This window comes from Barbus barbus (genome assembly GCF_936440315.1).
Source record: "Barbus barbus genome assembly, chromosome: 48".
Lineage (NCBI taxonomy): Eukaryota > Metazoa > Chordata > Actinopteri > Cypriniformes > Cyprinidae > Barbus > Barbus barbus.
Window position 1 is genome coordinate 5,562,700 of NC_136726.1, and position 72,089 is coordinate 5,634,788.

Here is a 72,089-nt window from a genome sequence, read left to right on the forward strand (position 1 = left end):
CCTAGCTTCAAAATAGTATGTAAAAACAAGCAAACCACAAAAAAGCAAATTTAACAGTAATTTAAGAATGTAGTTTAGCCTCTGTGGGGAGGAAATGAACTTCTTGATATCAATGTCAGCTTCATATCATTGTGTGTGTACAATGGATGAGAAAAAGCTGTTCTTGGATCAGTTCTTCTGTAAATATGATGTGGTGGCCTTTGGGAAACTCGAAGGCCGTTCCTGCTCTTTGCTTTTGACTTGTATTGCTATGTGCATGCACGCATTTTCTTTGCATGGCTTTGACGTAACAATTCTCAGAAATCACGCTATTTTCTCAGAACAGCTTTCCTTACATTGTTTAATGGGAAAAAAAAGAAAAACACCTTTTGTTTTTCCTCTGTTAGTCTCTCTGCAACTTTTTTTTCATTCTCTTCCTAATTTCCTGTCACGTTCTCTTCTATCTACGCTGTAAGCAAGCAATGTGACGCAGCTTTCACTAACTTGCAGTCTACATGGTAGGCTATCAGTTTATAAAATGCTTCCTTTTATCTGTACCATGTACCTCGAACGAGAAAGTTTAGGATGTTCACGGCCCCCTGTTTACAGACTGCGTGTTTAAATGAAACAATAATAAAGCAATACCTGTTGTTAACTTTCCTATTTTATACAGATATAAAGCAAAACTTCAATGAAGAAAAAAAAATTGTCCATGCAGAGCAGGAACATGCATTAAAGTTGTAAAAAAATCCCCTTGTATCATAACTGTGAGCAATTTCAGAGAGAATGAAACAATAAACTCATTCACTTAATAGGATGATAGTGACTGTTCATGTTTGCATTTTACTGAGTGGATGTGTTTTTATCTTTCAAACAATTAGATGGACTAATGTCATACAGTATAGGATGTTCATGACTATATAGGCCTACGCAATTACTTTGTATATACACAGATATGCTGAAATTAACTTTTGTGATTTAAGTAGCATTAACAGATATTCTCACAGTTGTAATTTTTTTAGAACTTTTTTACTGTGATATGCAAAGTAAGGGCAGTCGTGGCCTAATGGATAGAGAGTTGGATTTGTAATCTGAAGGTTGTGGGTTCGAGTCTCAGGTCCAGCAGGGATTGTAGGTGGGGGAGTGAATAACCAACACTCTCTCCACCCTCAATACCACGACTGAGGTGAGACCCTTGAGCAAGGCACCGAGCCCCCAACTGCTCCCCGGGCGCCGCAGCATTGGCTGCCCACTGCTCCGGGTGTACACTTGGATGGGTTAAATGCAGAGCACAAATTCTGAGTATGGGTCACTTCCCTTTCCCCTTAATAGGTACAACTGAGCAACTGTTCAGTTTGTCACTGTCGTTATAGCTAGATATTAATATTGTTTTGATAAATTTAGTTTAATACTATGAGGTTCCATCTGTTCCAAAAACGTCCTTGAATTCAATTGACCGAGCACGTGCGTTTCGGAGAGATGAGAGCCGAATTGGGACTTTTCACTTTACTTGTATCACTCTGCTTGTTTGTGTTGGCGGTTTCCAGACAGATTTGGCGCGTCTCGCGATAAAAGGTAAGTTTTCTATGTTTTACAGAGTTTCTGTTCTCTTTTATAGCTGCTATGAATTGACCGTGGATAATTTACCTCAGAGCCTAAAAATAGTGTTCGCAGTTTGAGTGTTATTGATTGTAAACAAGTGTATTCCATGTCAAAAGTTATGTCCGTTATAAACTGTATTTTTAATAATGTTTAAATGGTTTGCCTTTTATTAATCTGATTACCTTACCTTTCATTGCCGCTTGCAGAGCGAGTCCGCCAGTAAGATTTTCTAGTGATTTGTGAATTATTTGTAGCCACTTGTTTAAGACAGTGTTATGCATAAATGGTGGGGACATTTATTGGTTCTTTCTGCAGGTTTATTTTTATTTCTTTGGTCACTCTTGGAGTTGAGGAATCATTTACTCAACTAATTCATCCTAAAGCATCGATTCATTCAGGAACAATGCACCGCACCATTTACTGTTAGTAGTTCCTAGTTGCTTGGATAATCTGTTTACTGTGAATTATAAAAGAGCAAGTGGTAGACTGATGTGTGCAAGAGATTATATATATAGAGAGAGAGAGAGAGAGAGAGAGAGAGATCGCCTACTTAAAGCTGGGTCATTCCTTGTCAAATCAAACAAATTTCAGAAACTTCCCCAGTTCAGATTTTTGATTTACTTGAGCCACATTAAAGCCTTAAAAATTAAGATACCTAATGAAAAGTTTAAGAACTAAAAAATATATCTATATATAAATATATAGATCTCTTTAATACTGCAAGAAGTGCTTTTCTATTTTTTAACTATCAGCATTGCCATATGATGCAACAAAGTTTGTAAAAGCCAACCAGTTGCATAAACTTAGCCTCTATGTGTCTTAAGAAACAGTTTGACTAACTAGAACTCAGTCTTACTTTTCAGATTAAAAATACACCAATCTATTTTTTAATGTAACTGGTTTTAATAATGTATGACCAGTCTTGGAGGAAAAAATATATATATATATATACATATAGATGACTAACTTTTAAGACTAAGCAGTTTTTTCAATCAGATCTTACTAATAGACCTTCCAGTAATGATGCTGCCATCTTTCTGATGTCTTTTTTACCCCCCTGTAATTTGGCTCCAAATCTCAGGTGAAAATTGTAATTTTGACCCCCCCTCTACAAAATAGTGGATTACTCCGTAAATATACATCTGTGACATTTAATATTTTGTCTTTCATTACTATTCATGTTTGTCTTTCTCAGAAAAAATAAATCAAAAGTGTGAGCCGGTTGGTTAGTTGACTCAGACTGACCCAGCTATAATGTTGGACTTATAATGATGCAGAATGTGGTTATTTACTGATGTTGTTATAGAAATATTCACAACATACAACAGCAGGAACTGACCTCCATGGCCTCTGTGTGATCTTATAAATCAGTTTATATTAGGCTGCTGACAGGACTGGAGTCTACATCTCTTCATGTGAGCGAACATAAAAGGTACCGTTCATTTCTTTGAAAATCAGTGCAGCATATGGTATTTCTATGAGTCTCTCAAACCCCTGCAGTTTTATTCCCTTTAGGAGTTTGTGAATTCCCAGTTTGGAAATCAGAGTATTTGTTTATATTCAGCAGTACTTGTAGGTGTTTCTTTCAAGCCTGGTAAGTTGGTCTATTTTTCTTCCCTTTTTTTTTATTTTCTTTGATTGATCGAAGTTATGAATCAGAAAGCAGTTTAACCTGCAGTGCTCTGAATAACCAGAAGGTGGCAGCACTGTCTAATTTTTGACAGAATTCAAATCAGATTGTAAAGTGTATTCAGTTTTCATTTTTCTGCAGTCAATTAACTACATACAGTACTTCATTCACATATTTTGTAGATTGTGGTAATATTGTACTATATATACATATATATCTATATACACACACACACTACCAGTCAATAGTTTTTGAAGCGTTTTTTAAGTCTCTTCTGTTTACCAAGCCTGCGTTTATTTGATCCAAAGTACAACAAGAACAGTAAATCTTCAAAATATTTTTACTATTTAAAACAACTGTTTTCTATTTCTAAGCTGAATTGTTTAGCTTTCTTACTCCAGTCACACAATACTTCAGAAAACATTCTGATTTGCTGCTCAAAAAACATTTATTTTTATTATCAATATTGTTGAAAACATCTTTTTTTCAGGTTTCTTTGATGAATAGAGAGTTCAGAAGAACAGCATTTATCTGAAATGGAAATCTTTTGTAGCATTATAGATGTCTTTATCATCACTTTTGATCAATTTAAAGCATCCTTGCTAAATAAAAGTATTTATTAATTTCTATAATTAAAAAAAAAGTATCAAAGAATCCTGAAAAAAAATATTCAGCTGTTTTAAATATTGATGATGATAATTCTTGAGCAGCAAATCAGCCTTTAGAATGATTTCTGGAGGATCATGTGACACTGAAGACCGGAGTAATGAAAATGTAGCTTTGATCACAGGAATAAATTACATTTTTAAATATATTCAAATATAAATACATTGGTAGAATGTCACCATCTGCAATGACCTCTAATTGCATATTTCTTTGTGATTGGTCTTCTGTGGCTGATTGGATATAATTGTAGACACGTTATTTGTTATATAACTTTATTTGCTTGGCATGAAGCAAGATAAAATAGCAACTTAAATAATCTCACTTTTTTTTAAATAGAAAATGTCCTTGTCTTTCTCCATTCATCTATAAGATTCATCAAGATTCATCTATAACAGCTTAAAATAAAACAATTATGTATAAAAAAAAGATATGCTCTAGTCTCCCGCTTTGAACAAAACGCTATGTTTAAGTGTGGGGAAACCGTTGTCCACAATTTAACACAATACTTTAGTTCTGATAGCTTTAGTCACACAAATGCTGCAGCATTTTGTCATTTTTTCACAAGCTCCCAAAACTTGTCCAATAAATGATTATTTGTAGAATTCATGAAACTGTCCACAAAGCTCCACTTTGGTCAGTCCGTCTCTTTTTCCCCCAACAGCATTTCCTTTTCATAGTTCCTCAGTCTTTCTTTTTTGTCTTAACATCTACACATTCATGTGTACTTCCTTCTATTTTTTCACTCTTTTCCTTTCACACACGAGAAGTCACTAGCAGTGAGCGTAGTCTGCGCACCAACGTTGCTTCCAGCTCTTCCAGAAGAGAGTCTTTTCCAGACCCGCTCCGTGTCCCGGACCCCAGGATTAGCATCCGGAAGGCTTCCCTCTCCAACAGACTCGCCATGTTCTGCAGGAAGTAACCTTCACAGTACGTACTGAGCTCCACTGCACCATGAGCCTGGACAAAAACACAAATTATGCACAGGGTTTTTTGTGAGTCCTAAAAGTCTTTTCCACAAGAAGGTCTTAAATTGGAGAAGAGCGTAAACATCTAAATGTCCTTAAATCAAGAAACATTTTCTTGAGACGCAAACTTGAAAACATGAAGTCTTGTATTTTACGAAATTGAACAAAATGGAGTTTATACTTCAAATATCTGTTAATTGGGTATGAAACTAGCTTCCCATTTTTAAAAAAAGTTAATTTCTGAGCATATTGGCTGGTATTTATTCTTGTTTTAATCATAAACTATCTTTATTTTGATCAGTTTCTCACAAAACGAATCTTATACAATTTTGCTTCTGAAGTAAGTGTGTCTTGATTTATGAATCTTTAGATATTTGCACTAGGACACAAGACAAAAAGCACTTTTTATAAGTAATTTCAATATTCGAGTGGTTAGGAGCAGAGCTATTCAAGCCAAGTATTTTATTTTTAATGACTATTAAAGTAACAGATGTGTTGTAATCTTCAAACTTTGAAGCGCTGCTAGTGCAACACAGTTCCATTTAGAAAACATATTGAGGTATTGTTGCATTCAATTTATTCCTTTTAATCTTAAATTAACCTTCATAAAACATACAGACTCTTCTAAAAATACGGACCAGTTTTAACACTATTTTTTATTATATTTGTATTAATTACATGATTATATATATATATATATATATATATATATATATATATATTTACCTTAGCAGTGTTGTAGATGTTCACAGCATTGTCGAGGTCAATGTTCCGAGCACAGATACTTTCACAGTGCCGCTGTAACGCCCCCAACTGGAACAAACTGGCTGCTGACAGTAACTAGAGAAAGCAAACAAAAGAGTGATTTCTTCTGTTTTATTACCTGCTTCAATCTACAAAAATAGTATACTGGCCAAAAACAGTCTCAGTGAATCTGGGAAGATAACGTTACATCTTGAAGTACTGCGGGTAAACTCCAGTGCATGAACAATTGGCAGTGACTGTGGATGAACCGCCAAGATCTGCCTCTCTGTTTTTGAGTATTAAGCTGGGTTGGCCTGTATCTTGTTAGTCTTACCTCCAGTAAATCTGGAACGCCCATCTTCAGAGACTCCGACCCCCCGCAGTACAGGTATGACATTATCATCTAGATAAACACAACGAGACCGCAATCAACCCCTGATAACATCTTGGACACACCCTGTTGTGTCACGGCCCGTTGAACGAGGATTCATCTGATCTTACCTGGAAGATGTTGTACTTGATGTTGCTGATCTTGATTTCCTTGCGTGGCTGAGTGCTGTCTGTCCCGTTCAGTGCCAGCAGAGTTTTGAACCTGATCCCAGAGCAGACAACATGCTTTATTCCTAACGGTTCAGTTGTTTCAAAATAAGATACTGTGTTACGAGATAACAGATTTATTTTGTTATGGAAGTAAGGTAACAGACTCACCTGTCGGATGACGTAAGCAGCAGAACCCCATGAGCGTAGAATGGTTTGCCCTCCACTAGGAACGTCACGTCAGACATCTCTGGGTTGTTCAGGAAGTGAGGGTCTGCGGAAAGAGGAATCGGAGACATCACACTTGCTCAAGATTTTTCCAGAGTAATCATGTACAGACAGAAAAAAATAAACTGCAACTATAATGTCCACTATGGAAGCCCATTTCCACCACTGAATAATTAAAAAAAAGGTTATTACGACTTTTTATCTCACAATTCTGACTTTTTTTTCTCACAATTGTGAGTTAAAGTCCAATTTTGAAGGGGGCAGACTGATATGTTCTCAGAATTGCGAGTTTATCTCACAATTCTGTGAGATATAGACTCGCAATTCTGAGAAAAAAGTCAGAATTGTGAGTTTATATCTCGCTGTTCTGACTTTTTCTCAGAATTGCGACTTTGTCTCACAATTGCGAGTTTATATCTCACAATTATGACTTTTTAACTCTCAGGATTGCGGGATATAAACTCGTAATTGCGAGAGTCAGAATTGCGAGTTTGTATCGCAATTATGAGAAAAAAGTCAGAATTCTGAAATAGTCACAATAACCTTTTTTATATTTTATTCAGTGGTGTAAACGGGCCTCTCACAGTTCAGACTTTTTGTTCTCAGAATTGTGAGATATAAACTTGCAATTGCAAGAAAGTCAGAATTGCAAGATATAAAGATGCATTGTGAGATAAAAGTCAGAATTGTGACTTTATATCTCACAGTTCTGACTTTTTTCTAAGAATTGTGAGATATAAACTCACAATTACCTTTTTTTTTAATTCAGCGTCAGAAATGGGCGTCCATAGTGCACTACCAAGTAATTGAAAACGATTACCGGTATCACTGACAAACTTTTATTTGTTTGTTTTTTAAATCAATGCTGGGTAATTTATTTAACTGGTGGATTCAGTCAGTGTTGCTAATTTATAAATATATAACGGTACTAAGATGGAGTTAATTACCGAGTTGAGCGGAGAGAGCTGCTTTCTTTTCTTGGATAGGAGGAAGTGGAGCAGGACCGTAACAGTGACTAAATATGACACCCAGCTGGTGGATTATTGCCTCGTTCTGTAGAGAAAATGAGAAAGAATTAGTCATAAGGTAGTTTAAACTAGTTATTTACAGCCCTTGTTACACCAAGTCTGACTGTTTGGCTCAAAAGTAGAATAAAAATATTTTAGAACAATGTCCTTTTCAGATCCTGTTCAGAAATCTGAAATTTCAAACTATAATATTGACACAATGACAAAAATTCCTATAAATGTATTTAATTTTTGTTGATACACAGGCTTTTTATGAACAAATGTCCAGGTTTTTTAAGTACCTTGCTATTTTTCAGGATGTTAAACATCAGAGGAAGGCCGATGCAGACTAGTTCCTCACAGTAATCCTCCTCTTTGATGGAGGTGAAGTCTCGCAGAAGGGAGAGCATGACTCCAGCTCTGGACTTTTGCTGAGCGCTGCGTAGTGACTCCAACCACACATGGAGTTTCCATGGCACTCCTTCAGAATCAGACAATATGTGGACAATTACTTACAAATAATAACCGCATCAAAGGAGGAATATTCATAGTTGATCATATTTTATCATCTTACTCTGTATGTTCTCTGCAAATCAATTACAACTTTGTGATTAGTCATGCATCTAACCTACCCAATGATCTGAGCTCCATGGTGACATCCAGGTAGCCGTGCTCGGCGCTGTAGAAGGATGCCTCCTGCAGAGCTTTCATACGGGCCTTACACAGTTTGGGCAGGGCATCTTCTGACACCAGGCTGAGGTTTGGAGATGGAGGAGGGGGTAGAGAATGTCCGTTCCGACCAGACGCCCGCGTCTCGGCCTCCACACCCTCTGCCAGGATCTCCTCCAGCGAGAGCACATCTTCCCTCACCTTCTGAGGCTGAGAGACGAGCTTCCTCAAAACATTCCTGGAGAACATTTTATGCTTTAGTTGAGTGATAGATGGATGAGTAGGTGGATAGATGGATCGATACAAAACTAAATGGGTGGATACATAATGAATGATTGGATATATGGATAAACAGAAGGATAGATGGCTGATAAATGAGTAGATTGGTAGATACATAGTAGGCATTGTATATACTAGATACATAGAAGATGAGTAGATAGACAGTTGCATAGATTGGAAGATGGGTGACTGGGTAGAAAAGAGATTTGAAAGAGTTTGATGCATAGATAGATAGATAGCTAGCTGGAAAGATGGACAAAGATAGCTAGACAGAAAGCTACTGTCGATGGATGGATGAAAAAAAAATCAAATAATTGAATTTCTAGATAGCTGGCTGGATATATAATGAATTAGTAGAAAAAAAAGATCAATAGAAAGTTAGCTGGATGTATATACATACACATATATATCATTCATCTATATATAGAGGAATGATTAGTTGGATAGATGGACGAATAGATAATGAAATGAATGGACAAAAAGAGAGATGGATGGATGGATGGATGGATGGATGGAAGGACAGAGAGCTAGCAGGATACATAATGAATGACTGGGGATGGATGGATGGACATATTGCTAGCAGATTATATAATGAACAACTGGAGATGGATAGATAATGATTGGACAAAGTTAGACAACTCGACATAAAGCTAGAAGCTAGATGAATAGAAAGAAAGTTAGCTGATGTGGTAATACAGTTGCGTATGATTTGCCCTAAAGGATCATGTTCAGAGCTGCGGGGGGTGAGTGTGTGTTACTGTGATTTGTTCCAGGCTGCTGGGGATGATGCGAGGTATTAGGTATTACCTATGGCCATGGGCGGCAGCATGACTGAAGCAGTTCATATCCTCATAGAGCGATGATGTCAGCGTGTTACTGTCCTGGGACCTCAGCAGGGGGTCGGCACCGCGCGCCAGCAGTAAACTAACCATCTCGTAATTCCCTGCGAGATTGCGAAAGCAGGAGGGTGACCAGAGGAGAAGTACAGGAGAAAAGGGGAAACAGATGGTGAGATTGCAGAGATCTAGAGAATAAATGGAGAATACATGCAAGAGAACCACAATAAAAGAAAAGAACGCAATTCATGATCATTACTATAATGATCGTACAAGGGTCGTGTCTTGAGGAATCAATTTCGCCTTGATCTTTCGAGATAAAAGAGCTGGATGTATTATGAAAACATACTGTAAAGTTTAGAACTCACTACATCCTCCTTATCCAAAATTGATTCTACTTTCTTTAGATTTCTGACACCAGCAACATGAAATATTAACATTAACACCCAAATTTACAATAATAAATGCCTGTTGAAGTTCAGAAACTTGACCCTTCCAGTCACGGTGAGGTATAGACTTAAGAGTGACGCCATATTTAGTTTCTGACAGGAATGAAATGAGGCTTTGAGTGAAACATGAAAAAAAATTGACAAAGCTCCATGAAACCGTTGTAGTAAAAGTTTTAAGTTCATAAATTGCATGATCTAGGACCTTTACATAGTGCTTGCTATTGTAATGACTATAAACCTATTCCTCACAGCCTTATTTTCCTCCACATTAAATTCAATATGGCCAAAGGGCACTTCGGAGTGAGGACAATCATGGCCACCATAGTGAAGGGTCGTTCCAAATGAAGTTCTCAAAACTGGCCACTTCAAAAGGCTTGTATGTTTAATTGTGTGAAGACAACATCTCTTTATTTGGCTCCACCAGATGGAACAGTTCCAAGGAACAGTTTTTACTGGTTCCCAATCCTTGTCCAGGAGTACCGTTAACACTGCATGTTTTAGGTATCTCCCTAATAAAACACCTGACTGAACTTGTCAGCTCATTAGTAGAGACTCCAAGACCTCAAATGCGTGTCAGATAAGGGAAACATCAAAACCTTGCAGTGTTGGGGGTTCTCTAGGACCAGTGTTGGGAACCAATGCCCTACACCCCTTTAACTCTTCGAAGCTCTCACTCTGGAGGGTTCAAAGGGATTAGGGCATGGGGACGAGCTTTTCAGAATGGAACACAGCAAAATTATGACAGATAGTAGATAGTTTAGATACTGTTGGATAGACAGTGGTAAAGGTTCAGTAAAAATTATTTGACTCCAGAACTTCTTGCTGAACATCCCCACACCTAAAAGGTTTGAAACCAAACGCATGCTCTGAACTGTGGCAAAACAAGTCTTCCTGACCCAATTCCGTCAACTCTCATACAGTTTGTGGCCTGTATAGTTTGGCTTTGGTCTACCAACAGAGGGCCATATTTTTAGGGATTCCTGTTTGGGATGGGAGTGACCAGCCTTCCCTGGCAGGCTGTAAATCTGAGCTGGTGGAGGTTGGGAGAGGCTGGCATGAGGGAGTTGTGCTACACACACCTGCTGCTGATGCAAGCTGGAGAGGCGTCTCGACATTGCTCTCCTGTCCGTTACGGACGGCTGCTCCTTCCACATTTGCCCCAGCGTCTAGCAGAAGCTGAAGATACAGGCATACATGTAGGTTATGAGAGTAACAAAAAAAACTTATAACAGTATACCTATAAGTTCACTTGTAGAATAGTTCCCTTATGAAAAATCACATAAAACAAGCAGCTTGTTACCTGCACTACTGATATATGTCCATGTAACACAGCGAATGTGAGCGCCACCCAGTGTCGGCTGTCTGGATAGACTGAAGGGTGTTTGGGGGAGCAAACAGGTACCTGAACACAAAAGACTATCAGCTTTCATACAGGTTGTAGTGCTGAATAAGCATGTCACAAAAAAAGATTCACAACATGAAAGAATCTGACATGCACTGCATGCATTCTGTTTAATTTACATTTTTATTGATTGATTGTAAGTATTTTATCAACATTTATTCACATTGAACTTGGTTTAAACGGGCCTTAACATCCAAAAATATTGCTGAACTAAGACAGTAACTGGTGGTCCATACCGCTACATCCAGATTGGCCCCAGCATCAATCAGCATCTGTACTAAAGCTTCATCTCCAGCTGAGCAGGCGTACATTAGCGGAGTCATACCCTACACAGATGCATCCAAAATATGATATCAGTGTCACAGAGTGATGTATAGTTTGGTCTTGGGTGCTGACAGGTGCTGTTAACATCTGGTTTGTGGTTCTGAGCTCACGGTACCTGGTCATCCATGCTGTTGACACCATCTGGCCCCAGCAGCTCGATGGCCTGGCCGATCAGGTCGGTGCGGCCGCAGTTCAGCATGCGGAAACCCAGGTCCAGCTGGAACTTATCTGTGGCGGCTTTGGCATCCAGCCGCCTGAAGGAGCTAAAGCAGCACTCAGGCCTACAGAAGACAGAAGAAGAGTTAGAAAACACGTATGAACGAAAAGGAGGATGGTGAGGGAGTGAGTGGGGAAAGGGGTGGTGGTGTTCAGTACATGCTTTCATGGGTGGAGTGCTGTATTTTCCTGAAGTGTTTTTAAATCATTAAGTAAAAGGCATGGCTCTTGATGATCAGTAAAAATGTGAGGCTTTGCTGAAGGTCTTTGCCAATGATTTAATACAGTTTGATGGAAAGTCCCATATAAGGAGGAGCATGAGATCATGTCTGACAGCTTCATCTTAAGTGCTGTTTAAATGTCTGTTGACATTTTAAAAAATAGATTTAATTAGTCTTACAAGGTTGTGATAGAAACATTAAAATATACTCAGAAAACAACGTTCCCACAACTGGAGAACTTGACAAAACACCTTAAAGTCGGGATGAAATGTGATTTCCCCTTTCCCTGTTGCTTGATTCAGTGCAGATTTTTAAATGCATTTTAAAAAGGTTTTCATTAATTCTATGCTTCTGAAAATTTTCATTTATTATAATTTCTATGTTTAAAGATAAAAATATAATGCCTGATGAGGTTAGTGAACACCTGACGAGATTAGAGGCCATTCCTTCATCCAGAATCTCTCCAGATCCTTCAGATTCACAGCTCCATGACGGTGCTTCTTCTCTTCAGTTCACCTCACTCATTTTCTACAGGGTTCAGGTCAGAGGACTGGAATGGCCAGCAGAAGCTTGGTTTTGTTCTCAGTGACACATTTTTGTGTTGTTTTGGAGGTTTGTGTTTGGATTATTGTCCAGTTGGAAGATCCAAACATGGCCCATTATAAGATTTCTAACAGAGTCAGTCATTCACTTGTTGATTTTTTTTTTATCATGTGTCTAAACAAGATGTCCAGGACCTCCAGCAGAAATATAGGCCCACAACATCAAAAATACAGCAGTATATTTCATTGTACATATGGGGTACTTTTTATTCCTGTGTTCACCAAACCCATCTTGAGTGTTTGCTGCTAAAAAGCTATTTTTTTAGTTTAATCTGACCATAGAAGCCAGTCCCATTTGAAGTTCAAGTCTGATAACTGAATATGCTGGAGTTTGTTTTTGGATGAGTGAGGAGAATTTTCTTGAAACCCTCCCAAACAACATGTGGTGATGTAGGTGCTGTTTGACAATTTTTTTTTAAGGTTTTCTGACCCCGAGACTCAACTATTTTCTGCAATTCTCCAGATGTGATCCTTGGAGAGTCTTTAGCCACTCAAACTCTCCTCCTCACCGTGCATTAGGACGATATAGAACACGTCCTCTTCCAGGTAGTTTCGTAACATTCTGTTGATTGGAAATTCTTAATTATTGGCCTGATGGTAGAAATGGGAATCTTCACTGCTCTAGCTCTTTTCTTAAAGCCACTTCACTAATTTGTGAAGCTCAATTATCTTTTGCTGCACATCAGAAATATATTCTTTGTTTTTTTCTCATTGTGATGGATGATTAAGGGAATTTGGCCTTTGTTTTCTCTCCTATTTATATTTCTGTGAAACAGGAAGCCACGGCTGGATAATTTCATGTTCATAATCACCCTGAAGTGCTCAAAATTGTGAATATGAATGGGAATATACTTTAGAGATATTTCAAATATCGAGTGCCGATAATTGTGTCCAACATGTATTTTAGAAAAACATTTATTTCATAATGATATTTTAAATTCTTATGAAGTGACATTTAGCCAAGTATGGTAACCCATACTCGGAATTCGTGCTCTGCATTTAACCCATCCAACGTGCACACACACAGCAGTGAACACACACACACATACACCGTGAACATACACCCGGAGCAGTGGGCAGCCATTTATGCTGCAGCGCCCGGGGAGCAGTTGGGGGTTCGGTGCCTTGCTCAAGGGTACCTCAGTCGTGGTATTGAGGGTGGAGAGAGTGCTGGACATTCACTCCCCCCACCTACAATTCCTGCCGGCCGGAGACTCGAACCTGCAACCTTTGGATTACAAGTCCGACGCTCTAACCATTAGGCCACGACTTCCCCTTATTATCCAATGAAAGGTTATATTTTTGTGAATTTTTAAAATAAAAGATCAAAAGGATTAACAATGCAGATTAATTTTCACAGCCGCCTTTGATCATATTTACCAAGGGTGCCGATGTTTTTGGCCATGACTGTATAAAAGGTGTTGTATGTGGCTATATGTCCTGGATGGTTGCTAGGGCGTGCTATGCAGTTGCCAGGCTGTTCTTAGTGGTTCCTAGAGCATTTTTATGCAGTTAAGCCGCTGTAAGTGGTTGTTAAGGTGTTCTGATTGATTTGCTAGGACATTGTTATGCAGTTGCTAAGCTATTGTAAGGTGTTGCTAAGGAGTTCTGGTTGCTAGGGCATTGCTATGCAGTTGCTAAGCTGCTGTAAGTGGTTGTTAAGGTTTGCTAGGATATTGTTATGCAGTTGCTAAGCTACTTTAAGGTGTTGCTAAGGTGTTCTGGTTGCTTGGGCATTGTTATGCAGCTGCTAAGATGCTGTAAGTGGTTGTTAAGGTGTTCTGATTGGTTCGCTAGGACATTGTTTGACAGTTGTTAAGTTGTTGTAAGGTGTTGCTAAGGAGTACTGATTGCTAGGGCGTTGTTATGCAGTTGCCAAGCTGTTCTAAGTGGTTGCTAAGGTATTCTGGTTGCTAGAATATTGTTATGCAGCTGTTAAGCTGCTGTAAGTGGTTGTTAAGGTGTTGTGATTGGTTTGCTAGGACATCGTTATGCAGTTTCTAAGCTATTGTAAGGTATTGCTAAGGAGTTCTGGTTGCTAGGGCATTGTTATGCAGTTGCTAAGCTGCTGTAAGTGGTTGTTAAGGTGTTCTGATTAGTTTGCTAGGACAATGTTATGCAGTTGCTAAGTTGTTGTAAGGTGTTGCTAAGGGGTTTGGGTGGCTACGGCATTGTTATGCAGTTGCTACGCTGCTGCAAGTGGTTAAGGTGTTCTGGTTTGGTTGTTGCTATGCAGTCTCTAATGTGTTCTGACAGGTTGCTAGGTCATCGTTTTTTGGTTGCTATGGTGCTCTGATTGGTTGCTAGGGCATTGGTACAGTATGTGGTTGCTATGCAGTTGTTAAGGTGTGCAAAGTGGATAGTAAAGTGTAATTACGATGTAATTTCTCATGCATCACAACAGTCAGAACACAACACCTATCAGTAGCTAAGGTATTTAGAATGGTTGCTAAGAGTGTTTTTCGGTGTAGCTCCTCTTCTAGGGACATTTTGATGATTGTCAAAAGCGTCCAATCTTGTATTTCTCTCTGTTTTTTTGCTTTCTACATGTGGCTCATGTTCTTCACTCGTTTATTGTCCAGCAGGTGTGAATGTGTGCTGGTTGTCAGTCAGTATATGTTGTATGATGTGAATGTCTTACTTCAGCAGTCTGGGCTCACAGTCTAGTCCAGGCAGGAGCAGCCGTGCCGTCTGTCTGACATCATCGCTGTCCACCAATAAGCTGCGGCGATGCTCCGCGTGAACGATGGCCACACGCATCCACTCCATCAGCGGAGGGAGGAGGAGGAACGGCCTGAGGACGGCAAAAAACAGCAAGTTTGTTTCCAATCCATTGTTGTTAACATTGCAACAATATTTCATTGTTTTCATTGATGTACCAAACTACAATGGTTCATTGTACTCTTTTGATGATACTGACAGCCATGAATTGATTTCAGATTTGAAATTTGTGTTTTATTGTTCAAGATGTAAAAAAAAATTTCTTTCAGATTCCAAATTTGTTCCCAAAAGTGAGCTAAAAACTGACTATAAACTACTATTGTTTGTTATATATGGATAATTATAGACTGTCTATAGTGTGTGTGTGTGTGTGTGTGTGTGTGTGTGTAACAAGTCTGCTGAGATCCACAGTTGTGTAAAACAAGTTGGGCCACACCGCACTAAATAGTGTTTGTAAAGCAGGGCTTGTGCAATAAGAAAGCGTAGCTTTCACTGAGACGGCCCGCATCTTTCAGCAGCCTGTCATTTCAGAGGATTCACGCTGAGAATGAAGTACAGCTGCTGAAGTCGTCCTGTTTTCAGCAGCTCACGCACACTCCCTGCAGACATGAATGTTTTTGTATGTGTGCAAGCCTCTTGATATGAGAATAGATAGGGCTGTTTACTGGAGGACTATATTACGCAATAATCATTCAGAGTTTTAACAAGTTTCAGCTTCTGAAATGTGAAGCAGAGGTGAAAAAGCAAAGAGAAAATACACTTACATTAAGTGAATACTTTCACTTTATTTAAGAGAAAATACATTTACTTGAAGTTGGTTCTGTGTCAAAGTTCGACTCGAATTGAATAAACTTTACGAAATGTGGCTTTCAAAGCCAGTATATTGTCAACTATTGTGAAGTACACAGAAATTAAAAGTTTTATCCAAAAATAAAGCCTGGAGGATTTAATAAAAGCGTCTTGGTCCTTCAAAAATGAAGAGATTAATTAATAAAAAATATTGTATAATAATATGCTAATATTCATATTATTATTATTTTTAACATTCATCATCCACACACACACACACACAAAAAAATAACTAAAATAGTATATAATACACTAATATTTAATTTATAAAATTTTAATATTAGTGTTTTGGTCATTCTTCAAAGATAAAGCGATTCTTAAAAAATATTATATAATATTCTAATATCCTGCTTATTCTTCTTCCTTATTCCAATATTTAAGTGTTTCAGCTATTAAATAATGTTTTGGCCATCCTTCAAAAATGGAGAATAAATAAAAATCATGTGTAATAGACTAAAATTCAATGCATGCTTATTCATTTTTTTGTTATTGATAAAATGATTTTCAAACAATAATCATCATTATCATAAGATATTCAAGTGTTTCAGGTTTGTCAGACCATATCTTGGTCATCCTTGTAGGTAAATAAATAGTGTAATGTACTAATATTACATTTATTAATAATAATAATCATCATACAATGTTTAAGCATTTCTGGTTATAAAAAGCAACAGTTTGAATGAAAAGAGAGATGCTGTTTGGTTATTTAAAATAGGACTGAAGTGAAAACGCCCTAAATGTACGCACTCTCACCCAGGGGTCAAGCAGTTCACCCCTGCTGGTTGATATCTCAACTACACTGAGATAGTCGCATACTTCTGATGGCCCTGCGGCAGCCGAACAATGAGGTGAATGGGAATGCTTACAAATAGATTTGTTTAGATAATATAGATCTTCTTTACTGTCACCTTTAAAGGCAATTTGTACCAAAAATGGGCGCGGATTATAACTGTTCAGCTGCACCACCCTCATCCAAGTCAGCCTGAACCGTGAAGTATCATTACCAGACACTGATACACATCCAACATCCCCTTTCCAAATCCAAATCTAATCTTTTTCTATGTAAAACCCTGATAAGAAGATGAGGACACCCTGCAGGTTTTTCGTAACGTCTCCCCAGCCTTCCAACCCCTCAGAGAAAGTGAGCTTCACATCAGATTTAGAGAAGATACCGACTTGAAATTCGGCCCCCAGAGCACTCGATGCACAGCAGGAACACAATGACGTCAAACAACAAACCAAAGTAGTCCTGCCGAGAGTCTGTCAGCCCGGAAAGACATGCAAATGAGACGTACAGAGAGGAGCGTGAAGCTCATTAAACACACAAGATATGCACAACAGAGAAACACATCTCCTGAGACCTACAGACGCGCTCAACCACAACAAACAGATCAACTTTGCAGATGACAAGTTGATGGGAGCCATTTTTGGTTCAAAAGAAAAGATTATTAAAATTCTGAAGTCAGCTTTCAAGTGTGAAACATCTGAAGGCAAAGCTAAATTTAGAAAAGCTTTATTTAAATCTTGAGGGTGGATATGAAAAGCGCATTAAATCATATTTTGTTTGCAGGTGTTTTTCCAGTGATCAGTTTGTTCGGTTTGCGTTGTAACTCAATGCTGCCACAAGGGGTGCAATATCAGACAATAGTGTTGTCTTCTACAGGGTAATATATTTAGAAGACCTTCGTAATGTTTAAAACAAATTGAAAAATAACATCTGGCAAAATGGGGTAAACATTTGAAGGAAACTATTGCCCTTGAGTACACTGGAAAAACAGAATTTGGTGGTTCACTAGAAGAATTAGTGTTGAATTTGGTATTTCACTTAAAAATTGTTGTAGAATTTGGTGTTTCGTTTCAAATTTGGTGTTTCACTCAAGAGATTTGGTGGTTCACTAAAAATGTGTTGAATTTGGTATTTCTGTCAAATCTGATGTTTCTTTCAAAAAAATTGGTGAAGAATTTGATGTTTATTTATTTAGTCATTTAGCAGACGCTTTTATCCAAAGCGACTTACAAATGAGGACATAAGAAGCAATCAAAACCAACAAAAGAGCAACAACGTGCAAGTGCTATTACAAGTCTTGGTTAGCCTAACGCAGTACAGATAATTATTATTATTATTTTATTATTTTTTAAATAAAAAGACATAGATAAAATTAAATTAGAATAGAGAGTGCTAGAGTTAGAGGGTCAAGTAAAGATGTTTCATTCAAAATGTGGTGCTTCATTAAAAATGGTGTAAAATTTTTTAGTTTCACTAAAGAAATTTTGTGGTTCACTAAAAAAAAAAAAAGTTGGTGTTGAATTTTGCATTTCACAAAAAAAATGGTATTTCACTTCAAATTTGGTGAATAATTTGGTGTTTCACTACTATACTGGTGTGGAATTAGGAAGTTTGATGTAGAATTTTGTGCTTCACTCAGAAATTGCTAGTAAAATTTCACAAACTATCACAAAAAAAGAAAAAAATGGAAATAGGGTAAATTCAGGTAAGCTGAAAAAGGTTAACCTACAGTAATATGGGGGGGGGTAATGCTTTTTTGCTCTACAAACAACAGATTTGTGTAGGTCATGTAAAAAAAAAAGCCTGATTATATCTGTTTGTCTGAACGAAACCAAAGATGAGACTAAAAGAGTGGTCTACAGTCAGGAAAACAGATAAGGTTGAGTAACATTTGTTTGACTTGTGGTTGTAAAACAGCTCAACCTTAATCCAAGTGTAAGGAAAGATCTTCAAGGGAAAGTGAGGGAAGAGGCATAAAGAAACACTTAATAACCACACACTTTCATTAAAATAGTTTGGAGGAGCAGTTTTAGTTGCTTACTGTATTGATCAAGGTCATTTTCCAAGTGCTAAGGCTCTTAAACCACTGTCAAGACTAATAGATGGCAGCCTGCTAAGTATGTTTACTTTGGTCGCAAAGAAGAGGGGGTGGATGGTGTTGGGGGAGCTGATATCTGTGAGCGCATACAAGGATTTGATTGTATATCTGTAAAGCGTATGTGTGTGTTTGTGTGGAAAAAGATATCAGTCAGTACACTAACTAAATCTGAGATGGGAACATTTTATTATGGGTTAAGTTAACCTAGGCCACTAGGTTTTTCAAAATAAAAAAAATAGTGTATTTAAATTTTTTATTTTATTATTATTATAGTGCGCCAGGTTTTCAAAGATAAAAAGCATAATTGAAAAAAGAAAATATCCACCAAGATCTTTTTTTTTTTAAATTATGGGTCATCAGGTTTTCCAAAATAAAAAAATATTTCATTTTATTTATGGGGCTAATATATATATAAGTCTAAAAATACATTTTTACAAAGAATTTTTTTTTTTAAAACCACTTCTCAGAAATCTGAGGGGAACCGTCAGTGAATGTGCCTGGCGCTTCTGGCAGCAGCTACTAACAGCATCATTTAAAAGCAATATGCACAACACTCAAATCTAAAAACACACTTGATACTTTGCCTGTCAGCTCTTTTCCATTCCAATTATTGATCCTTACATCTTTTTGAACAACAACAAAAAACAAAAAAACACGGCAATAGCTCTGTTAGCACGCTAGCTAACATGTACCGGCCACACACTCAGGGGACACACACAAATGTAAACTCCTGATGCGTAGTCCACTCCTCTGACCTGCTCTCTTTTATGAATGAAAAACAAAACCAGCATGAAATTTAAGCTCTTCAACATTTTTACAACCTCGCCTTTGTTCTGTTGTCAGAGCGCTACGCTAGTGAAAAGCAAAAGTCTGTGTGCGTCCCTCCATCTCTTGTTCATTTGGCCCTTGGGTCAGGCTTCAACAATGACCCGCGCTTCTGAATCAAGGGCTCAAGTTCAACCCGTGGCCTTCGACCCGAAATCCGAGCTCAGTTACAGCCTACATCAAAGCACGGCTAATCAGGGCTTTTGGAAACCGTATAGCGCTTTGGGCTAATTTGTTGGATTTGCACAGACATTTACACACGTGTTAAGGCTTCTAACGTGACTAGATTACACCAGAGATGTGAAACATGATTAAGAGTTCACTTCTGAGACCACACGACTGCTTCCCTCGCTATAAACATATATAATGCTGAAGCACGTCTCTGAGTCATATACAAACACTGGCGTCTTACGCTGTGGTTTTCAAGTCAGGAATTTCTCGCGGTTGGGCAGCGGATGATGATTAATCCCAGCATCAATTTAAATGAGAGCGTTATTTTGTATATTTATTTCAATTCAAAAATCATGTGTAAACAGTGTACTACAGCCCACCATCAACATTTTGAAAAATGTTTTTTTCTATACATCAGTTGATTAGTGACTTTTCATTATAATGGAGTCGCAATTATAGAAATAACACTGCTATAGTTTAATTAGTGCTCTACAGCTCATTCAAAATGGCTGCCTTTAATTATTAATAATTGTCAACTTACTGCTTGCCAGTAGATATTATAAGTAGATATATTACTCATAACTCCTTACAGTATGCAACAGTGAGTTTGTGATGATTTTCTAATGCAGGATATGTATATATCATGATATATAAATACAGTAGTCAGCATCTGAAGTGAATCATAAAAGTTCAAAGTTGTCTTAAGACAAGAATGGGTATTGTTTTGGTTTTAGGGCAACTTTGATGATAGGTTTTGATCCACTTCAAATGTTGACTACTATATATATATATATATTTTTTTTTTTTTTTTTGCTTTCTTTGTTTGCATGATTTGGTTTTGTTTTGTTTGGCTCACTTTCAGTCTGTTAGTTTGGACATTACCAAATTGGGGGTGGGGGGGTATAAAGGTTACTAGACGTGTCAGACTAACAGCCAACAGCATGATTTAGCTTTTTAATTTAGTTTAGTTTTATTGTTTTGTTTTGTTTGTCTGGCTCTCTTTTTTCAGTAGGTGAGATCAGAAATGATCAAACTGAAAAATGTTAGTAAATAAACCTAGTACTAGACATGCCAGAAAAACAACAGCATTATTTTCTGGCTTCTTTCAGTAGGTGAGAATAAAAAAGAAACATGGCTAAACAGAAAACAGCATGATTTTATTTTGTCTGGCTCACTTGTTTCAGTAGGTGAGATAAAACATGGCCGAACAGAAATAAAAAATGTTATGGTTAATTTAATACTAGACGTGTTGTGAACTGTTTTTGTTTAGTGTGCAAAGAGACCAACTGTTATATTGATTTACTGACACATTCATAGAAATATGTATTCTTAGAAGTAGTTGGATGTTTCGAAAATGAGGTTCAAACAAGTTCACTTACCTCACTTACTCTGAACCTCGTTTTAGAAACTTAATCTCAGGATGAAAGCATTATATACTCCAATTAGCCAGTATGTATGGATGTGTCTTCTCTGTCCTGATCAGGGGTCAGAGTACCGTCCACCCCTCTCATCTTACAGTGCCTCCTTGATGTGCGACCACTTACCACCCAGCACTCCCGTTCATGACTCTTTCCTCCCTCTCTCCACCCACTCAATAAGAGACACATACCAATCATAAATCAACACTTACTATTACTAACCTCCAGCTCACATAACCAAACTTCACTGGATCCGTAACGCCCCCTTTCCGTTTACAGGCCTCTTTTAGGACCACACAGTACACGTGTGGTTTCATTTCAAGCAAAGGTTTTATAGACTTTTCAATAGAAGGCGTGTTGAGGTGACCTTAAATAATGATTGAGGCCTTTACCGTAATTACAGCCAGGACTGAAGCTCCACCTGTATCACATTCTGCTACTCCACCACATACACAAGCGCTCAGAAATTTTGCTGGAAATCTTTCCTGGCATGATCGTTAAGAGAGATTCACGATTGGAGTCCTGGAGTCGAGAGTAAGGCTCCATTGTTGTTTTCCACTTTAGTTTGTTAGTTGAAGGTCTTGCACAACCGAACCAGCTGCGGCCAATAGAAAGATTTGGCTTTTACTTACTCAACATACAACCTGATAATTGCACACATACGTATACACACACAAACATCTGAGCCCATCGACGAAAGTCTGGATTTACTTACTGTGTTTGGACACAGCAAGAGCTTCCAGAAATGTTTGTACCTGTGGGACTCATTTATAATGTTGTTTTTGGGCCGATTCTTCTATAGTTTGTTGCATTTAGACTACAAAATGTATTACATGTCAATATAAGGCATCTCAAAGAGCTTACAAACAAGAATGTTAGCAAAGAAGCTATGCTACATTTATCAGTAGCATGACAGTCACTTGGATGTTTTCAATATGATTACACTGTAGTTTTTCCAGTAACTAGCTACTTTTTTCTAGGACGCAACAGACAAAATGCTACATTGTTAATATGTATGTCCTGCTAAGTGAGCTGAGGTAGTAAATTTTCCATTAAAATGGATTCACTAGCTGTGTTTCCATTACAGATTTGCGAAAATCTATTGCGAAATCACAGCGTTTCCATTAACCAATGTTATGAGACTAAAATGTCATTTGTTCCTCTTGCGCCAAGTCATGTCGACGAATGTTGGTAGGTTTATGTATATCGCAGCCACATCACTAGCCATTATTTTTAATCAAAGGAGATATAGGCGTGTATCTTTAGCGAAGCAGAGTGGAGAGCTGCTTCTGGGACGCTTCTGAAACTTGCCGCGGTGAAAAAACATTTTGCGATATATAGGAGTTTGTGAAATTTACGTGTTTCCATTGGGCTAATTTTCAATGCGCAATTTTAATTTGTGCAGTCTGATTGGTAATGGAAACACAGCTAGTTTAGCTTTTGTTAGTAGCCTGAAGCTAGCAGAGCTGACTACTTTTTCAAAATGCTAGCTGCTGTTGTTTGATTGCCTCAAAATAAAGTTGCTTTCAGCTTGCCAAGTAACTGCTTCAACTTAGTTACAACTAATTTTGTATCCCACAAACAGGCATCCTTCCAAGAGCCAATATTTACAGTACACCTGTAACTGAACCCTGCATAATATAAACCTTCGTATTTACCTTTAGCAAGCAGGTTATACCCTGAAGACATCCTTGAAGCAAGACATGACACCTAATGACCCGCTCTTAAAACCAATCTCTCTTTAAGAACAAGTTACAATGAACTTCCAGGAAACAGCAGCTGGAAAAGGAGTTTGAGGAGCTCCTCACATTTCTAATATATCATTAACAGCTTTTAAAGTTCAGGCTGTGTGATTTTCAGAGTTTACTTACATATCAATGGGCCATTAGGGGTTTGGGCTGTTAATTAGTTTAGCACCAATTGTGTGAATTGGAGACTGGATTAATGGGAGGGGAATAGTAATGAGGCTCACCTTTCTTTGCTCAGGGCCATCCTGGGCGGATCCAGGTTGGGGTTCTCCATGGACTCCATCTGAGGGCATCGCAGGAAGTAGTAGAGAGTGTGAAGGGCATCCGGAGACCAGGAGACGGGCTGCTGGCGGGCATGACGAGCAGGACTGAGCCCGTGACGGACAGAACTGAGGCGCTGCATATGGTGCATGGCCCGTGACACCAGGTCACCTGATGATGACAAACAATCAATCAATCAGAAACTTAAGATAAATGCATCAGATCAGGCTAACAGAGATTATTTAAATTTTTTAAAATGTACTTATTTCTTACAATATATTGAATGCACATTGCTTATGATTTAATTTGAATGTTTTTTAATGAGCATAAGTTCAAAAATGTCAGTGTGGGACAACTGTGCTGATATCATAATGTAAGGGGAAAAAAAGCAAAATAAATGAAATTATTGAACTTTTTGTTAAATCAATGACATTTTTAAATCATTATACCAACATTTGAAAAATCTATGTCATGTGGTGCAACCACCATACAAAAATAGTCATACATTTTTTTCTATCTTGAAATACATACATTTTTGTGAAAATAAGAATGAATGCGTACAATTTTTTTTAAATCATTCAATTTAAACTGAAAATGAAAAAGAAAAATATCTATAAAAAGGTTTTCAAAAGCATAAAACCAACATGAACACAAAATGTACACTAAATTTTTTTTTTTCCTTTTCTTCATATCTTGCCTTCATCTTTCTTATTTGTAATTGAACCAGATATAAAATTATCACCAGAACTCAGTCGGAAGCTTACAAGACCTTGGACGTTAACTGAAACCAAAAACCAGAAGTTGGCCTTCATAGCAAATGTGGAAAGCGAATGTGAGAGAGTCAGCACACGTGCCTCCTCTAAGCAACTTTGGGGATGCAACACCCACCTGCTGATGTCTTTCCCTCATGGATCTCACAGTTCCACAACATATTAGCATCCTTACGATTGTACCAACAAGGCATGCAATGAAAATTGGATTCTCAACACATAGCAGGAAACAGCCCAGGTACTACCTAAAGTACATATGGATACACTGATCAAGATTCAATGCATGTCTTGGTCTACGCTAACTTGAGAAGCAAAGCTATGGGTTGGCCACGCAATTTGTGGGAACATGTAGACTTCATTTGTGGTAATCACCCCTTGGGTTCATTTTAAAACCACAGAGTGGTTTGTGAGTAGGAAGAATCTCCTGTTATTATCTGAAAGATGCCAAACTTGCAGCAACAGGGGTCTTATTGTGTTCTGCCAGGCCCTAAAAAGGGTCTTAAGAGAATTGATGAAGCAATCAGGAAGTTTGAGGCTTTTTTCTACTAATGCTTGCCCTGCAGGCTGAGATCAGTGCGATTGGACTGGAGATATTAAATACAACATCCTCAAAGCTCATGGTAATACTTGTTGCAATTTAAAGGCTGATATACTTGAAGTTCTTTTTCGCTTAGTTTTATGTCAGTTTAATGTCTCCGGCACTGCCTATGCTATTAGGAGCGGCATTTAGAATTTGAACATGTAAATATGTGCTGTGTCCTTTCCTCTCGATAACAAAATAAACAACAAAAATGACAGGAGTGAGAAAGCAGCAGTTAAGAAACCATCACATAGTGATGTAGATATGTTTGCACCAGCTGTGCAATTCAGGTCTCCAGTCAAGTGAAGTCACATTTATTTTATACAATAGATAACTTTAAAACAAGCTTTACAGTTTTAAACATGGAAAACATGAAAGTTAGTGTCACGTATAACTTCGGTTTCTACTAGCTCTCCAGTGCATTCTCATTTTTACTAGATGGACTAAGCAGAAGAAATTAACCAGAGAAGAAATTTAACCATAATTTCTACCTCAAAAGAGCCCCAGAGCTACACCTACATATCATGTAACTGCTACAGACCAATGGTAGTTCAAAGGTGTTTAAATTAAACTCGTTAAACATTATTATTAAAATGTGTTAGTTAGACCAGTGTTAGTTCGGAAGGATTTACCAGCTGGAACGAAGTTTTCCATAGTTTGCTTTGATAAGCTGCTTCGAACTCCCACAATAAAGTTCATATGATGTTTTTTTGGCCTAATTTTGTTCAAAATCAGCTTCGATTTTGCTTTCCTATTAAGTAATCACTATAATCCAGTGATAGTTCAAAGGTGTTTACCAGCTCAAGCAAACTTTTTCATAAAGTTCAATTCCAAATTAACTTCATTTTGGCCTGATTTTGTTCGAAATTACATCACAGTTCAACTTGAATTCCACTTCAATTTTGCTTACCTATTATGTAATCGGCATAGACTAGTTTGATGGTATTTACCAGCTGGAATTAAGTTTTCCATAAAGTTTGCTTTGGGGCAAGCTGTTTTGAACTCCCACAAAAACTTTGTTTTGGCCTAATTTAGTTTGAAATGATGTCACAGTTAATAAGTTTGTTCTTCAATTTTGTTTGCCTATTACGTAATCATTATAGACCAGTGGTAGTCAAATGTGTTTACCAGCTTAAGCAAACTTTTCCATGATGTTTGCTTTCGCAAGTTGTTTCAAATTCCTGAAACGAGCTCCAAACAAGCTTCATTTTGGCCTGATATTGTTTAAAATGATGTCACATCAGTGCACTCTTGGATTTAGCTTTTTGCTTGAAGTATATCAGGCTTTTCTTTTTCAACCATTTATCTAAATTCAGACTGAAAGAGCTACCAACAGCAAACATGCCATTTTCACATGCCAAATCACACATTTTAGGCTGTGTAGATGCCCATTTGCATCTAGCGTTCCAGGGCAGTTGAGAACGTACAGATGCCCCTCTGTCCGTAGGTCTCCTGGGTACAGCTAGATCAAACCTACATTAGAGCTCACGGGGAGGAGCCAACATCACAGGCAGTACACAAAGACAGCTCTCATTGAATTTATTGAGTTTTATGTGTGATTGCTAATGTCCAGCTGAACGTTTGGCCCACATGAACGTGCCCTTGTGCTGTGGGAGACAAGCAGCAAAGTGTTCGGGTTTTGCAGTAGGAAATGTGTGCCTTCCATCGGTAAGCCGCCAACCATGCCACCGGTGGGCCTGTGGCATGGTGGGTAAACAAAGGTAAAACAGCTCAGAGAACGGCAACCCATGCCAACAAAGGAACTCCTTCACTGCAAGGGAAATATCCCATTTTCAAATGTAAACTCGTGTGAGGAGGGAACCAAAACACTATGAACAGACAGACTCTTGCTGAATAAGCCAGTGTAATCTTTGTTTTTACACTTTAAAGTTCAGCTAAATTGCATTTGTTCAGCTTTCCACTTGTATAAAATCCAGTCCAGACAGTAAATCCCAGACCAGATGTTGCTTTTATCAAGGGAACCGTGTTGAGACAGACATGCTTCATTTGAGTGCAGATGAGTCAGGCATCATGGAGGAGGAGACACTGGTACAGCGGTTCATCTTCCATCAATCCTGATAGCAGTGTGTCTAATAACACCATAACATCCTGCAGGAATTATCTAAAATAGCGGACACGAGGCACTTAAGGCACCAGAAGACTTTTAGTTGACTTCCACACTCGTTTTGTGTCACAAAACATTCTGTTTAGAAAGCAAACATGCCTCCTCTTTGGGAACGGCATAATGGTGTTTATTCAGAGCATAAAATAATAGGCTAATCAGTCCGGAAAGATAAACAGCATCCACATTATCTCCTTTTCCATGTTGTGTTTGCAGGGATAACAACAAGCAATTGTGTCTATGAAACTTGCTACAATCTTGACTCTGTTGAGTGTCAAGGCAAGCACTATAGTATAGTATAGGTAGTGACATACCTAAGATAGTAAACGTGTGTAATTTATAGTTTGGCATATGTACACGGTGTTGTATCAAAGTATGTAGAATAAAATGCTTCAGCAAGTCGTCTTCACCACATCTAGATGCCTAAATGAATTGAGTTGCTGCCATGTGATTGGCTGATTAGCAATTTGTGTTACCAAGCAATTGAACAGGTGTACCTAATAAAGTGTCCAGTGAGTGTATATATGAAATTTAACAATCAAATGTCATTATTTTATGTTGCTTATAATTTGAAACATATATATATATATATATATATATATATATATATATACATATATATATATATATATATATATATATATATATGTATGTATGTATGTATGTATGTATGTATGTATGTATATATGCAAAATAATATGCATAATAGTATATGAAATATGCTTAATACGCAAATTAAAATAAATACTTTTAGTTTGTATATATTTGCATTTTATCTTATTAGTTTATGTACTATTATTTTCACTATTAAAACTGAATCCAAAACTTAGCAATATAAAGTTTTAAACAAAATACAAAAAGCCAAAGTTACAAATATAAAAAGCAAATTAAAATTGCATTTAGATTCAGGATGTGACATTAGCAATACGCGTCATACTGAAAGATTCCAGCATGCCAACCTTCTCGTAAGTTGTACTGTAGCTTAATCGTTAACTTTCTGAGTTGTAAAAGATTCAGTATGTTTCATAATGGACAGGAGAGAGAAACAGATAAAACCAATAGTATCAGACATAACAGACAGACAGGAAGGAAGTCAGACACTCACTCAGTTCGGAGATGCTGCCCACACATGTAGCTAGTAAGGCCTGTTCGAGTGTTCGTAGCTCCAGTTCAGCGTACGCATCCTCTCTGCTCTCCAACCCAGTCTGACGTCCCTCCGTGTACGGACTGAAATGAGCCGGAAGTGACAGAACACCTAAAATATAAAGAAAGGAAACTAGTCAAGACAAAATGTAAAAATGGCACTTTTATCGTTGTGGTCACATTTACAATTGCATGGCGAAATTTTGGCTAAAAATGTATTACAAGTAACGCAAGTTACGTAATCAGATTACTTTTTTCAATTAGATGTTCGTGCAGAACCTCTTTCTTCAGTCTGAGGCTTATTAATTTGACTTTTTGGTATGAACGGGTTTCCAAAAATATAACTTTTGGGGTTTTTGTATATGTATATATATATATATATATATATATATATATATATATATATATATATATATATATATATATATATAAATATAAACAAGCAAATAAACAGAGATGTCTCAGAATTCATCAAAAATATCTTAATTTGTGCTCCAAAGATGAACGAAGGTCTTACAGGTTTGGAACGACATGAGGGTGAGTAATTAATGACAGAATTTTCATTTTTGGGTGAACTATCCCTTTAAGGAGCAATGCAGTATTGACACTGATGCTTGCGTACAGAACTACCACAGGCTCAGCACCCTCCTACTTCCACTCACTATTACGAACCTACATCCCCTCCAGAAGTTTGAGATCTGCTAGTGAGCGACGCCTTGTGGTACCATCACAGAGAGGCTCAAAATCACTCTCCAGAACATTCTCGTTCACCATTCCTGGCTGGTGGAATAATCTTCCCACCCCTATCCGGAATACTGGATCCCTGTCAATCTTCAACTCATCTCTTTTGGCAGTACTTGACTTCATCCTAAACTCAAAAAAAAAAAAAACCTTTCCCTCTATCTTTCTCTCCGCTTACTAGCTTGTACTTATTTGAACAATGACTGAGACTTGGTGTTACGAGCACTTCCTCTGTCTGATTGCCTCTTCAAGATTAATCGCTTTTTGTATTCCCCAATTGTAAGTCGCTTTGGATAAAAGCGTCTGCCAAATGACTAAATGTAAATGTAAATGCATTACTTTTAAAAGTAGCTTTCCCCAACGCTAATTTCAATCACGTATTTCATAAATCCTTTTTGATAATCTTTGTGAAATTTCGCAATGTGGCTGCACCTTTACTCCAAAACAAGTCTAAATCTTTGACAATCAATGCAAGAAATGGTCTTTTGTGGACATGTAATTAAACCAAATTTAAATTTAAACATGGATGTTGTTCATGCTGTGACATCTTGCCATTTTGTCCAGGTTCAGATGAAAAAGGAACTTTATAAAGACTTTTTGTTCTACACAAAAACAGTTGTTCATTTGCCATATTTACCACTTTCATAACTGCAGTAATCAATGGCACCATAATGATCCATAACCCCAACGTAACCTTTAAAACAATCCCAAACAAACGTATTCTAAAGTTGATGTGCTTCAGGGAGGAACACACAAACACATGTGAGAATTAGCATGAGATTCTATTGTGCCATTGTGAAACACTTTATGACTAAATCCAAACAACATTACTTACAAACGTCACTTTCCACTGAATTACATTTGAACAGAAATCACGAGAACGACAATGACTGGTGACTAGAACTGTGTCTTTTTGTCTCCAAGGTGTTGTCTTTTGATAACAGAGATTGCACAAGTTTAGGACAGTCACTTCCTCTGTAAACATCTCCTCTCACATTCACAATGCCGATTTCTAGAACAATCTGGTGGTTTGGTGTCGAGTTCACAGGCCTTTCCCTGTATAATCTGACTGGAATGAGTCAGTTCTAAAACCGCTGCAGTGTGGTCTACACATTAATCTGACCGTCTGCCTAATTAAACGATTGCGTAAGACCAGGATGGCTTTATTAAAGCTATGATTTATGGCAGATAAAAAATGAAATTATTTGCTCTGTTCCTTTAGCGCTTCATATTTCCAGTCTTGTTGAGATGTTTTGGACTTTGGAGTTTTGTTTATGAGAGGGTCATGGCTTCATCTACTGTTTTCTTCTCTAAATTAGTTTTTTTGCTGAGTCATCATTGGTTGATTTAGTTGAGTTGTCTCCAGTAGTGACTTCCTGTCCATATGGAAGGATCAGGAAAAACAGAGTGATCAAGGAAGGGGAAACTTGTGCAGTGAAGTTTCTCGCTGGTTCTTTGTAGTCCTGGACAAAGCTTTGCTTTGGCCTTCAGGGGTGAGTGTCCTGCCAAGGAAAAGGAAACAAGCAAGAAACCCTACCAGAGAAGCAAAAACAAAGCAATATTGTTAGTCCTGTTTCTGATTTATGGAAGGATCTTCATAGGAAAGACGGATCCCTATCCCGTCTGTGAACTTTAAAGGAATGTTCAGGTTTAGAACAAGTTAAACTTAATTGTTAGGATTTGTGGCTACACACAAAAAATTTAATTTCCACCTGTCTCTCCTTTCCCTAAAAAAATGTTATAGTAAGAATGTTACAACGGAAGTGAATGGGGCCAATTCCTAATCATTAAAACTTGCTGCATCCAAATCGCACACTACTACTTGGTACTACATTTGATGAAGAACTTACATCACAACCGCTAAAAAAGTAGGTTCTATATGATATGTGTAGCAATAAATTCTAAAAATGTGCAAAAAAAACTTTTTAATAAGACATGCTAATAAACTACGATGGAAATTGAATAAATTCCTCCATGTGCATTGCCTCAACAGATCATGTGATTGGACGACTGAACCCCGATCTTATCGCACACCATCTAAAATGCTATTTTATGTTATATTATTTTGAAATGCCAGAGCCAAAGTCCATCATCATGATTTGGTATAATCCCCTGCCATAATTGTCTCTCACAATGAGGCATCCGAATGCAAGATAACATGATAGCGTTTGTTAATACGTTTCGTCTGTGTGCTCTGTGCATTCATTATGTACAAAAAAACCCCAAAAGATTTTGATACTGTGCACCAGTTTCGCAGGAAGTGACGATTTATTCTCTTGAACACATAGGATGAAACCAGTGCTTTATTTGCAAATGTTATTTAAATTTTTTGCACAAAAGTAAAATTTGCAACTTTGGATGGAATCATAGCTAGTTTCAATACCATAGCCACAAGATTTAAAGAATATGAAAATTCAGGTTTCTATGTAAAGTTATATCCAATTGTAACGTTTTGTTTCCTCGTTGTTTCCCTTAAACAACTGTAAAAATTATTTAAACAAGACAATAAACAATAAATAATACACAAGTTTTAATAGACAAATAAAATCTGTGCTTTGATAAAATTATAAGTTTCGCATTGTTGCAAAAATTGGCCCCATTTAGGTCTACTGCAAGTGCCTCATCATATTTTTGAGTTTTTTTGGTAATCAATAAACCACAAATGCAGTCGATGGAGTTTAACTTGCACTAAACGCAGACTATTCCTTTAAGTGACTAAAAGTCTACATCCAGAATGTTTAGAAAAAGCTTTTCTGCCCACAGGTCCAGTTTCTAGATAAGTCCATGCCTTCTGCATCTATCGTGTACAGGGCGAAGATTCGAGATATTTACAGATGAGGGTGGCTCCAGTCAGTGTTCATGAATACAGTCTGTTTTTAAAACCACAGTGTGGTAAGAGTAAAGCACTATGGGAATGACTCCTCAGACACTCACGAACACTGGCATCATAAATTCCAGTAGACAAAGCTACACGTTTGTTTACAGTAAACACCCTCTTAATGGTGTCTGTGATTTACGTTTATTACGGCACATTTACAGCTTCAGGGTGGCTGACTACCAACAAGGTGACACAATATCAAATACACATAGAATAAAGTCACTCTTTGTTCATACATGAGATCCTATATGAACAGTGATATTTGCTGCAGCAAGCACCACTTAATACAGCTGACAGGAAGCAGAGGTTTCAATAGGGCCTGATTTCCTCTCCTGGGGTTCATGACTGTAAATATGAAACATATGGCTAGGTATAAAAATATACTGCTTGGTTAGTTCTCCGTGATTGTCCAATTAAGTGCAGGATGGATGTGCCATTTCAATATTGTTCTATAATTCGAATTTCTTCATGCTGTTTGTTACATTATGGATCAGATAGCGTGCATAATATGACTCTGCACTAATTCAGATGAGCTGCAAACAAATTTGTCCACAAACACACACACAAACCCAAGATGTGGCTGGATGCAGCACAAGAAACCGCCGTTTATGAGAGGCTTTCGGCTCCATCAAATGAGATTCTAAACCCCTGCATGAAAATCCAACCCACAACAAATTTGTCCAGCTGCAGCGGGGACGAAAAGCGTCTCTGTGAGTCTGCTTCTCTGTATATAGGGCAGGACAAAGTATTTGCTAAAGCTGGCCGTTCCATACAATAGAATCGGCTTTACAATGAGTATGCATGCAACTGCACTCAACACACTTTCAGCACTGCAGTCCGGTTACTGGTCAGTCCCAAGGGTCATCAAGGGTGTTATTTGACAAGCCTGTGAAGTTAAGTTTCATCAGAAGGTGCAGGTGTCCAATTAGACAGGCACACATGAATACTATGAAAACCATTTAAAATAGTCGACAGAGTGAAGTTTGAAACAGTTTGAATTAGTTTAAATTTTTAACTTTAGAATAGTGAGTTTTTTCCAGAAAGGTAAAATCTAACATAGTAGCTCAATCTACTATGTTAATGCAGTATGAAGACATTTTTAATATTTTTCACAGGTGTTTTACCGATAATTTGAATTATGTATTGCAAAGTGTTGTTGAAAAGGGTTACAAAGAAATGTCTTTTTGTTGTTGTTTTTCTGTTATAGTGCAATTGAAAGTTGTGTTTGAAATATCAGTTTTGTGCATTATCAATAGTGCATTATTGTTTCTGAAATGTAAATGTATTATAAATATTACATTTGAAATTTTAGAGCAGTGAATTACATAATATTTAAACATTTCAATTTTAGAACAGGGAATTTCTATATAATAATGTTTATGAAATAGTTACATTTTTATTTTTACAATAGTGAATTATTGTTTCTGAAATATTATACATTTTAATTTTAGAATAACATCTGTTTATGGTGCAGTATCAATCAAATGAAGTTTACAGAATATTATGATCAAATCTTAGGTTATACACTTTATTTTGATAGTACACTTTAGACATGCTACTAACTATAAGTAGCTTTGTAACTACATGTCAACTACGTCAACTAATTCTCATTAATTTGCAACTAAATGTCCACTAACTCTCAGATTAGACTGTTAGGGTAGGTTTAGGTTTGGTAGAATAAGTTGACATATACTTGCAAAGTTTCTGATAGTCAGTATGTTGTGGACCCATCAAAATAAAGGGTTAGAAGATATTAAGCAGACAGTCACTAATAATACTCTAATGACTGCTAGTTGACATATAGTTGCAAAGTTACTTACTGTTAGTAGAATGTCTAAAGTGGACTATTGAAATAAAGTGTTACCAAATCTTAAACTAATTAAGATTATAAATTGACTTTATTACTCTAGCTCAATATAACCTACTGTTTCTTTCTTTTTGGAAAGGAAACCAATGTGCCATGAATGAAATCAGATAAACCATAAAACATTCATTCTGTGTTGCCAACAAACTCTGTGGAGCCATTCTTGTATGTGAGAGTTCTCCAAATTTAGCTTAAAATAACTAATCGCACCGTACAGCTCGGGTGTGACACTAATGTTTATTCAGTATTTCATGCTATGAATGACTGACATTAGGTAAGCATCCAATCGACTCTGTTTCCGACTATTCTTAGGACTTCACACATAATTTTCGCTCTTGCACCATGAAAGCACGGCTAGTCGAGCTTCTGTAAGTTTAGAAACTGGCAGTACAAGTGAGAAATCTCCCATGAGTCCACGCCCCATCTGAACACCCGCCTGCCTTTCCCACAGCCCATCCCGACACACTCACACATAAAGAATCGCCTCTCCTCGTTCACCTCAGATCATCACTTCAGGGAGAAAAGTGTGACCAGATAGGGAAAGAAAGGAAAGAAGATGCTATTTCAGTAGAACTGAGGTGAAAATTTCAATTTCAGAGTTTTCTCACTGCAGGAGCTATACCTAACAGGCTTTAAAAGACCAACGGATGGGTTTTTATTTGAGAGTATTTATAACGACAGTCTTTTTCTTGAAGAAGCCCATTCCACTCTCTCAGTAATAGCAGCGGTGTCCGTATAGACTGCATTCCTGATGGATAATTGGTCTGGAAATAAAGATGTGTTTGGTCTAGCACGAGTCAGTTGTTCCTGTGTGTGTATCCGAGTTTGTTAAATGCCGAGGTCTCTCTCCTCTCCTCATTCTCTGATGTCTAAGTGGCCTTTCACATTCAACAGAGGCCACCTGCTTCAAAAACAGGCTCTTCATTCATTTGGGCCTTGGTCAGCACTTTAGTCATTTCCTGCTGACAAAAAAAAAACGGCTTTGAGATGATGATCATTCAAGATCAAAACGCTATAAATGTAGCAAATACATCCAACCAGTTTCTGCTGCCCACACCTACAGGAACAATGGAATTTCCAGAAGTCCAGATGTCGACTGTAACTTTTGGCACATGGCTAATGTTAACCGCACCTAAAACAGCTGTTTAGGAGGTCAGGGGTCTTTAATTTAATTATTAATGGTATTAACATGTTAACCTGACCTGAGATCTGTCACTAACAGTAGCTGACAGATAAGCTAATGATGAAGATGGTAGTAAAGCTGACATAATTTAATAAATATGCAGTAAATATCACCTTCTACCATTATTAGGCTACAACTTATTCAAACAAGTACAATACTAAATACTAAATTGTACTTATTATTTAAAAAAAAAACGTAATATATTCAAATGTATACCTAGCTAACAGGGAATATTTTTAATAGAATTTATAAAAATGTTAGGAAAAAAAACATTCTTAGGCTACGTTTAGACTAGTGTGTCTTCGTTAACGTTTACGCCTGTCGTTTACACTACGCCGGCATTTTCGACCTTCGAAAACGGAGACTTTCGAAAATGCTGCAGACCTCGTTTTAGTTTGAAAACTCTGGGGCTGGATTTCAGTGTAAATGGACCAAAATGAATGGTTATGTGACATGCGTTTTCGGTTGTGTAGTATGGACGGAGATCGCGTCTGAAACGCAGCGAAAACGCCAGTGTAGACGAGGATCGTTTTCATTTGAAAATGCACTAGTGTAAACAGGGCCTTAAAGTAACGTTTATAGAAAGTTCTTATTTTAATATTTGATGTATATTCTCATAACAACCTTACTTGTTCTTGAATGATACAAGGAACATTTTTGTAACCTTTAAATAAAGGTAAAAATACTAAATACTAAATGTTAGTAAAATTTCAAGCAAAATACAATGACACTATATAAGTGATTTAAAATTTAGACGAAAGAAAACAATGTTGATTTACATGGAGGCAATGCTATGTTTGACGATTTGTTTGCGCTAATTCAAAACTTTAATGTGACCTTATATCGGTAGTACCAGAAAATGTGAACAGACACTAGCTAATTGCTAACACATACAGAAACTAGATAACAAAACAACCTTGTAAATTTTACTATAGTGTATATAACAATTACAATAAAATACATCGAAATTATTATACAAAATGCAATGTTGGTATCTAATGTTTGATTCTATGCTAATAATGCAAACAAAAAAGTAAGCATGTTGACAAATATGGATGTTTGACAATATTTAAAGTTTAAAGACTAGTTATAATTAGTGAGAGCTTTGAGGGTGGTCAGCTATGGAGGTCATTTATACATAGGGTAAAAATAACAGCATTTGTCATGTCAGGCTGAGTCTTATCTGCATTTTGGCGTTCTGGTTTGTATCATTAGAGTCTGGATCGGCAGGCACTGATCACTTCACACATGCTTGCCAGGCTAATTAATCACAGTGAGGAAGACTGACTGCCTTGAATCCCATCACACCTCAGGAGAGCTTTTAAACACGTTTGGATCAGCAGCTGTGTGACATGTTTTGCAACTGACCCAGTAAGTCAAGAATATACAGGTACATCTCAAAAAATTAGAATATCGTGAAAAAGGTCAATCTTTTTTGTCACTCGTTTCAGAAAGTGAAACCCATATGTTATATAGATTCATTACACAGAGTGAAATATTTCAAGCCTTTATTTCTGGAAATGTTGATGAATATGGCTTACAGATAATGAAAACCCAAAATTCAGTGTCTCAGAAAATTAGAATATTACATAAGATCAATAAAAAAAGGATATTTTAAAAAGAAATGTCAGGCTTCTGAAAAGTATGTTCATTTCTATGCACTCAATACTTGGTTAGGCCTCCTTTTGCATGAATTACTGCATCAATTCGGCGTGGCATGGAGGCAATCAGCCTGTGGCACTGCTCAGGTGTAATGGAAGCCCAGGTTGCTTTGATAGCGGCCTTCAGGTCATCTGTATTGTTGGGTCTGGTGTCTCTCAGATTCTCTATGGGGTTCAGGTCAGGCGAGTTTGCTGGCCAATCAAGCACAGTAACACCATGGTCATTGAACCAGCTTTTGGTACCTTTGGCAGAGTGGGCAGCTGCTGCTGGAAAATGAAATCAGCATCTCCATAAAGCTTGCCAGCAGAAGGAAGTATGAAGTGGCCTAAAATTTCCTGGTAGATGGCTGCATTGACTGTGGACTTCAGAAAACACAGTGGACCAACACCAGCAGATGACATGGCAGCCCAAATCATCACTGACTGTGGAAATTTCACACTGGACTTCAAGCAACATGGATTCTGTGCCTCTCCACTCTTCCTCCAGACTCTGGGACCTTGATTTCCAAATGAAATGCAAAATTTACTTTCATCTGAAAAGAGGACTTTGGACCACTGAGCAACAGTCCAATTCCTTTTCTCCACAGCCCAGGTAAGATGCTTCTGACGTTGTCTCTGGTTCAGAAGTGGCTTGGTAGACTCCAGCTTCAGTCCACTCCTTGTGAAGCTCTCACAAGTGTTTGAATCAGCTTTGCTTGACAGTATTCTCAAGCGTGCAGTCATCCCTGTTGCTTGTGCACCTTTTCCTACCCAAATTCTTCCTTCCAGTCAACTTTGCATTTAATATGCTTTGATACAGCACTCTGTGAACAGCCACTCCTTTCAGTAATGACCCTCTGTGACTTACCCTCTTTGTGGAGGGCGTCAATGTTCGTCTTCTGGATCATTGCCAAGTCAGCAGTCTTCTCCATTATTGTGGTTTCAAAGAACAAGAGATACACAGAATTTATACTGTAGGGATGATCATTAATTGAAACTCAAATGTAAATATTCTACTATTTTAAGACTTTCACGAGCTGTAAGCTCTAATCATTCAAATTAAAACAAAAAAACTTTTGAAATGTTTTACTTTACATTATCTAAAATATATGAAAGTTTCACTTTTTGAAATGCTACAAGAAACTTTTTCACGATATTCATTTTTTTTTTTAAATGTACCTGTATGTTTCTCTAAATAAATAATAATAATAAAAAACCTAAGAGAAAAAATGCTACATGGATATCCCAGCAGTAGTTCCCAGGAGGCTTTGTGTCTTTGTTGAGACTAGGGAATCTGAGTTCATGATCCTCTGACTTTACTTGGAAAGGTCTTGCGTCATAAGCAGAACAAATATTAAAATTTATTACGACATGGCTTCATTCCTCATGTAGATCTTGCTTTATGAATTCAAGCCAACTGTGGAGCCAGTGGTTTCTTTTCATGTTTGCAAGAAATTACCGCAAATTACTTCATTGCTCTCATGTTACAGGTAATAGATTGTATTCCACATCTTAGAGGAATCCATGTTTTATATATTTTCTGGATAAAATGAGTAGTGCTTGTCTGTGAAAAACATTCAGAAACAGGGCGTTGTTATTTGACTGCTAATGCCCTCAAGTTTCTATGATATTCTGGTCTCTAGATACAACTTCAATCTTATCCAAGGTTTAATTTTAAGGATCAATGGTTTGTTCAAACCACTAAATAAGAGCAATAGTAACAGTGACGCTTGCCGCAGATGTAAAGCAGCATTTGCTGTAGTCGCCTCTGGAACAAATTCCCTATTAAGAGAGACCCAACACAATCGTCCTGCTGTTCAGCTTCTGAGCGATGGAGCAAAGGCAAATCTGATGGACTTGGAACTTCAGCATAGATGAATGGAAATCTAGCACAGTGTTAAATGTTGATTTTATTTTCCCCTCTCTGCCTCTCGCTTACTCACTCTATATGTCTTCCTTCAGATGTCAGGTCTCAAGGCCTACCACTTCATTAAACAAGAACATCTATGAATAACACACAAGCTGGTCAATGAGACGACTGTTTCAGTATATGGAGCCCTTTAGTGTCATTTATGAAATATGGAGTACTGTTTATTTTAAGTTTGAATAATGTTTAAACTACAGGTAATTGAAAGTCTGTTTTGTTTGTTTAGCATGGCAGATGAACTCAAAGGTCATGCTTTGACTAAGGCATTATAAAAAAAAAAAAAAAAATGAAAATCTAGGTATCATTCTGTGTTTTGTATTTAAAAATCATGCAGTTTCAAAAGCCAGTGGGCTGCAATAAGGATTCTGACAAAATCCCCTTTAACAATGACAGACCTATTCCTAAGATCTTAAACATTGCAATATAAATTACTAGTAGTACTTAGACAAAACATCACAGACCGATCTTGTAATGATCGTCCACCGTTTTATAGTGGAAACCTGGTTCATATCGGGAAAAGTCCCAAACCTCACTTTCCTGGCATTAAGTCAGTGATATTCAGACCAGTTACACTGTTTAATATACTGCCTGTAATTACAAAAGTTACATTCACCCCAGTTTGAGCTCCACATCGCTTTAAGCTTATTGCATTTCCAGTAAAAGTAGTCGAAAACTTTATTTTATAATTAATGATCATTAATTGGATCTCTCAAGAGAAAAGTAATATATCTGCTCATAAAAGGGGGTTTCCATTAAAAAAGTCAAACCCCCCCAGAATCCCTCACACCCATGACAGGAAGGTGTATCTTGATCCTCCAGGCCTGAGGGGACAGAAACTCACAGATGTGAAAAATCATCACAACACCCTAAGCCTCTGACCTCTGACCTTCACACCTAAATGAGTCAAACATTCTATCTTACTCCAGTGCAGCCATCAGCACGAAAAGCATCCCCCGATGCTTGCAGGGAAACAAAGCTTCTTTGTGGCAGTCCACCCAAACACGTCATTCATAAAGATATCATTGTTTCAACTCAAACACGCACATAGCAGAAACTTTGTTTCAGAAGGTTTGCTATTTCAACCTGTAAATTCAGTCCTAATATGTCTTAAATTTACTTCATTGCTCTGAGCAACTGTAAGTCATGTCTGCAGCACCTTTATTTATACAATACTGCAATGTCATGCAAACATTAATTTAAAATTGACATGTTGCATATCATTAAAAATTTCAAACAGTTGACTGCATTAAAGAGAATTGTATTATGAAACAACAGCTGCTAAACCTGCGTTCCTTGTTTATAGACAAGCTGACATGCTGACGCCATACTTGATCACTATCAATATCATTATCAATATCAATATCAATATCAATTCCTCACTGCTGACTTGAAGCTATCGAGAATTGAAATGTGGTTCCATGAGCTTAACAGAAACCTGGCAAAGAGCTGAGACTCCCAACTTTGCGGTTGTACTGCATGGACATAAATTTGTGTGAGCAGACGCTTTGAGAAAGAATGACGAAAAATAGGGAGTGGACCTGCTACAGAGGCAATGGTGTGGTTTGCGAATTCACCACAAATCATTCAAACACACTCATTGCCATATCTGGGGTTTTAAACTTTCACCCTTCCCCGCCCTCACAACTTTCTTTTAGTTTGTGGCTTGCACATCCGGAGAAAGCAAGACTCTGACCAGTTGTATACCAAAGTCAAAAGTTATAAAACTTTGGACAGACTGGACCACAACTTGGCAGATTATCCAAACATACAAACCAGTCATCCGGTGTCTGCCTGCAACCATGTGAACTGTGAGAAAGTGGACGGGGTGGACTCTTGGGTTGCCTTGAAGGAGACACATTGGGACATGTTGAGTCAGTCATGTGGTGGGGACTTTGAGGGACTCAATAACTATGTTTTCTCAAGAAGAAGCCATGGATCACAAAGAACCAGAAGGACCTTCTAAACAGGAAGACGACTTGATAGAGGAAGCAACTGAAGCAAGTCCAAGCAGGATCTGGAGAGAAAGTGCAACTAACAAACATGGAGAGCAATTTCAAAAGAACAATATGAATTAAGTGGAAAGATCACAGATCTTGACAGATTTGACAGATCACAAACTGGCTGGTAACCTGGTGCAGAAGAATCTGGACAGGGCTCATGAGATCAGTCTGTTCTTCAACAGATCTGACTTTCAATCACTGGCTCAACCCTACCCCCATCTCTGTTTCCTAGGGGATTTCTGCTCCCTCATTTACCATCCCCCTTCCTCCACATTTCTTGATCTCCCTGTGAGCCCCCATCGGCCACTCTCCCAAACTTCCACCCACCCCAATCCACATCTCCAACTTGGAAGTAAGCTCAAGGTGGTGCAAGTGGACACCAGCAAAATCTCCAGAAGCATCTAAACACATTAATCAAAAGAGCCATCCTCAATGACAAGAAAGTCTCTACTAACTTCAGCTGCTAGTTTAAGACTTCCCTATAGGGGCTCTGCTTTGGTCTAGGAACTAGCCAGCATGGTGGTTCCTAGAGAACCAGTTTCCCCCTCTGCGCGTTTTCTTGGTTGCATTTGCACCAACAGCAGGAACTCTGAAGCGGCCGACTACGACGTCTTTATTCGACGCATTTACAAATGTCAACAACCGGTGAATGGAGGATGCCGTGATCAGAGCTTTGTTGTGTGTCATGGGGTTTGTGATAACGGTGATGGAATATAAATACACAATGTATGTGATTGAGCATGAAAATCTGACTAAATTTCCTAAGAAAACTTAGTGTTACTTTTCAGCGAGGCTGAGAAAAGAACACAAGGCTGAAGACAATAGGTAAACAAATGCCATTTTTGCAGTTTTCCATGTTCGTGGAGTAAATATTCGTACATGGCTTTTTAAAAACGCCAGGGACCCGGTGTTTCGTATGCGTTTGGTAGTTCCGATATAACTGTTTTAGACCCTACTCTGAAGTAAGAGTTAATTTTGTTCCCCCAAACGGAGTTCCTAGAACTAAATACATTCCTAGTTCTTGCGGTGCAAACACGCCAAAAAGCAGATACTTCTATCAATATAGAAGGTTGGCCTTTTGTCTTAAACATTGTTCAGGTGCCATACTGATCATGCCTGGTTTGAGGAGAGCATGCTGCTTTTGCCTAACTTGCACAGGACAGGAAATGCAAACATATCATGCTTAAATGTCTGTCAGACTTCTCTTGGATACACCTGTTTCAGAATTCCACAGCCCTGCCATCTTGTGGACCCAACTGCCATCACTACAGGTGCCTCTTGGAGTGACTTTTATTGTGACATGCCAACTATTCTCGTCATTCCTGACCATCACAAACAAACATGCTAGGATAAACACAGATGTGCTCATTCAAAACCACCGTGTGACCAAATATGTTCTGGTCTCAGGGGAACCTGCACTGCTTTTCTGGCTGATTAGCTGGGGGAGAAAGACTGAAAACTTGTGGACTGACATGAAGTAATTATAAATTGAGATTCTTTATTTAAAGTAGATTGTTTATTTATTAATCAACTTTCCAATGCAGCCAAGTATCTTAAAATCACAAATCGGAAATGAGAAGAACTGAAGGTCTTGTTAGAGGTCACCAATGTTTATTGGCTTAAGACTACTTCCTAAATCTTGCAGTAATTCAAAGAGAATTGATTCAATTTAGCATTCAAACTAAGGCTACTTCAAGTTGCTCAGAGCTAAAAAGCTGTGGCCCAGAGGCCTTTGGGACCACCCACAAAAACCCCATTCAGGCACATAAGCCAGATGGAAAAAGCAAAAAAAAAAAAAAAACATTTGGGGAAGACCGCTCCTTCTAAATCCTACCCATCTGCCTTTGCCACAAAATACTCAAAATTAGGCCTTGAGGCAAGACATACTCGCAAAATCATGTTTGTTTCCTACAGACGTTCAGAACATAGAAGGTTATGTTATAGGCGGTTCCTGACTTGCACAGGGTAAAGAAAAGGTCAAACCATTTTGTTGTACATTTTTCTAGTCTAAGACCTGCTATTATGGCTTAATAGTGTCTGATGGATTAGTACAGTATTAAACAAACTCAGAGTCTTTCCAGTGATATAACACACCCATTTGCATAAAAAACAAAAACAAATGTGAGGTTAGCTACATTTAACATCATATAGTGGTTAAGTGGGCTGAGTGGGTTTAGTTACCTAGGTTTAGAGGGTTGCTATTGCTTTACCACACAATTCATTGCCTACTCAAACTACCCAAACATATCAGCCTGTTATACAAGCCACCTAAATAACACTAAAATAGGACTGGAGGGTTAGCATCCATCTTTTAGTACCACCTCTAGCGTCTGTGCAAACAACTAGCTCCAAATTTGTCTTAATTTCCCCCCTCCCTTTAGGCCTGACAATGTGCTAATAGCCTAGCCAACCCAGATGCCCTCTGCTATTACTTCTAAGCTGTTTTGCTTAAATAAACAGCAGACATATGCATGGGATGAAAAGCTGAGCTTTAGGTTGACTGCGTGCTAAACGGTAGCGGTGTCTCATGGGACAGCCTGCTTTGTTTCTTGCCATGTGTGCTAGTTGGTCGACTGCTTTCTTTGACACTGTAATTATCAGTCTGCTCTGGCGTGTTCTAATAGCAGGATGCTGTAGAATTGGGGGATGGTACAAATGCTGAAAGCTAATCTTAGACTTAAGTAACATTTCAGATAAATGTTGTAGCTTGTAAGTTGATGCACTCTCAGATTAAAATGTGCAATGGTACAACAAAAGGAGTACAACAGCAACTCAGTACCCAGTGGGGAAGTATTACTACTTTAAGGTACTAATATGCACCTTTTAGTGGTAGATAAGGATAAAGTTGTCCCCTTAAGTCAGTTGCCCCAGTGTCAAGCTCTTGTAATCCTAAAGGTTTTTTTGGGTTTTTTGCATTTTGTGATTCATGTTAGTTGCAGGTGTAAAGTCTTGGCTGACCACCAAAAATGGATATTCATACCAGGGCCTATATTCTAGTCTTTTCTTACCATATGGCTCATGTAGTCCTCTTGTAGAGTTTGGAAAGCAGGGAGTGCTAATTACCTCTTCTCTGTTATTTTAGGAGGCCGACTGTGCCAGACTTGTGATCCAACAGCATGGTTTCTCACAGGCAGCACGGTTCCTCATATAAAAGCAGGTGATTTCCACAGCTTAGGGTGTATGGAACGCTGTTAGTACAAAGCAAGAGACTTCACACTTGCTCATTTGCACATGTAAGATAAACAGAGAGATAAAAATATACATAATTTATGAAGATCCTTTAACTTCAGCACAAAATGCGACAGTGAATCGTTTCTTGTCTCAATGCTGAATAACTGCTTTCCTACTCCCTTTTCCCCCTTCCTCATCTTTCCCAAGAAACCTCTGAAAATGATTTTCTCCATTTTCCCACGAGTTTCAGTATAACGTTATGAGCCCTTTGTGGTTACTCCATCAACTCTGCCTGGCAAGAACCTGGATGAGGTCTAACAGGGCTTCCAAAGATAATTGCGAGAAGGGCTTGGACTCGCTTTCAGGATATGTGAGATGAGCCAATCCTGTCCTCATTTTGAAGGGGGATAATCTTCGAATACTAGGAATACACCCAAGGAGTTTACAAAAACCCAACCTCAACTAGTCTTTCTGACCAAACTAGATGCCCTTACAACATGTTTTGAAGCAACCAAATGTTTAAAAAAAGTTGACTGTTTCCATCGAGAAAAATGAGAGACCCTTAAAAGTAAAAGTAACCACTGTTAATGAGGCATGGTCTTGATCTAGACCCCAGGAGAGAGCAGACCTTTAACTCGCATCTGTTACAACCTTACAATCTGGCTTAATGGGATTTCAAGACGCAAATGTGGACACAAGTTGAGGCTTGGCAGCACAACTTTACTCCACTAGACCAGGATCAAAAATTTGTTGACCTAGTTAGAAAACCTAACTATTAGGTCAATGCTTTGGTGACGTAATACCACATGGACTGTAGGGTAGTAGATCCCTGTGAAGTTTGTACCAGTGCAAGCTTTGCAAATGGGCACTCATGAGCAAGCTTTTGAATTGTAAAGTTTTGTTGACTATACAGACACATGTAAGCGAATTCCACAAGGTCGCAGACCTATAGCGTTGCTCAAAATGACAATAAGCTAAAGAAACACAAATCTTCTGAAAGTCTTTTGCTGGTTGTCATGAATTCGACAATGATTTGGAAGCCAGCAAGGCAAGCAGTGGTTCAGTTATCTTTCAACATCCAAATCAACTACATCTGAAGCCACTTGAGTTTATTGACAAGTTATATAAGAACTCATCAGTGTCAAAATATTTTCCTGGGAAAGCAATAGGCATGTTCTATCTTGCTTCCTATCTATAGTGGGCCACAGGGCTTTTGTGTGGTCTTGCTTGGCTGGTTATTTATGATGTGCTAGTGTAACAGGTACTGGCACTTTTGAAACCACTTCTTCTGAAGTTGTCCTGTAAAACACAGCTTTGGTCGCCAATTAAAGAGCTCAATGATAGCGTGCATTTTACACCTATTAAATATTGGAGAAGTGTCTGGCTGCAGACTTGCACTTGCACTCTCAGTACTTGCACGCTCAGACTTGCACTCTTATTTTGTATGGGAGGAAAATGTTTAACGTGCAATTTAACGCATTGCTTCCTTTTAATATCACTTAATGCATTTCATAATGCACGTTCATATCTGCTGGTCTGTATCTTTGTGTCAACAAGACTTATAGGCTAATGAATTGTCTTTATCATCTTAGTCAAAGACTACAGAATACCCTTAAGTCCCTTATTATTATTATTATTTTATTATTAAATTTAGTCCATTATGCCACAATAAGCGTTTTGCTGTATGGGAGGACAAGTGAAAGTTTGCGTATTGTGTTCATGGCCGTCTGCTTGCCTTGTAGTACATTTAATAATAACTATACATCAAATTTTATCTTTTAATTGCACTTAATGTATCTTAATACTTTAAGCCATATTAAGTGTTTATGGTTTTCTGAGAGTGCAAGTGCAAGTTTGCAGCCAGACCCTATTGAAATATTGAGGTACTAAGACGTAGAAACACAAATAGTGATGATCATCTCAGTTGTCATGGCCTTTTGACTTCTGTCTGGAGGACTTCCTTTAAACACAACTTGCCCACCCCATGACTAATTGTCCCAACAAGCTCTCCCGATGTCCTAAGTGCTGTAATACATACACTGAGCCAAAGAGAGTTATTATACTTGCATCATTTACTAAATAGCTCAGGCTCGTTTTAATGAGTGTGGGTTAATTAAAGTAGGGTCATAACGCTGGCTTTGTCCCCATTTAAGCCAGACTTGTGTCTCCATTACATTCAGTAGGACAGATGTGATGCCTTTCTCCCGCACACGTCCATAAGCACAGCTTGGTTTTATAACCATGGATAAGTGTCCAGTCATAAGTCTGTCCCCAGCCAATTAGCAGAGCAACAAAGAAACACTGAGACTTCAATCCGAGAACAAAGGCCTTCACACTAGAAGACAAAGAGTGAATTAAGAGACTTGTGCTCAGATTTCTCTCAAATTAAGCTTTTTATTGCATTTTCAGAGTTCAACAAACCCAGCATATTAATGCAATTAAAAGGTGAAGGTATAAGTAACTTTATATATTCATTACTGATTATTTGTTCCACAGCTCATACATAGCATCATGTCTCTTGAATTTTCAAATCAATATTTTATGTCTATATATTTCCCTTGAAATAAGTAGAATCAATTCTATATTGAAATTCATTATTTATTTATTATTATCACATTTATTAATGAATAATGATTCATTATTATCAATTATTTATTGAACATTTGTGTCCTTTATCATATTCCTGTTCTAAATTGTCGACAAAAAACAACAAGCCACAGAAGGCTACTTATTACACTAATTTTACCATGGTAAGGGTGTTTTCACATTTCACAGCATGCACACACCCCTTAATAGTGCTAAAAGCACATGCAGTCTCATCGCTTATTGCTTATGATATCTTTCCTCAAAAACAGGTGCATTTTGAGATTGAAGTTCTGTGTGCTTAAAGTGCAGCTAAATGGACCAGATGTTTGAATTTTACATTTGTTATAACTAGAAATACATATAAGACACACCACTTGAGATATGTGGCTGAAAAAGGACTGGCCAATGACAACCATCAAGGGTCAAGACAATGGTGTCCTTTAAAACTGTCCAGCTGTCTGGATTCCAAGTTCTAAAAGTTGCCATTTACAGGATTTATGGCAAGCTTCCTCAATGTCTGAGCTGTGTCCAACCTGTTTGTCCAAAATCAGGATGACCAGGGTCTCTAAACAGTAATAAAGCTAAATCTGTCCTCAGTCACGAGCCTCTCCGCCAGGCCACCAAGAAAGAACGATCTGGAACATTCAGTTTGTTCCCGACTACAGCATACACAGCAAGCCTCAACATCTCTCATGCAAATCAGATGCAATCACACCAAACATCACAGAAAGCGAATGCTGCTTGTGCAAACAACTTGTACTTCAACTGAAACTACTTTCAGTTAAACAGAAATGTTTACTGGGTAATTTCTAATAAACTCTATTGTGTCAATATTTTCTTTTGGCATTGAGCACTCTCAATATGAAGGCAGATATAGTCTTTCTACCAGTTGTTTCATGCATCCTTATACCCATAGGGTAAATTCCTACTTGGGTGAGAGATTTTTATAGTAGATTACTGCCAGAGATATTTCTGTTATTTTATATAACTGGAAATATGTTGTAGATTTCCCCTGCCTGGGCATGTTTTACAAAAAAAAAAAAAAAAACATAAAAATGACTCTGAAAATAAAGAAATAGGCTTTTAATTGTTTCAATGAATATTTTTTCCCCCTGAGTTTCTGTTGTTGTGGTGGTGTAAACCTAAATTGGGCATGATTTGAAGAAACTCATGTGGGAAATCTCAGGGCTGTTTGGTTTACCAGACAGGCAAACCTTTTGAGGGCACTAAAGAGATAAGAAAGCACCATGGACATTAAGCAAAGAAAACCTCTCAGCAGCAATAAAGCTTTTATAGCTTGTATATTGATCTTCTGTCTTCATTAAACTTTCATTCAACTACATTTGTTTTTACTGAAAAGCAAACTTAGGAGCTTTTATTGGCATAAATGGACATCTTACTCCAATTACTGATTTTATTGGCTACTGTAAGATTACAAACTTAGTATGACTTGCAGGTTTCTAAGACAACCTTCTGAAAATATGGTTAGTTTGTTGTCTATCGCAATGACATTTATACACTTTTAAATGTAACTTAAGTGTTCAAATTATTTTGGGGTCAATGTATCCACTTCACAGTGCTGTTTTTACTGTTATCTGCTTAATTGTTATTTTTAAACAATAGAAATTAGAAAAACTCAACAAAATATTCATTAAGAGTGCAATAACATTTACACACACACGACCCGAAAGCTCACTGAATCTTGTTTAAATGGATTTTGTAGACATTTTAGACTATTTTAAGACCTAAATCAGCACTTTACAGACTAAAAATGGCAGCTGCAGAATTCAAACCCAACACAGAAGCCATTACTGTGCATATCTCTACAGACAGCCTGTTTCCATTTACTGCAACAGCTCCCATTCAGTGCAATTAAATATTACAGGAATGTTCACAAAAGGCTGCTTATCGACAGCGATAAATCATCCCTGCTGCATTTGAAGACAAGAACAGGGACAGACAGAGTTTCATTGGATTATGACAAACGTGAGACGATCAGTCAATGAGAGAGAGAAACAAACCACAGGGGTAAAAGAAGGAAAAGAACATTAAAATATGGGTTGTTTCATTCATAATTATCAAGACAGATGTCGTCGGTATAAGCCAAATTGATAAATCACAATATGCAACCGTTGATGGAAGCATATGGGCCTATTATTTATAATATCTACATGGCATATGGTGCATTTAATATTTTAAATACTAAATCCACAGTTCTGTTCTTTATTGCAGAATTAATTGATTATTTAATTAGTTCAATATGTAATTATAATTGTAGGATATGCAATACTGCCAAAATCTAAAAATATTGGCTATGCATAATGTTGTAGAACACAAGATTGTGGGGAAAAGGGCTCTGAAGGCTATTTTAGTTACCAACAGCTATTTCAATCGCTATCTTCTGACAGGTGAACGTGCAAGCGACACGTGAAAACTGAAATGTGAGTTTTCCAACACTTTGCAGTGAGTAGGGAACTATTCATCCACAATCACTTCATTTTATCCTTCTTAAACATTCCACTGCTGGAAAATGCAAGACTGCTTTTTCTCCTCACGATAATTCGCCCCAACATTAAACTCCTGCACGTGTCATTGTTGGCCATTTTCCCACACTTCCCCTTATTTCCTGTCTGGGGTCAGTGTTTTCATGGCGACAGGCAGAGGATTGACCTATGAGAACGTTTGTATAGAGGCATAAGCGCCAAAACATAAAGCCATGTGCTGACCGGTTTCAATCCGCTGGCTATTCACCCACTTTTTCTCCCGCTTTCCAACAAACCAACAAGGATTATGTCCTGAACTAAATCTTGTGACTCCATAAACGACCTCCAACTGCAACACAGAAAACACTTAGTACCTGCAACACTATTGATGCTGTAGTATTTGCATCAAGTAAAATCCACAATTCCTCAAACATTTGCTTTTAACAATGGGTTTATCATTATTCAAACTGTTCTAGCAACTTTACAAAGATATCAATATGTGTATTCGCACTTTATTCAAATATGGCTTGACTAGGCAAACAGGACATTCAAATGCTTCCAAAACTAGGCAGCACTTTAAGGGATCAAAATACAGTCCTGACACAAAAGGCTGTACAAGTAAATGTAGGGGTCGAAATGAGAATCTGCTTCTTAGGAACCTTCATTTGGCCAAAATGGCAATTGATGGCAATCCCAGAATGCATTGTGACAAGCCTAGTGAACCAAAAAAACACCTCATAATAGCTGTGTTCAAAATTGCATAGTAGTTACATCCTTTGAATAAGTCATTATTTCTGTTGAATAAAAAGTATGTACTATATAGTATGAATGTAATACTTACTATACTTTACCAGACTTACTATATTTGTCATGTCGTCATTGTCATGTGACCTTCAGTTGTGTCATTTCACTGTAATTCACAACTCCTCTCCCGAGGCCTGATGGGATAGTAAGATGCCCACTTATGAAATTTAGCAGGAAGTAGTAGCTCATCTGGGGACTTTCCGCTTACTATTTTACGAATACTATGAATTTGGAAATACTACTCTTACGCATACTGTTTTTCACCTACTATAGGGAAGTATGTGATTTCGGATGCAACCAAAGTGAGGTCTTTAATGCAATTAATGGTTTACCTAATATTTGTGTGCGTGATTGTATTTTTATGCTTAAGAGCGTATGTTGTTAGCTTAGCCACATGCTAACATCAATTTTGAGTTGAAATCTCTAGTGCACTTTACATGAAGGCTGACAGTGTTGGGGAAAGTTACTTTTCAGAGTGATGCATTAGATTATTGCATTACTCCATAAAAAGTAACTAAGTAACAAAATGAGTAATGAAAGTAATGCATTGTTACTTTTGCATTACTTTTTGTCACCCAAAGGTTATATTTTTGATATATTCTCCCAAATTCTCTCAACACAGGGACAGAAGAGGTGTCAAAGAATAAATGTGAAAACAAAGTAACTTGCATTACTTATTTCAAAAAGTAACTTTTTGTAAATTTATGAGTAATGTGATTACGCAACCCACGTTACTTGTAATGTGTTACCCCCACACTGAAGAGTGCTATATTTGTTTCACACTTAGAGCTGCTGTGTTTCATTTCAGTCACTTACTGTATGAGATTCCCTGAGCTCACAAGTTTTATCTAATGCTAGTGACTAGATAATGAAGTTATCTTGTTTTAAGGAGCTCTCTTGAAATGTAGCTCTTGAAATGTTTTTAAGCCATCAGAAAACTTGTGCTTTTTTTAGCCGCTAGCTCAGAGAAGTCTGAGCTCCTTGTATAGCTGGGCCTTTGGTTTTGGCTGGAAGCACGTATAAACAGTGCCACTGACCATGCAAGATGGTGTTTTCCCTGTTACTGCCATCCTAAATCCACGAAGCATAAAAATAACCTCCACAAGACACAAGTGCACTGGCCTGCAGACTACTTATGCAAAAATGAAACCGTATTTTAGGGCTGGGATGTTTCCATCAGGGTAGCCAATGTTCAAAAGCTGTGCCATAAATTCCAGTACTGTCCTGAGTCTGCCGAAAATGACAAGGGACAAAGTTCACATCCTGTTCAAAGTCGGGTTCACAGATGTTCTCAACAGCGAGTTTGAGAAAGCACTTGTTCAGGAGCAAAGTATGAAGATGTTTTCTCCATGAATCATTTGCACACTCAAAAGCAACATGAATATCAATAACAACTATCGGCGATAGAAAACTATACGTTTATTGCTTTGTGTTCATTGGATTTTAAATGGCACGTTGGTACAGTGGGCGCCTTGTTAAAAGCATGTGCGTTCACAGAAACGGCTCCAGGAAAGAAGGACTAAAGTAAATAGAAAAGAGGCAGAGAGTGTGTGTCGGAGAAAGTGGGAGTGACTTGAGTTGGCAAAGAGAAGCGAGTCTTAAAGACTTCCAGATGTGTGGCTGGTTGGCAGATGAGAGAGAAGAACTTTTGTAGCAAACGGGCTATGAATTACTTTGAAAACCTTGTGAGTACTCCCACCATCAGCTGCAATAAAGTCAACAAGAAGTCAACCCGTTTTACTTCCTTAAAGTCATTTACTTTATAATGTGATTGAAGGAACTTTATGTCATCCATCGAGAACTAATTTGACTGTGAAAGAGTCTCTAAATGACAGGTAGCTGCAGGTTTGGGGATGAAAAATAATGTCAGCAGAATAAGACATTTGTTTCAGAGGCAGGGCAAGTTATTACATTTTGACACCGTGATAAATACTGTGAATACTCTGTTTTACTCAGAAAAAAAAGACAAGTAAAATGGTTCTGGATGTCATTTTGTGTATACTTCAAAGTCAGGATCAAAAGAAACCATGCAAACTTATAAGACAAGTGTATTGATCTATGGTAATCAAAGCTGTTTAAAAGTCATTCTCAGGCGCAATAATAGCAGCCAACAAATCGCGCAATCAAGCACGTTCTGAAAGGCCACTGAGTCACGGCTGAAATCATAAATGAGCCACATTTAAGGTGTTTCAGATTCAATCTCCTGCACTTGACAGAGGAAACGCAGTGGATCAGATGCCCATTCATCAACGGTAATGGCACGCAAGGGTTTTCTGAAGTGCACGTGCAGCACTTTGTTAACACGGCCGTCCTAAAAGCACATTGATCCACTGGGTCATCTTTATGACCTAATTTGATGCCCACATGGACATCCCAGAGAAAGCGAGCTGTGCAAGGATTATGCAGAGCTGAGATCCTGACTCACCGTGCCAAAAAAGAGCTTTTTGCTTGCATAGCCTAAATATTGCACCCACACTCTTCTGATCTTCTAATAAAGTCTTTCCACTGCTTCAGTATTGTCATGGAAGTAGCTGGATTTGGAGCAAATTTTCATGCACGTATCATTCTGTAGCCTAGCTGAAGTCAGTTAGCATTCTAGGGTACGTTTACATGACAAAAATGTACTAAAAATGAAAACGTGCGTTTTTGAAAATTTTCATGTATAGAAGAGTACATTATCAAAACCATCCCCGATACGTGAAAATGATTAAAACGCTGCACTTTTATGCCAGGCCAGTAGTTGGCGATGTCACTTTGTACAGAAACGCGCCTGTGCACAAAACTATATACTAAACATGTAACACGCATGTGCATGACTTCACCGTTTTCACAAATTCATGTTTTTGTAGTTTATACGGAGCCGATAACGGTATTGTGTACAAAAACTTGCACATTTGAAAAAAAAGTTTGCATGTTCAGGCCCCCAAAATGTTGTTGTTGCGTAAAATAAATTAAACCATTTTAAACAATATCTACTATTATTATTAGCTATACATGGCTTTTACTCACCTTGTCCTGCACCATTACTACAAATGTGAATAATACATCAAATTGTGAGGTTTATTGAAGAAATATACTTTTCTAAGCAATCTAGGCAAGAAGATTTAATGGAAAAATCAAGTATATGTTATATGCATATCCAAAGTGTCATGTCAACCACCCACATAAGATAATAATCTAAACATTTGTCCTGAAATTGAGGACAATGCAAACAGAAATTGAGTAATCATGATGAAAGCAGGACAGTGATGCATCAGAACCACGTTGTCCTTTTACAGATATGGTTTTCTTTCCCTGGTCAGTCGGTTAAGATTAGTTTGCTCAAAGAAGATACAAAGCGCCTGTGAATGTTTGTGAAAACTTCACGCTAGATGCTGGTAAACCACAGACAAATCATAATGAAAATGCAACCTAAATGATGCAGAAGTTGGCAGCGAGGGGTAATTCTCAAAGCTGGAGAAGAGGAAGCGTGTAATTACCTGTCACAGGCAGAATGACGCGATTGACCTGTGATTTCTGGAAACTGGTTTCCATTTTCATCTTTCAGATCAAAACCAAGAAGACTAATAAGGAAAGATATTAATATTTGTGTGGGTCTACCAACAGATCGCAGTATTTTAGTTCAGGTAATTCACACCAAATTGTACTTTTGTAACATCATGCCAGTATTTTCCCAACATAACTAGTTTCAAAGGTACTAATTTGTCATAATCAACTGGTGTGGCAGGGATTTTCATAAGGATGTATGATGTCATTTCCCCTCAAGTCCACGCACATGTCATAAGACCGTAACCACAGGTGTACTTCGTCACCTTATATGATAATTACTAACGTTTCACATCCACGATAATCACTTTGAACAGTTTATGTATAGTTGAACAAGCTTAAACTCATCATTATCAAATATTTTGATTAAAAGTGTTATCTTTCTTTAAAATAATGGACTTAGCTAAAGTTAGAAATGTTACTCATATTCACACACTTAAGTGTCCAAATCAGTTATTTTTGTATCAGTGATACTATTACAGCTTTTGTTCTTATTCTGATTTCTGTTTATGTTCTGAACTTTCTGCTTTCATTTAAATATGTCATCGTTTCTGTCAAGATTTTTGTTAATATTTGGATTTTTTTATATTTTCTCTTCATTTTAATTTTAAAGTTTTTTTTTTGTTGTTAATATTTGGATTTTTTTATATTTTGATCTTAATTTCTAAGGTTTTAGTAATTTTGTTGTGTTTTGTAATTTTATTTGTTTTTATGTCTATATAATATTACTTTTTAGTTTATTTAGTTTTAGTTATTTCAATATTTTGAATTCGATTTAATTTTTATATGTTCTGTTTTCATGTTAATTTCAATTAATGTTTTAGTAATTTAGTTGTTTTTGTAATTTCTGTTAGTTTTTTTTTTTTTTTTTTTTTACAAATGTATAGTTTGTATTAAGTTTTTTTTGTTGTTTTAGTACTTAAAGTAAAAAATAGCTGAAGTAAAATGCATTTTTATAATAAATCTTTATTTCAGGTTTTTCATATTGTTTAAATTGTATTTTTTATTGTTATTTTAGTACTTAATAAACTACAAAAATATGTGAAATACAATAATTTTATTTTAAATATGGTTTTAAATAAGTTTAGAATAAATACCATTTTATTTCATTTAATTATATAGTTTTTGTTTGTTTGTTTTTTCAGTATTGTTTTAATTATCAATAATAAGCAGGTCCAAATAATTTGAGGAAATTGTGGTGGCACTTCTCACCAAAGTGATTTACAGTGCACATATACTCCCTTGAAGCATCTTGAGGTGTCAGGCTTAAGTGCACAATAGTGACGGATCAACCCTTGTGTGGTTTCAACAACCCTTCTTCAGACAAATCTAACCACTGGGCCACAAGCAACTGATGAGTGAAACAGTTTACGCAACAATACAACAGTAAAGTACCTACCATTGGCGTTCTTCCCACAGATGAGATGCTCATAGTGTTGCAGGACACCCCAGAGCTCGGCATCGTTATTGATGACCCCCTCCAGCGCCTCCGCTGTCAGGACGCAGCCGGGCGTCTCCGCCATCAGCACGCGAACGCCCACCTCCTCCACGAGCGCCTCCATACACGCGGTCAGGCAGATGGCCGCGTACTCATGGATGCGCACAGCGATCCGAGTGTCCACCATCCAGCGGAAAAACCGTCCGACGGAGAACACGAGCCCGCACCGGGCTGACTTCCCCTTGCGCAAGAGCTCTCCAGCGCTCATGTTGTACATAGATATGGCCTTCACAGTGGCCGAGACGCAGTGATCCGCCAGCGCCCAACTGAGCACCAGGCGGATCGCGCTTTGCACCTCGAACCTGGTGCATCTGCAGTGCATGACACTGAGCCGCTGCGCCTCTCTGGAGATGCGGATGAGCGCCCTGCGCATCAGGGCGGCCAGTCTGCGCACAGCCTCCGCGGAGAGCGAGGCGCCCTTCCCCGCGCCTTTACGCACGACCCTCCCCACGTCCTCCTCCGTCCAGGGGAACTCCTCCAACTCCGGTAAGCGTGGGCATTTGGAAAAAATGTCCTCTGGGTCCTCGGGAAGCACTGTGTTGACTGTATCCCAGCTGTTGTTCCTGCTGTTCATGGAGCCGGAGAAGTACCACCAGTTCCCCCGGTGAGGGGTGTTCATGAACGCCTGTGAGTTTGACTTGGAGGACGACAGGCTTAAGGACTTACACGAGTCCCCTGCTCCATAGCCGGAGTCCAGAGTCAAATCCTCCAGAGTTTTCATGTTTGAGCTGTTTGTTCCTGCCATTTCTGCTGTTTTTTTTCTGTGAGGAACCAGAAAGCAGAGGAGTCTTTACAGCTGCGCAAAACTCAAGCTGGTTCTACTGGTTCAGCTTCTCTTTGACATTCATGTAGCACTTTATTGATACACTACAGACCAAAAATACCTTGTGGGGAAGTTTCAAATGTCCAAGTTGCATCTTCCGGAAAAGAAAGTGTTTGGGGAAACTTGCTTACCTCACTAAATGCCCATTCCCGTAAGAGTAGCGAAGTGCGCAGGCTTCTCTTTTACTCGTATCCAGTTCTTGAAACCAATAAACCGAACTGGATAGAAAGTTTAGAGTGGAGATCCATCAATAGAGTCTCAATCGGACGGTTATGGTCAGATTAATCCATAAAGATGATGTAGAAAGCAGAACGATGTTTATTTCACACCACACGCCTCTTCTTACTGGAAACTCATGACTGAACTGAAAGCAGGAGGGCGAGAGAGAGAAGAGGTGTTTGATTCGCGAGCCAAACGATTCGTTTGAACGACTCGTTTGAAATGATTGGCAAGCGTTTGTGAATCTCCATCAAAAAGAGCATAATCTGCATTAACAGAGACGCAACGTATATTAGCTACAACTATCTTCACTAATTCTAGTTTTTCTAGGTTTACAGTGGCAAATAATTAGAAGAATAGGCATAGGCTATATGGCATAGACTAACAACAGACTTAAAACTTGAAAATGTTAGAATTTATAATTTATTAAATACTCGTGGGTAAACACATTTAAATGGAAAACAGAGGATAAGTTTATTTGGGAGTAAAATAAAAAATAAAATAAATAAAAATAAAATAAAAGGCGGAAACAGTTTGCAACGTCGATTTATACAAACCGGCAAATCAAACACAATGCATAACAGAGACCAGTCAGAAGTTAGTCACCAGGGAGCCAATCAATCAAGGCTAGGTTTCTCAGGAACATATAGAGAAGTCATGAACAGAATATTGGGTCACACTTTATTTTAAGGTCCAAATATCGCTATTAACAAACCATTAACTACGACTTTTAATAAACTGCTAGTTTGGTGCTTATTAGGTCTAGTTCTTAAGTTTAGGTATTAATTAGGGATGTAGAATATGGCCATGCAGGATATGTGATTTTATGCACTAATAAACAGCCAATGGGCACGCTAAAGTTAATAGTGAGAATTGGTCCCTACCGACTTTTGTTGAGTATAACTTGATTATTGATTATTTATGGATTTTTAGGCCTATTTAGGCTCTATACCTATTTGAAACTGAAACATTATTTCATTTTTTTGTTATTGTGAACCTAATGCATATGGTTCATGTATTTGTATTTACTTTAATATATTCTTAGTTTTTATTTTGCTTTCTCCTAGCTATACCCTAGTGTCTGCATCACTCTTATTCATTTTGCATGCCCACAACTAATTTATCAAACTAACTAAATTGCCCACTGAGGCTGAATAATGTTGCACTGTATTGAAATTAAGCAAAGTAAGCTCGAAGGGATGTTGTTTCAAGTAACGATGCTAATCACTGATCGTCATCTAGTCTTAAGGAATTTGCCTTAATTGTGTTAGTCTGGGCAATGACATCACACACTCATTATCTTCAGCTGTGTGCACTTCAGGCTAAATTCAGCATTTGGACAAATCAAATATAACACTTTGTATACTTAAATATTATTTAATATCATTAAAGTGGTTAAAGTGCCTTCAAATAGATGTATGTTTTCATTATATATATATAAGTGATGTCAAACGATTAATTACTTTTATATATTAAATATATTTATATATGATATAAATTATATGGATGTAAATATTTTCAAAATATATACTGTGTGTGTGTGTCTTAAATATACACAGTGCACACACATATATTGTAAACAAAAACTTTTATTTTGTTTTCGCGATCAATTGTTACAAAAAGTTGTAGCCTATCTCTTTCTCTACAAAACACAACTGATATTGAGCTCTCTGACAAAATGAGTCTTAGTTGTAGACATAATAGTAGGATAGTGTATTATTAGTGAATAGAGAACATGTAGCCTACTATTATTACAGTTATTCAACAAAGAACAAAAACACAAAGAAAGATAAATGAAAGAATTCACCAGAACAGTGTAGACGGGTGGGGCAGGTTTGTGCACAATGTCAACATTACATAATCTGTCAAGACAAACTTTATGTCATCCTGTACTGGATGAGTGCAAGTGTGCTCTCGGTAAAGCCGTGGGAGGAGGTTTATGAAAAAAATACCTAAAATAATGACTCACAACAGTTAAAGACCCGCTCCATGGGCGTAGCTTGTAGCGATTGAAGGACTTTATATTATAATCATATTTATTTATTTATAAAGATTTTGTCTAGGTTTCAGGTTACACTATTATGCGAATAGATGGTGACTGTCTTTATATGTATTTTAATATACCCAGAAAAACTACGTTACACACCCATATTAGTGGCGCCCTCTAGTGATTGAGAAATGCAATGTCAATTTCAGCAAAGGTGAAGTGAAGTGACATTCAGGTCAAGAGTCTGTCAGCAGTATTTCAATTTATATATATATATATATATATATATATATATATATATATATATATATATATATATATATATATATATTTTTTTTTTTTTTTTTTTTCTTTCTGAATATGTCAGCTGCCAATCAAACAAACAGATTGTTAGTTTATATAAATACACAATTACAGTATAATTTATGTATATGTAAAGAAATATTTATAAAACATATTTCGAGATTTACACTTTTAATATTTTGGTACATTGTATTTTAATTATCCATTAAATTATTATTCTTATTTAATTAATTAATTAATTAATTCTTCTTTTTTTTTGCATACAAAAGACCCACTGATGGAAGTAATATAGAAAATGTCCTGGGGCATTCCTCTTCGTTGGGAGCCAGTGGTCAAAGGTGGTCCCTGTGGGGACCCGGCAGGCTCAGATGCTTCCTGAGGCTTCTTCTGACTAAACGTCCTTTGCCGTTGCCTTCCCTTGCTTAGTGGTCCTCAGTTTTCCTTTGAGAATACTGAGTCCCCACACTCAGCCTTCTCTTCAACAAGCACAGGTGCTCCCTGAGGCTTTTCTGTCTCCACTTCCTCTTGTGCTCCGTGGTCTGGAGTGCAGAGACTCAGCCTTGTCAGATGCATCACTAAAGACCAGGGATGTGGTGTGGTCCCTTTTCTTGGTATAGGCAGACACAAGTGCTCCCTGTTGGGACCTGGGAGGCACGGGTGCACCCTGTGTCTTCTTCTGCCTCCACGGCTCCTTGATCTTCAGTTTTGCATCTAGGAAGCCTGAGGTTGAAGACTCAGCCTTTTCAGATTCATCAATGAAGACTCCATTGTTCCCCACCACTGCACTGAGGTGAGGTCCCCATACTCAGGCTCTTCAGATATGTGAGAAGAAACCTCCATTATTGCCCACCACCGCCCTGTGGCGAGGGCAGCGGTGAGCTCATCAGAGAGCTCAGGAGATGAAGACTGCACTGGCCTCTCAGGAAAACTGGTGTGGATGGCTGACGTACTCATGTTGATGTTCAATGTGACTGTAAAAGTGAACAATGCATAACACTGACTGTGTCTTTCTATCTGTAAACACTGTGACGGAAACAAAAAGGGAAACAATAAACATAAGAGCCTGGAAGTTGTTTTTTCATTTTTTTTTTTTTTTTTTTTACAGCTTATGCCGAGTGGAGGTCCATCAGCTGAATTTTTTATTAATTTACCAACTAATGTGCATAACTCAGATGCTTACAATGTAAAAGTACAATATATACCACCTTCTACTAGGGGTGTGGCAATATAACGGATAACAGTATTGACGATAATCGTGATATTCAAAGCATGAAATATCGACATCTTGTTAATTTAGGGTGTGACGACATACAACATTGGCGATCACCACAATATGACTAGGACTCTTATGGTAAAACAACACGTAAATACTCCAGCGCCAGTTGCTGGTTGACCTCCTAGGTGTCAGTATTGCACCTTAACGCTGACAGACAAGAAGATGATGCAGTGCACGCAGCTACTCTGGCCCTGTCCCAAATCGCATCTGTTAATGTTTCTCGGAAAAACAAATCTTTTCTGTGCGATCGTTGTGGATTTTTCTGAATTATTAAAATGTAGATATAGCCTAGTTATCGGTAGTATTATCGGTAATTATATCGGTATTATTATATAAAGATATAATCATGGTATAGATCAGTGTGAACGAGCATTAGTCTTTTGCAATAATAGTTTACATTTTTTTATTACTTCAAGGAGATTCACAATATTGAGATTGTCTGCACTGCTAAGAACTAGAGTATTAACACCCACAGTAAGAATATACACCAATACTGGACTCATAATCTCACACTCTGAATCATTACCTAAGGCCTATTTTTGGGTTTATGAATCAGAGTCTGACTGTTCTCATTGCCTCATGTTCAGTCTTGTGTCGTGATTTAAAGTGTACTTAAGCTAAAAGAAGAATGTGTAGTCAAATATATATATATGAGCAGTGGATTTGCTATGACTTTTAAAGTGCAGCTTTCACTAGCTATGTTTCCATCACCCTGCTTTTATGCAGATTTTGAAGTATCGCATCAGAAATGAGTGATGGAAACGCTGAATTTAGAATAAAAATGCTTTAATTCGCTAAAAAGTTTAATGCGAATAATGGGAGATGGAAATGCATTTTGCGAATAAATTCCTCCAAGCGCATCAAAAATGTCATATGACTTTACTTACTTACTTACACAAAACCTGACCAACCAGACCAACCTGACCATAATTTATTAAGAAAATTATTATATTCAGTAGCTTCTCCTACTTTTCTTAGTGATTTATAGTGCCAGTTTATCAGGAAGTGACAATTTTGTTCTCTTTGACTCGTTGGATGGAAACGGTGCTTGTTCGCAAATGTTTTATGCGATATTCAAATTTTGCGCATAAGTTAAATTCACAACTTTGGATGGAAACACCGGCTAATGACTGACCTTGAACATCTGGTTTGCATAATGAATTGCAGATGTGACGCTATACTTGGACTCCCTCTACTGGTTGAAAGCTATAATGCAAAATAGATAAAATTTGGAAGCCGCAGAATTTTATCCAAAATGACGTAAATTGCACAGAATATGTATAGTTTACCTTCGACCTCATTGTTAAAGTGATGCTATGCCTGTTGAGCTAATAATAATAATAATAAATCTAGTTTCTAAGATCAAAAAGTGTAATAAAACAAACATAATCGAGGTGCTTCAACTTTCAACTTTATTTTTCAGAAAAATGAACCCAAAAATGTTAAAATAAAATGCAAACATTCTGAAAAATGTCTACACAACAATTTCACAGAAATTACCTTGTAATGCAGATCCCAGTATTAGGCGTAATGTATTAGTGTCCTGTCTACGTTTTGTTTTAATATAGGCAGCCAGAAAGTACATCGAACCAGGAGAAGGAATAGAAGAAAGAAACATCTCAATTTAACCTACTCTTTTAAAAAGGTGAAGTTTTACGCATAAATTGGACTTTATAACTCTCTGTATTTCTGATATGAAATAAAAGCACGTCAAAATTATATGCCAGCTTGTAAACACGGTCGTTTGTATGTTGCTTGTAAGTTACAGTGACATAATGATACATCATTTCATACACTCCAGCTGCCCGTGTCAGTGTAAAACATTGTTTTCATCAAATATACTGTATGTAGTCAAACAAAATGCTGTCAAATATCACCAAAAATCATTTTGATTCATCTAGTTTGTAAAAATTGCATTTACAGTAACGCATGTACAATGGAAGTATATGGAGCAAGATATACCAGACTATGCAACAGCTGAAACTACAGCTATATATTGTTCTTAAACGATTTTTGCAGAAAAATTGGTGTTATTTGAGCTATAAAGCTATCGAAACAACACTTTATCTACGGGACTACAGTTTAAGGCGGATGAATACCAACAAAGGTGGATTTTCTTTATGTAAACAGTAGTTCACTAATAGTTACGTCACGTTCGCTTCCAGTCTCTTTTGCGTAACTTGCCATCTTTACCATTTTTATGTGGTTCTTACAGCACTTGAAATAATTTATTCAACCACATTTGTCTCTTGTTAACCTCTAGAATGTCATATTTAGTGCCCCATATACTTCTGTTTTATGTCCTTTACTCTAAACACAATTTTTGTTCAACAAACTGGGAAAGGAGTCAAAATTATTTTCTGTGGTAAAACATCCACTTTCAGGAGAGAAACGAAATTTGAACATTTCTTTAAAAATGGAACAAACAATAGTGAAAACTTTGGACAAGTCCTACTCCTACAAGTCTACTACTCGTTCATCTCCATAAAACAATGCTATTTAGGGACTTGCACGACTCAGCTAAACATCAGGTCTCCGTCTTAACCCTGTATGGACTGCCATGTTAAATTACATCAAAGAAAGGCACACAGCTTCTGGAGAACATCTTTATCCCACGGTTAAACTCTGTAGAAATAAATACTGCATCAATGGGACAGAAATGGCGTCTAGACTAAAACCCAGACTAAAACAGCAGTCTGAATGCATCTGTGAAACTAGCCAGTAAAGAATAAACCTCTTCTGAAATCAACCGGAAACGAGGAAAAGAAGCAGCTCAGACATACAGACAAATGCAAACACGAATAATTTGAATTTCATAGCTCAGCAGGCCGTTCTCGTTCCAGTCGTGTCCAGAAGTACTTTAGAAAGGAGTCGCCACATATCAGATCATTTCTACAGTTCAAGTGTAAGAAGGTGTCACGTCTGAACAGGAAGTGACATTTACAGCTATATAAAAGCAGACGTCTAAGTACCAGCGCACATCTAAACCTTTAGACAATCATTTCAGCAGGTAATATCTTAGGTGCGAACCATATTTATGTGACCCAAAGTGCCTGAGCTGCTAGCTTGGAGTAAAATTGAAACAATTTCCATTTCCTTTAAATCTTCAGTAATCAGTCAAGTTTCACTTCTGACCTAACAGACAGAGATACATACAAATACACACTCGGTGAATGAGTCTCTGTCTCTTCCGAGTGTTGAGTTTGGACAGCGGCTTGGCAGTGTCACGGGTCCTCCTATAAGAGACGGGCCTCACGAAAGGGTCCCAGAGACACAACGGTTTGGTCCTTTAAGGTCCCGTTCTCGTGCCGAGTTAGTTTGAAGTCTCTCAGCGAGGTTCACGTTTATCCTTTAGGAGTTTTACTGGACTGTGAGTTCCACATGCCTCTTTTAGAGTGATAGTAGTGAAAGAAGTTTCTCAGTCTTAAACGCTCAACCTCCAGACCGTTTTGCAAAACTCTGAAAAAGAGAGAGACATTAATTTAATAATTTATTTTTTTAATGAATGTTGAATTATTTATCAATTATTTTAATGTCTAATTATAATTTCACTAATAATACTATTATTATTATTAGCAAAACTAATGTCAATGTCAATATTATAATTTTATATAGTTATTAACAATAAAATATTTTAATATTTTTATTTGTCATCTTTTTTACATTTATTAAACATATCGGTATTAATAACAAAAAATAACAACAACATCACTGTCAAAATCTCATTCACTTAAATATATAGGTTTAAAAATAATATTAAATAAAAACATTTATCTAATATATAAGAATAATATATAATAAATAATGTCACTGTGAAAATCTCACAATTCAGTATCATAATTAACAGTATTAATACAATTATATTGTATATTATTATCATCAACAACAACAATAATATTGTCACAGTCCGAATATCTCAATTCAATATCATAAGTGTATTAGTAATATTAATAATGACATGTATTTGATATGATTGATGATGATGACGATTACTATAATAATAACATCACTGTGAAAATCTCATAATTGAAATAATAATATGAATAAAATGATATACATCTAACATATAACAACAACATTAATTGTTATTAACAAAAACAAAATAACATTTCAGTATAATTTTAATGATATTACTATTAACATGATATTTAACATTATTAATACTAACAATAACATCACTGTCAAAGTCTCTAAATTATCATTGTTACATGTCAGTCCTTGTCTTGTGTTTCCCCTCCTCTCGTGTCCCTATTTGGCCATCCTCGTTCCTTTCTTCATTAGTTTAATTAGTCCCTAGCCCTGTGTTTGATTAGTCCACACCTGTTCCTTGTTTTCCTAGTGTTTATAAGCCCTGTGTTTCCTAGCCCCTGTGTCCGGTCATCACGTCAGATGTGTTCGTCTCTCCCCATGATCCCTGTTTGTCGGCTGGTTGATAATAAATGTGCTTATTGGAACTCCTACGTCTCCTCGCTCCTTGTATCCCGAGAGGGAACGTGACAATCATAAATAACTAATACCATTATAATAATAATTCCTGATAATAATAATAATAATAATAATAATAATGTCTTAAATTGTATTGGGTGAATAGGGTAGAACAAGGCTAAAGGCACACCTGCACCTAAAATACATAATTGCAGAAAAAATATATATGCTTGTATTGAACATTAATGGAGCAACAGATTTTGTGTGAAAATAAATAATACAAGTCGTTTATTTTGTTTAAAAATCTTAAATGAATTCAAATTAATGTATGAGGTGTACACACGTTTTTTTAAATAAGTTAATTATTGCTCAAGACATTCACTTTAGTAAAGTTTGTACTATTTTCTGCTTATTTTGAAAAATAAAATAATTTTTTGTTCAATAAATATAAAAATATATTTAAAAATACAGAAACAAAATCATTTTAAAAAGGTAAAGATTCTGAAAGCATTGAAGGAGATCCCATAATAACTGAATATAGATTTACAGCAAATTATATGATATGATTACTATCATGTTTTTAAATATGATCATTCTAAACATGGTGATTATCTCTAATATGGACACGATATATGATATGATATTTACCATCTGAAACCATGTCATGTCAACAAATGGAAAAGTCAGCCATCTACTAATTATCATGTTAATTACTGCGCCTTTAGCCCCAACAGCGGGGGCGCTTTTTACCCCAAATACCATACTTTCGTTATTTAAAAACTGCTTTAATTATCTTAAACAAAACTGAAACTTTGTCTCAAAATATATGCATTAATTTTAGCGATTCTCATTTGCTACTTAAATCTACAACATTTAAAAAAATGTTGTTTTGGAATGTGCTACGCCACGTTGTTGTGCCATCTAGTGGTTTAGATGAAAATAATATCAAAGGCGCCATTTACTCCAGGAGGCCTTTAGCCCCATTGTACCATAAAATAAACTTGTTTCCTGTAAAGCGCTTCTACCTGTCCAGTAGTTCCCAGTCTTCTCCTCCCCAGCGGTCCTTAAACTCCTCCGTATTCATCCCACCAATCTTGTCAAAATCTGATTTGTAGATCCCAAACAGGCCGAAGCCGTTCACCTCCCAGTAACCTACAGACACAGAGCCGTGGGTTTGATGAAGTCCAGTGTGACAGCGGCTGTGTTTGAGCGTGTGTGAGATGTATCATACCATCAGGCTCCTGCGGTGAGCTGCCGCAGCCCAGTCTCATGACTATCGGAGCGAAGGCTAGTTTGCCCTCCACACAGTGTTTCCTGATGTTCTCCAGGATGTTCAGAGGGAAATGAATGTGCAGGTCACACAGAAACACGATACTGTGACTGTCCTGCAAACATAGATCAGCAAAAACCAGCCCACACAGCTGCATTACTGAACAACACGACTGATTAAACACATCCTGCTCGTCATCTTTGTTTTCTAAGTTACATTATAGCTACAGCTGTGAATCACCAGCCACATTTATACACTCATTAACACGAGGAGGATTCCTAGAAACCGTTGTCTCTGCAAACAGTGAATCACTGATAATCACACTCGCGTCGAGCTTACAGGTTTAATCGCTGTATGGGAAACTGTGCCATAATGCTGCGTCATGCTGGAATTACCACAAGTGTGAGTTAACAACTAATTAAAAAAATATGTACATGCTTTTCAGACTCATTTTTGATTTTATGAAAGATGCATCTTTTGCCAATTGACTGTAAATTTAAGTAAAAAAAAAAAAACTACAAAAAAAAACTAAACAAAACTGAATCTTGGTAGTTTGGGAACTAGAGCTACATTGGTTTATACAGTATTTTCTAAACACTTTATAACATTGATAATGTGTTTATATAAAAAAATACATTTCACACTTTATCCAAAGCATTTTACATCAGTACATATGATTTCTGGGAATTGAACCCATGACCTTGGCATTCCTAGATGCACCAGTTGAGCAACAGGAACAATTTGTGTGCCGTTATGCACTTTGTCACAGATATGAATTGTTACTGAGAATGTCTGAACATCTACAATGTGTTATATTGGAATTATAATAAATCTGATTTGAAATCTTAAAGCTGTGAGGGTATGATTACCTCTATGGTGTCCACACCGATCTGTAACCCGGCAGAACGTTCAAAGTTTCCTTCCCTCCTCAGATACTCATATCTGTGTACAAGAGTCCAGAAAAATTCAAATACAATAGTAATATGCCTCTGAGTATATAATTAGCTCTATTAACTATAAATAGTCTATTAAAATATATGACATATTAAAAAAATAATCAATTAATATATTCTATTTTTACTAATCAATATAAAATATAATCTTAATTAAGTAATTTACATTTCTAAATAAATAACTAAATACACACATACACATTTGTTTCTGTGAACTGTGGGGACTTTCCATAGACTTCTATTACCTTTATACTCAGAAACAGGTTCCATATCGCAGCTAAAACTAGGCGAGTAATAAACGCAGAACAATACTGGAACTGACCAGAAACACAGAATGGCTCGGTAAAGCAGCTAACACTAGGAGAGTGCTATACGCAGAACAATACTCGGCGATCTGTGAAAGGAAGTCCATGGTTTATGTAGGGTGTGTGATTGTGTGATAGTTCTCAGGTGTGAGCGTGTGATTAGTGAAATGGCTGCTGGGAAATGTAGTCCGGGGTAAATGTGTCAATGTGATGGAGGAGTGCCCTCTGGTGACGAGCGAATGGAAGTCCATGGACCTGATTCGTGACAGTATGTATGTGTGTGTGATTGTACATATACATATATATATAGTTGTTGTTTTTTTGGTGTTTGGCTTAGTGTTATGTTAGAATCATTATTATACTCATACCTTTTGTTCTTTAATATTTTGAATTGTTTTTAGCTTTATTTATTTCTTCATTTTATTTAAATGTTAAGTTTTGAAATTTTGTTGTATGCATTTGTCATTTTTATTTAATTTCTTTATTTTTAAAATGTGTATAGGTAGTATTTATTAAGTTTTAGCTTTTAGTTTTGAATCTGTTTTCAGTTGTTTTAATACTACAATTGATTGTTTCTGTTGCTGTTGTCCTCATTTGTAAGTCCCTTTGGATAAAAGCATCTGCTAAATGACAATAATAATGTTTGAAGAAATTTAGCACGTCAGAGCACAAGATATCAACTACCTACATTTGCAAGTTTCTATATAATGAATATAAAAACAAAGAGACATGTAAGCGTGTGTTGGCGTACCGTGGAACGGAGCTTTCTCTGAGAGCCTGTTCCACGTCCATGTCTTCACTCTGGAAGTCCACGATGATGATGTTGAAATTGTTGTCCTTGGTCTCACGGTGCAGGAGCTCCATGTCTGAGATGAACTGCTGAACCCAACGCGCCTGATTCTTCACTGTAGGAAACAAATCAACAAATACATTACTTGGGCATAACTTTCAACTTGAATTTGTATTTGTATTATATAGTCTTTTTTATACTTTAGACAAAGCAAAAATATATGATTCTGCTGTTATATAAATGTCATTTATTTTAAACATTTAATTTATAGTCCCAAGGTATTGAGAGATTCATTTCAGTTTATGAACATTATTACATCTGTGGACTTTTTTCCCAGTTGGCCTATTAAGCCAAATGTATTTAGTTTTTTATAGAATTGTGTTAATGACATGAGAAATTTGTGTAGATTATTGTTATTGTGATGTATTTATCAGCTGTTTGGACTCTCATTCTGACGGCACCCATTCACTGCAGAGGATCTATTGGTGAGCAAGTCATGCTAAATTTCTCCAAATATGATGAAGAAACAAACTCATCTACATCTTGGATGGACTGAGGGTGAGGACATTTTCAGAAAAAATAAAATTTTGGGGTGAACTATTCCTTTAATAGAGTTCTATTAAACAAACCTTTTTTTCTTCTACGAGTGAGTGTTATGTAAACTGGTTGCCTGTAGTTTGAGTTTCTGATAAACAAACTGCAATGTATTGTACTGCTAAGGCTAGTTGTGACCGATTCCACATACACAAATGGAATTTCTGATCAGGCAAGGGACACTTTTTCATCACATATCTGCCAATAAAAAGTAACCCACCATGCAAAACCTTTCAAATTCATTGCTACACAAAAATAAATTGAAAAAAGTGAGATACAACCATGAAAAACAAATCAGCTCCCCTCTTTGATTTGAATTTCAAAATATAGTGGCCCCAAGAGGTATTTAGACACTTAAATTGCACTTTAAAATGTATGAATGTCAATGTGTTACATAAAAAAAAAAACTCAAACAAGGTGGTATTTAAACAAAGACAGCACAAGCACAGGATTTTGGGCAATATATTTAAGTTAGATCAGGGATTCTCAACTCTGACCCACGAGGTCCACTTTCCTGCAGAGTTTAGCCCCAAACCTAATTAAACACACCTGAACAAGCTAATTAAATTATTCAGGATTACCAGTTATTTCTAGTAAAGTTACAAGCAGGTGAGTTTGAACGGGGTTAGAGCCAGGGTTGCCAGGTTTTCAAAACAAAACCCGCCCAATTGCTACTCAAAAATAGCCCAAAACTAGCCCAATAGCATTTTGATGGGGGTCCCCTGGTAAAATCGCATTCCGGGTGGTATAAAATACATGTTTTTTGGCGGGTTCCCCTGGTAAAATTTGCATTTTAGGGGTTAAATCTCATGTCATCGGGGTTGCTTCAACATGAGGACATGAAAAACAATCCGCGGCAACAGTGTTAAAGCAGCCCAATTCCACAGGAAATCCGCAGACTTGGTTAGAACACTGGTTAGAGCTAAACTGTGCAGGAAAGTGGACCATCTGGGTACATAGTTTCACAAAAATAGATAGACATTTATTACTTACCTGGTACCACAAAATGCACCATGACATTCTTTTTCCACTGCAGCATCACTGGCTGGCACAGCAGGGGTTTGGCATACACTGTGCCCCACTGCGGGGTGCCATGGGCCCCGCGGGTAGGTGTGCGGGAGGGTGGAGCAGGTGGGTTGGCGACAGAGGAAGAGGGGGATGATGCTGTGACCCCTTCCATATTCTCCAAACTGTCTTCTACCCGGCCTCGGTGCAACAGCATGTATATGTACTCAGATAGACGGACCACTTTACGGCCTCTCTCCATTAGCTCCAGCTCTATTAGATAGCGGTTACCGCGTGCAGAGTCACGCCGCTTTTCTACATTTATAATGCGGAGGAGAGTGTAAATCCTGTGTAAAAGGGAGAAAAAAAAGATTACATGGAGAGTGAATGGTTGTGTGATTACTTGAAAATGCACACCGGTGCAATTTTAAATGTATATGAATGGTGTGGTGCCCATTTTCAACAATAATTACAGTAATTCTCTTTATTGCTAAATAGCTGTGCAGTTGGAGAGAGGAAAAAACAACAACTGAAAACAAATATTTTACACATATTTTTCTAATTAAATTATTTTACATTTTTTCAGGAATTATTTTCAGCAGAACAACAACAAAAAATAAACACTGAGTACAAACCGGACACCGATATTTTACTAATATATTGCAAGTGAAATGTGTATGAATTTAGTTATTTATGATCATTTTTAGCATTGCCAAATAGTTGTTCAGTAAGGAAAAAGATAGTATAAAGAGCTGTAACAATAAATAAAAAACTAAAATTTAATATAAATACACACTGTGACTACTGACATTTTACTTATATTTTCCAATTAAATGTGTATAAAAATACATAAAATGTAAGGTGTCAATTTTCCAGTAATTATAGTAATTCTCTGTATCGCTAACTAGACAGACAGGAAAAAGAAACCTCAAAGGAATGTAACAATGAATTTAAAAAAAAGATGGCAAAACACAAACAATGTGTGAATACCGATATTTACCGATATATTGTGAATTAAATGTGTAAGTCTCTGTATCACCAAATGGCTGTAGAGTTACACAGCGGAAAAATAATTGTACAAATAAATACTAGGGGTGTAACGGTACACAAAAATGACGGTTCAGTACTTATCTCGGTTTTAACATCACGGTTCGGTACGATTTCGGTACTTTTTATTTTTATTTTTAAATAAACAGTGGTTTACCGAACAAGTTGCTCTTTCTTTAAATACATTCAGTTATAGTTGAAATTTTCTTAGTGATAAAAAATCTACCTCAGCTTATGCTTAAAACTATTAGGCCTAACAACTTAACCCAAACTTAAATTTAATTGCTATTTATTTTTAAACAGATGAGCAACACTACAACATACAAAAAAATAAATAAATTGTATGCAAACATGTCAATTGCACATGATGCGGTTTTTAAATTAACTTATAAATAATAAAATTCTAGGTTGTTTGTTAAAATGTATTCAATTACATACTGGCTGTCATAGCATGTTTCATAACAAAATAATTTAAACATACATTAAATAATTAAACAGGTTTTGTAAAATATAATCAGTATATGGTGTAATATTTTGCGAAATGCTCCTCTCTAGACTTAATTTCTCTAGTGAACTAACGAGCTGTGGACACTGATGACTTGCAGAAGTAAATTAATGCTACGTGACAGTTTATTTCCACGCTGTTTTGTAGATGTCTTTCCGTGGTTGAAAAACTGATTGAGCAATTACATGAGGCATGAGATGTTCAGTCATGTTTCTTCGCATTGAAATTAGTAGCACAGAGGAAGGAATGATGGCGTTCACTCGCGCTCCGCTCTGCAAAATAGCGGCGCGCATGGCTCAGACACGGAAACCGGAGCTGATCGTGACCACTCGAGTCAATGGTTGTGTTGGGTTTATATCAGCATGTTTCTGAACCGTCCCAGAAGCGGCTCTCCAAGGCGTTTATACAGCGATCTGTCATGCCACATCAAAGACTGCCAAAACACCATTTATTATTTGAATTTCCTGAAGAAAAATCAAAATACTGTATTCGTTCGGTACACATGCGTATCCGAACCAAAAGACCCGTACCGAAATGGTTTGGTACGAGTAAGTGTACTGTTACACCCCTAATAAAATACAGATATAAATACAAATATATAAAGAGTAAATACTGATTTTACCGATATATTGGAAACTAAAATATTGGTTTCTATATCAGCCTCACCCTCCATTATGTTCATTGAGTTTCTCCATGTACTGCGCAAGAACGTCCACCACTTCACTCTCAGATAGCTGCAGGTTTCCAGATACGTTGCACCGAAGATCATTCCAGTCAGAGCGCAATGTCTCAAAGTCCATGCTATTAACGGAAAACGTCCTCTGCCAATTAATGGCCTCCTCCGCCCACCCAGGACGAGGCTCCACATCCTCATAGCTATACTCCGAAAGGCCTCCTTCCTCCTCCGGTTCTGGGTCTGTGTCCAGCCGCTGCTGTTGGGACTCGGTAATCTCAGAGGTGTGCAAGTAGGAAGTGACACGGAGAGGCTCGGTCGGAAGCACGTTCTCAGAGGAGTTAGCGGACGGACGGATGGGTGCAGGAGGGGGTCGAGCGGTTGTGATGGGCCTCAAGGGATGCTGGTGTTTTTCCCAGATGCCTCGCATCCTTCTCTCAAAGCGGCTTGGGATTGCTGCTCTGTTTGGGGGCATGGGAATTTCTGCTGGCTTGCTGAAGTTTGGGCTTGGTGGAAAGACTTTGTTCTCTTGCAGAGGAGACCGCGCAAATAACTGGGATGCATGCAAATCTCCTTTGCTGAGCTTTGGTTTGGCACTGAGGTTCACCAGCTTTGTGGTTTTGCCATTCTGGTACAGGAAAACACCTGGGAAGACCTCTCTGGGTTGGCGTGAAATGAGACTTTGCTTCTCCTTAGCAGCGCGAAGTCTTGTGATGTAGATTTTGTTGTCCTCCTTCTTGCGTTCCTTGTTGGTGTGGCTGGTTCCAGGATTGTGGCTGTTGTCATGAGCGTGGTTGTTGCCTGGGGAAGGAACGGTGTGGGCAGGACTGCTGAGGATTTGCTTGGCTCGACTGTTGAGGGCCACCAATGAGGATTTTGGTGGGAAAAGCAAAGCCGATCTGCTTATTTTCGGTGAACGATCTTCTGACCAACCCTCTCTGAGGTCTCGGCGGTCTCTTTCAACCCAAGTGAGAGAACGACCTCGCACCACACTTTCACTATTTGGTGATCCTACCTTAGCCTGATGGTCCAGAGTGTCTTGGTCCGTCTCTTGAGGCTGAGACCCAACCACCTGCCTTGCTCTTGTGAAAAAGCGTCTTTGCTCTCTCCTAAATGCTGGGTTGTCTGGCTCTACCTCTTTTTTCTCCAGCATTGTGGGATCAGGTTTATCAGAGGGGCTTGAGGTGTGACTTGATTGGCTAGGTTGGACAGTCTTCTTTGCTGACTTGGTGCCAACAACTTGTGCTTCATCCTCTGGATCCGCCCCCTCTTCTTCTTCAAGAAAATCTAAAGCACAACACGAAAAACAAACACTATGAGAGTTACTCCACCACTTGAGGCCAAGCTCACAAAGATAACTTGAAAAATAATTTTCGGCAATTTGCAACTATTCATACCAAGACTTTAAAGCTGTAGTATGAAACTTCTACAAGTGGCACCTAGTATGTTTGGGAGACCCTGCAATTGGCGTTGCGAAACGTACCACACCTGCACACTTGTTGCCTTTTGTCAAAACACCATTGTGACACTGAAATCATTTACGTGATTTGTACAAATCTGACGAGTTATATGGGTATATGAATATATATCTTAAAGGAACCGATAGTCTTCGAAAAAAGTTTTTATGGTATTTTCTTTTCATCTTAACTCTGGGTTACGTTTAATGAAATCATGTTTATAAGTGCAATGCTGCTTTGTGTACAAGGTAACTATCATAGCTACTGCTTTCTGCTTTCCATAAGCG

General features: G+C 37.5%; 2 protein-coding genes across 3 annotated transcripts in view; both read right to left on the bottom strand.

The window, feature by feature from the left end:
* Positions 1–3,470: 3,470 nt before the first annotated feature.
* Positions 3,471–55,359, bottom strand: LOC306866896 (ankyrin repeat and BTB/POZ domain-containing protein 2-like). Of its 2 annotated transcripts, XM_079412321.1 has the most exons (18): positions 55,125–55,359; positions 54,072–54,931; positions 27,812–27,961; positions 23,198–23,405; positions 14,998–15,150; positions 11,433–11,598; positions 11,230–11,319; positions 10,892–10,993; positions 10,671–10,767; positions 9,114–9,249; positions 7,991–8,265; positions 7,661–7,839; positions 7,299–7,404; positions 6,295–6,397; positions 6,088–6,178; positions 5,921–5,989; positions 5,569–5,682; positions 3,471–4,834 (listed from the first exon to the last, which is right to left on the bottom strand). In XM_079412321.1, the coding sequence occupies exons 2-18, from the start codon at positions 54,913–54,915 to the stop codon at positions 4,631–4,633; spliced, it is 3,087 nt and encodes a 1,028-aa protein (XP_079268447.1). In that variant the 5' UTR covers positions 54,916–54,931; positions 55,125–55,359; the 3' UTR covers positions 3,471–4,630. The 2 variants fall into 2 exon arrangements, with proteins under 2 accessions (XP_079268447.1, XP_079268446.1); XM_079412320.1 differs by having other exon boundaries at positions 54,072–55,359.
* A 4,809-nt stretch (positions 55,360–60,168) lies between these two features.
* LOC306866904 (N-acetyl-beta-glucosaminyl-glycoprotein 4-beta-N-acetylgalactosaminyltransferase 1-like) overlaps positions 60,169–72,089 on the bottom strand; it is a gene marked incomplete at its 5' end in the record, with an annotated part of 174,833 nt that continues 162,912 nt past the window's right edge. The window contains 7 exons of the mRNA XM_079412335.1: positions 60,169–62,237; positions 64,229–64,355; positions 64,435–64,588; positions 65,343–65,415; positions 66,483–66,636; positions 68,109–68,467; positions 70,339–71,632. Coding sequence (XP_079268461.1) covers positions 62,123–62,237; positions 64,229–64,355; positions 64,435–64,588; positions 65,343–65,415; positions 66,483–66,636; positions 68,109–68,467; positions 70,339–71,632 — 2,276 coding nt within the window. The 3' untranslated portion in view covers positions 60,169–62,122. The remainder of the gene's footprint in view (positions 62,238–64,228; positions 64,356–64,434; positions 64,589–65,342; positions 65,416–66,482; positions 66,637–68,108; positions 68,468–70,338; positions 71,633–72,089) is intronic.

Bases quoted from the DNA above. Each gene is read 5' to 3' on its own strand.
- LOC306866896 (XM_079412321.1), bottom strand. From the start codon at position 54,915: ATGGCAGGAACAAACAGCTCAAACATGAAAACTCTGGAGGATTTGACT. The intron at 8,266-9,113 runs GTAATACCTAAT...AATGTTCTCCAG, and splicing joins GCTGCCGCCCATGGCCATAG to GAATGTTTTGAGGAAGCTCG. The intron at 6,398-7,298 runs GTAATTAACTCC...CTCTTTCCGCAG, and splicing joins AGCTCTCTCCGCTCAACTCG to ACCCTCACTTCCTGAACAAC.